We start from the raw sequence: 72,089 nt of genomic DNA, 5'->3' as shown, positions 1-72,089 counted from the left end.
TTATATATATATATATATATATATATATATATATATATATATATATATATATATATATATATATATATATATAGCGCTTTAACCTAGAGCCCTTTACGTAGGACTTATTTACATACAGTACTATTATTACCCAATCGGAATTGGTACTCATTTATCAACCTCTGAAGGATCAAAGGCTGAGTTGGCCTTGCTGGGATTTGAACCTGAGACCTGCAGATCAAACAGATCACAGCAACAAGCATTTAACCCGGAGCAGTAGGAGTAAAAGAGGGGAGGTAGTATCTTTGCCAGTCCGTGTAATCACAGTTATTGGACTCATATGCTGCCTGATGGAGCCCCCCCCCCCGTAACATGAGGTGAGGCTTTGCCAGTCCATGTAATTAAACTTATTAGACTAATATGCTGCCTGATGTAGACCCCGTTAACATGAGGTGAGGCTTTGCCAGGCTGTGTACTCACACCATTGTATGTCTGTAACCATATGCTCTTTCTTGCACTCCACCAATGCATCATGCACTTTCTGTAACTAGCGCCTAGATGCCCGAGGGCTTTGTGCGCTGAAATAAATGCAAAAATGAATAAAATAAATAGTGTGGAAAGGAGAGCATAGTAGTGGTGTGGGGCCTAGTAGGAGAAAGTAAGATCAGAGGGTGGAGGTAGACAGTAGGGAGGACAAGAGGAACATCGGAGGCATAAAGTGGGACATGATATAAGGAGAAGAGACAGTGGATGGAGTAGGAGGAGAAAAGGGCGAGAGACAAAGACACAGGGAGAGGGACAAGACGGTGTTGAAATAAGAGACCAAATGAGCCTTGTGTATCGTTAGGGTCCTTATGTCAGAGACCACCTACATTGCGCTCCCAATGCGAATTCGCGAGTTCGAGAGATAAGGTCTTTGCTTTAAGGCGATCACTATCAGTCAGATAGTTATTGGGTAGAATTCACATTTCTAATACGTTGTGAAGGTTTATTTTTAAACCACACACAATAAAAAAAGGGGTTATTAATCTCTAGTGACAAGCCTGGGGTTGAGGTACACCTGGCTTAGGCAGGGACTGCCCATCCCAAGGTTAGCCAGAGAGTACAGAGCCCCCATACAAATGAAATAAAAAGCCTTGAGTTATCTTCAAGAGTTGGCGCATACACTATACAAGCCTCGCTTCTCTTCAACTTTCAATAATAACTCAAAGCAACGTAGAATATGACCCCAGCATGCAGTACTGTGTGCAGGCTAGGACTGGCCTATAGGGCAACAGGCCCATGGGCGAACCAAAAAGGCAAAATGCTGGTGTGGCCAGTTTTTTGCTCAAAGCGGGCCGCCTTTTTGGACAATGTGGGCCAGTCTGATGAGTTAATTCACAATGTGGATACTAGTTTTGACCAGTGTTCCGAATAAATATTCTTTAAAATGCACCATTTGCATCACATTTTACTCTACCTTGGGTACTACTCAAACAGTGTCACAAAAAGAATGATTAGCAACTGTGGGCCACTTTATTGTCCGACCCTGACTGTGTCCTATGAATGTCTCTTATGAACCGCCCCTGCAGATATGCCATTGATAGAGCCTTTGAAGGTCTCAATAGACTAAAAGCAGTGAGTCTTATCGTACCAGGTACAGTCGGATAATACCTTTGTTATGCACCTCCTAAGATTGTTTAACATGACGCAACCCATTCCCAACCCATTACTTTATATATAGCATAAGATATTTGCTCTTGCCGATATCAAGTAGCATATTCCTAAAGAACGAGATGCAGTACTACCTCTGTGGGGACACATTACAAATAGGAAGAAGAGGCAGCCCTGCATTGCATATTCCAGTTCTGTGTCTTTCGCAAAACCTTGTGTCTCGTGTCCACAAGTCGCATTCCTCCATCTTGAGGGATGCCTTGAGGACACAGATTTAGACTGAGACTCGAATGATCTGTTGCCACTTGTTTCAAGAACCCACGGACGGTGTCACAGTGTCATTTTAGAATAAAAGGCAACCAGCTCAACAGAGGTCGATGAACTGTTGGATATAGCATCTGCCTCATAACGGGGAGATCCCCATTGGTCACCCCCACCTCCTGTGGCCAGTATATCACACATACATCATGAAATAACAGACAACTTTTGTAGGCTTTTTTGGAATATACAAGGTCACAGTTTATTTGGAAAACAATAAACTTGGGACGGTCCCAGCCACACATTACATACATCAGCTAAGGGTGAACCGTGTCACCCTATCTGCCACCGGCAAAAGCTGAACACGTTTCTGGTTACTACCAGGCAAACACCGGTTACTACCAGTCGTACACTTGGAGCACTGACAAGAAGGTTGTTGGCGTAAAGCCCTAAAAAAGGGGGGGGGTCAGTGCCCGTACATGGATTTGGCTCGAGCCCGGCCAATCCTGAGCCGCTGCAGTCAAAGCTGTTACACTGCAGTCGAAGCTGTTACACTGTTATGGCACCTTCCTGGCCGCCCCCCTTACTTGCGCCTAAGCGACAGTATCCGTTATCATGGGGCTTATGCCATCTTCCAGTCTTAAGATATGTATGTGCATTGTGGGAAGTCCCACAGCTTAAAGCTTTCAAGGTCCAAGTGCCATGTCAATGGCAAGACCCTTAACTTGCACACAAACCAGAATTTCCAATTGTCAGGAAACGTATGCCATCATCAAGTCTTACCACGGCATGCATGTACCTTATGGGAGTGTCCCACTGCTTACCCACCTGTTGGTCTCCATTCGGCATTCCTGGCCTTCCTGGGGCCAGACCAAGATGGTCCTTGGCGAGGAAGAAAGGAGAGGCTGCAACGTGGCACTCCTGCACATTGCAACTTCTAAAAGGCCTGAGCTATAAAAACATTCTCCTTCAACCTTGTAACACCTCCTGTCTGCGTTGGCCCTTGAATGTGACTCGAGGTTTTAGCTGTAGTCAAATGCTGGCATCTCCTTACCCTCATTCCTAATCAGCATGGGGGCTTTAGAAAAATTGCTTTGTAATATGGCGCTGGGAAAAAAAGACACAAATAAATAGAAATATCCAAGAGAAGCACTTGGATTTAAAAATATCTGTCAGTGTATATTACCCGGATGAGTAAAGCAGAACTTTGATCCTAAAAGAGAAGATTGTTTCTGGCTATTATATGCTTGCTCTATTATCACCAGAGCTCAAAAGCGCTTGGAGAAAGCACAAAAGCCCATTCAGAATTTGTTTTCAACCGAACCGTGGTCACTAGCTGACCTCTGCATTTTAATGCTGACAAGGATTTCATTCCAATGTGAATCTCTAATGGATTCTGCGGTCCTAATATTTTAACAGAATTATGCATTTTCATTAAAATAAACGCACGGCCAAGCATTGTTTTTAAACCACAAGGTGACTATTGTGGTTCTTGAAATATTTATTAGATATGGATGGACGGTTTTGTGAGCTTAGCTGGCCACTGTGGAACCTGTCTGTATGTAGGTGTTTTTTTTTATAAAGATCAAACCTAGCTAGAAAGCAACAGTGTGTTGTAGAAATTAATAAATATACACAGTAGTAGAGCGTTGGAAAAGTGGGCTCCCTGGGTGATGTTTGAAGGCCCACTTCGCTTGGCACATCTATGGTGTGCAGTATACTCAGTCTTTAGTTCCATCTTGAATTGTACGAGCGTTGCAACCGTCCAACTGTTTGGGGAGATGGTCTTTCACAGTAATACATAAAAGGAGAAGGTTCGCTTCCTCATCTTCACTCCCCTTTTCTGCAGGTAAACTGGTGCTTGAATCGGTACAGCCTTCAACGCAGTACAGGCGGTTTTGAAGATGATCCATGCTGGTAAAGGCAGCCAATGTAGTTCCATAAGTGCAGGCTTGGACTGGCCTATAGGGCAATAGGCCAATGGGCGAACCAAAAACACAAAATGCTGGTGTGGGCCAATTCTTTGGGGCAGATTGGCCGACTTTTTTAGCCAATGTGGGCCAGTTTAATGAGTTACTTCACTATGCGGCTAGTAGGTTTGACCAATGTTGCTGGATAAATATGCTTTAAAATGCACACATTTAATCACATTTTAATAAAAAAAACTCCCCCTTGGGTACTATTCAAACAGTGTCACAAAAGGAATGAAAAGCCATTTCCAACTGTGGGCCACTTTTTCATTGGTGCCCTAGATAATTTTACGGCCCAGTCCCACCCTGCATAAGTGTGGCGGGGTCCATCTGCTTCCACTTCCTGATGCTAAGCAATTAGTCTTGCTGCAACATGTTGTCCTGCTTTGAAATGGACATTTAACCGAGAGAACTGCATGTGCTCCTCATAGGGATAACATTGTAAGGGCTGGACGATGTTCCAAAAGCCAGGGAGCGGCAGAAAGGGTTTAATTTTACTCAGCCGTTTTACATGATACTCGCAGAAGTACAGGTTCTGTAGACCGACAAGATAACACTGAACCTGTAGGTCACTGTTACGATTCGCTTATCGCTTGAGGTGCTTTGCATCCCGAAGTAAACTGCACTAAAAATGGGTGCGTGTGACTGGCTGACATACCCCGGACCAGACGTTGGGGAATGCGAGAATTCATGTGCTACTGCATTCCTGGACCTTCTGTGCTGTCTCCCCACCTGTTGCCTCATCCTGGTGTGATGCAGTTCATTGCGATGCAAATCTCTTGGAAACGCACATACTATGGTCTGCACCTCGAGCTTTGTTCTTAGTGTCGGGATGGGTCCTTCTACGACAACATTGATGTTTCGCAGATATCAGGCAACCGTCTCATGAAGATAAACTTTATTGTTATTAACATTTTATGGTGATGCCGTTTCTTTCTTCCTTACTTTAGTTTCCCTGTATGCGCCTCTGATTTGTATGGATTTGTATGCATTGTGGGCTTTCATTTGTATTGTTTGTACTAGCACAAGTGTGTAGTAACTCTTGAATTGTTAGTAATTACATGTTTAACATTACTCAAAACTCTGATATGGTAGATTTCATTATTTTACTATCCAAAATGAAAAGATTATAAATACTGTACTTCTATGGTGAGTGCTGTGGCCCTTGCTAGGATTATGTATGATTAGGTTCCTGTATTTACAATAACACTCCAATATAATGTTTTGTTTAGATGAGTACATTATTTAATAGATTACATAGTTAATGATAGGTCTCCCGATCACTCCTGACATCTTGTTACCAACATTATAAACACAACCCCTTGTAGGGACATTTCATCAACATTTATTTCATCAGTGATGTCATCAATGACATCTGTGATGTCATCTCTGATGTCCTGGGCTTTAGTCTTAGCAGTGGACGGTGGTACCGCGAGTTATGGCTGCTTAATTTACCATAACTGGCAGATTTCTGGGGTTTTTCGGTTTTACTTGTAACCATAAAATCCCTTTAACAAAGTTTTTTCAGTGAATTTCATGGGTTTTTACCAGTGCACCCTTAATTTCCTACAACTTACTAATATCAAACTTACCCCAATATAGCAAAATGTGTGTACAATTTCCAAAGTTTCCCTTTAAAACTCTGCCATTTCCCACCTTTTTAACACTTCTATACACTTTTCGCAACTTTTTCCATTGTTTATTAATCCGTCAACGTTCGCGAATGTCTGACGTCATCGCGGTTCTTCCAGACAGTGTCACGCTCATGCACCACATGACAACATGTTCCCGAACGCATCCGCACTTCACGATCGGGACTGCGCTTCGCGGACACTTCAGAAGAGCATTTTCTACTGATCTAGGAACTTTCAAGCTCAAAACATTCCCCTTGCATAGCTCTTACACATTCTTACTCATTATCCATTAACAATCTAGTACACAGCACATACTTGGAAGAATATTAGCAAAACCCCTAATTATCTTAAAAATTGCATCATCTTTTGCCATCCCTCCTCCCCAAGAGCCACCACCACCACCATCAGCAACAGCTGGTGGACCTACACAACAAAAAAAGCGCAGAACTTCCAAAGACAAAGAAGAGGACCAAGAAGATGAGGTAGAGGAAGTGCCTACCTCTAGCACCAGGAGAGAATCACGGGTGTGGCAGTTTTTTACCACTGTTGGGAATGTACCAAAGGCTAAAACTACCAAAATGAAATGCAATGAGTGCAACGTTGTACTCAGTCGCGAACTACCTGGACAGTACTCCTACAGGACCACCTCCATAAACTGCAAGTAGTAAGCTGCCTTCCTCCACCACATCTTCCTCAACCAGTAATGTAACCACACAGCCTACTTCTGTGGGACACAAAATCCCACCAGCTACCTAGCAAGCAATAAAAGAGGCTGTTGATCCATATCTTTTGAAGACAACAGTCTTCTGTATATACTGCAACACACCACTCTGCAGGGGGGAGCAATTTCGAAATGTTTTTGAAGCTGTAATCAAGGAGCATGAGAAACGCTGTCCCCTACCTTAGATGTAACACACGGGCAACATCTTCCCCTGTCCACCTGCCCCTCCATATTAGTGCTTGGTGCCCTCATTTCCTTCCCAACCTTACGTTCTAACCTCCCCTATAAAAAACAAAAAAAAGGTTCCTTTTGGAACCACCTTTCACAGTTAAAAAATAGAACCAACATCGTGCTTATTGGCTTCATCGGGAGGCTGAATATTGTGAAAGTTGGGAATTCTTCAATGGTTTATTTGGGTAAAGTGTAAGTTTATCGATTTGGCTAATAACAGGGTTAGGGTGGGTGTTGTTGTGTTTGTATGTGTGTATATGTTGTGTGTATCTTTATTATGTGTTTTGGATTTAGGCTGGGAATTCTGGATGAGGTTTCTTTGCTATGTAGTTGATAACTTGTATTTTATGAATTGTTGGAATATTGTTACTTTTGTGATTCTCACTATTGTAGTTATTGTTATATATGAGTTATAATTAAATAAAGATGATAAAAAAATAGAACAAAATAATGTAATAGACTCCATTTACTTTACATGTTTCAGTAGAGTACATAGACTCAATAAGACTTTCCAACAATTCAATTAGCATTTTATGTTATACTAATGGGAATATTGTGGCCTTCATCCCCAGTTTCAGAGACTGGAACGGGGATAACGGCTCACCTACCAAAGTTAACGGCCCAAGCAAAATGAGGGTGGATAACAAGGGCTCTGGACCGTTATCCTCAATTCCAGCACCTTGCAATGACGGTTGAAGTGCATTAGCACCCCGGACTGCCAAAGCGGTAAACCGGGCTGCAAAAAATAAATAAATACATTGTTCTACCTACACTGGGACGTGCACAGCGTCTCACTATAGGAAGGAAAATCCTTTTCCAAGATGGCTACTATGGAAAGGAAAGGCAGGGCTCCGTAGAGAGCCCCTCTTCCGTTTCCATGGCAGCCTGCAGAAGGTGAAGAGAAAGCCATATTACCACAAGCACATTTAATTTCACCTTTCAAACCTATCCCAATTTTCAAAACCTTTACCACATAGCCAGTCCCTGGTGGACATGGCCATTTTATCTCCACTGGTCGCTGATTGTGCGCATGGCCGGTAGCCAGGTAGTCCAGGTCATGACCTTGTGCCATCACCCGGGCAATCTTGCCACTATCCATGGCCACAGTCTATACCTCAGTCACCAAAAGGTATATCACTATTTTTTGTACCTACATAATGAGAATTGTCAACAACAAAAAAAAAACAGACAATTTCAAAACCATGCTTTTAGGTCCTTGCCAATGCTCCTTACATGAGTTTGCTCAGAATCCATCTATGTATTATATTTCAAAAGTGTAATAATGTGCGTACATACAATAGTCATAACTTAGCCCAGGCTTGACAGAATCCTTTCAGACTTTGCACAAACATTCAAGGTTGGGTCTCTAAATTTTCTGAAAACCTTTGTCCACATTTGTCAAATGGCAAAAAAAAGTTATAAGCTACCTAAAAATGTTGAGATCCCTCCTCTAATTTAGACCCTCTTGACAAAATCCCACCAAACTTTGCAAAAACATCTATATCTAAAACCATTTTGCAAACATTTGTGCAGATTCGTCAAATGGCACCACATTTATAAACCTTTACAATATTTTGGGACCCCCCCTCTAATTTTGTTCCCTCTAGACAAAATACCACCACACTTTTCAAAACCCTTCAGAATCAGGCCTCAAATGAAATTCCAAAATTTCATGCAGTTTCATTGAGTGGCGCTAAACATCTGACGCAGCTCACATTTTGTATTGATCAATCAACGGGCGCCCTCCGATGTCCGCAGACATCACGTTGCCCTGAGAGCCAATCGGAGGCCCGTCCACAGACCGAACAGGGAATTGAGTCCAGGAACCGAACCCAGATGTTACTTATTTATTTTGATCTTTTTTTGGTCTTTTAAATCTGTCTAGTAGTTTTTTTTTTTAAATTAAATTTGCAAAAGCATGCTTTTGGGACCAAGCCACCACTCCTGGTGCAAATTTGGTGAAAATCCGTCCAGCAGTTTGGGCTGTAGACGTGAGAAAAATGTTTTTTCCATTGCATGTATTGGAAAAAGCACACATTTTGGGGCCCCCCTATAACTTTTCTGCCCTTGACGAAACCTCACCAAACTTCGCAGGATCGATATAACGGGGCAATATTCATTTTTTTGCAAAGTTTCGATCAGGGGGGCGAACTTGTACACCACCCAAAAATTGCTCTTCCTATGGGTTGAGCAACGTAACCATAATTACAGGGCCACTACAGTTTTGAACAATCTCTTCATCTCAATAGCAAAGATTAGAAATATAAATGACGGGATACAAATATCCTTATTGGCATTACAGGACATCTAGCTCTTTGAAAATATCAAAGGATGTGTCCTCTGCAATACTTTGTCTCCCTGGGAAACACTGTAAGGGTCTCTAGAATAAAAAGCTTTGAGCTGACTGATTCTATTAGAGAAGCACATTACTGTCTAACAGCATCTTCCCTGAGTCTAAATGAGTTCAAAAGATGGCACTGGTTTTAAGGTATTCCAGAGAAAATCTAAATAAACAAAATTCCAAATTGAGATCCCAGTGGGGAATGGCATCTGTCAACAGGGAATATAATGAAGCTCAGCAAAAAGGAGTTTTAACCCCAATTTAAAATAGAAAAAGATGTGCCTGGTCTATTATGGCAGGCTCCAGTGGTCGAAAGGTGAATGGACTACATACATTGATTAAATAACTGGATTCAGTTGTTGAGTGAGATGATTAACCCTCTTCTACAAAGCACAGATGTCAAAACATTCTTAGTATACACTTTAAAATACAATTCACTTAGATTTCTATGAACCCATTGACAAGTGTTGCCATCAGGAGAAAATAGTGACTCTGTTTCTAAGGTGAATTCAACTATAAAATGCTGGCTTGTAACTTTAACATAGATAAAAGAATGTGTGAAAAGGTTAACGTGGTTACACTTATTCTAAAGACTTGGGTTAAGGGTAGCTTTTATTTTGAAAAATAGTGAAATATCTTATTGTATTAAAGGGCCACACACCTCGAGATAATAATATTGCATTGAAGAAGACATTTTAATTTGCATTAAGAGACCATTATACTTTCGATATTTAAATTGGAATTATTTTCTCAGGACTGCAAGGGAGAAATTAACCTTCCTATTACATTAGGAGTAAAACACATTTATGATTTATCCTTTATATAATAAAAGTTTTAGAAGTGTACCCATCCCTGAAAATCAGTGAGATATGCTGTACACCGGGCTGGCAAATTCAAATATAATTCGCTCCCAAAACCCCAGGGAATTATTTGATAATTTGTTACCAGCAGAGTTGAATGTGCTCCGTTTAATTGTGGATTATAAGAATCTTTTTTAAATGTGCCTCCACACTTTTTTCATTTACATGCTCAGTCTCCCTTTAGAGACACAACTTGTAAGCAGGGACCGCAAAAATACCTTTAATTGCTATCTGGAATGTAATTAGTTATAGCAGCATTCATCTACACATTCTGGGGACAGTCTCAGATATCAACTGCTCAAGGCAACTCTTCCAGGTAAGCTCTTCCTTTCAGCCTATCCACATGCTGCGCCCAGCCCCCAAATCTCTTCCAAGTAATCTGGTCCTGGCTTGAAAAATGCTTCTGCATTCAGCTCTCTCTGGAAAATACCTTCTTAAGGAGGGTTCCATCAGCTGCATCTAAGTGGAACTCCAATCAGCTTTTCTCCTGTCGGACAGCCAGTATTCAGTAAATCAATCCAACATTTATATAGTGCTATCATCACCAGTGGCAAAGTGCTAAAAAGAATGAGGATGGAAAGACTGACCAGGATTTACATGAACAAATACATTTAAAAGTGATTTTTTTTAAAATATCAAAGTCTGAAATCCATTTGTTGCTTTCATAAACCTCCCCCCTTTTCCTAAGTGGTTGACTTTAAATATCTGACAAACTCCACCCATGTAGCATGAGTTGATGCAGCAATGTTGGTCTGGACAGAGCCTACAACGGCTTCCGTTCAGTTACTCACACCCACAAGAATCCTGCTTTTTGCTATGATTGGCCTAATGTGTTTTAACATGTCAAAAGGGCATGCAGTTAATCCCCCTCACCCCACTCCTAGAATTTAGATGAGATTAGACTGAAAGATGCCTTTCTCTTGTAATTAGTGGTATGGACTGGTGGCATTGCAAATACTTATGCATTCACAATAACATGGCAATTCTGAATTTAGAGACATCCTTCATATTTCTGAAGCTGCCAGCAAAACAGTTATTAAAATGTGCAAATGTATTAGTAAATCATACATTTTAATAGACCCTTCTCATGTAACTGTGATTGGGCCTGCTCCACTGAATTACAATCTAGTCTCCAGCTATCAAATAGAACAAAGGGTTAAAAGATAAGAGGCAATAATGGATATCAATAAATGTCTCATTTAAAATATTCTTTTCAAAGCTGCATGTTGCATGTTTTGTTGAAGTGTTATCAACAGAAAACATCTGCTGAAACAGATAGGAGTCCTTTAATAGAACATCCACACATTTTAAAAGAGTCCTTTTGGCTCAGCCAGGCCATAATTTTATTTTCTTGGTATTTTAAAACAAGGCCTTTGACTTGGGTATACACGGTTGTCTCTATTCTTTAATGGCTTAGTAGAATGATTTATAAGGGGGCCTGTTTTACAAACACTGACACTTGCATAGCCGCCTTTTCAAAGTTCAAACTAAATTGACAATTTCAAGGTTGTGTAAAAAGGAAAACATTTTCTTTGTGTCATTTTAAAGTATAGGCCTATCAAAAATGTTCACTCAATCTATCCGATAACTTGTAAATCACATTTGGTCTATCACCTCCTTGCAGAATGCTAAAATATAATATGTACAGGTCTGCATAAATACAGAAGGTTTTATTTTTGTATGTATTGAAAGAAAACTCTGTTATTTTGAACAGTAATATGATTTTTAAATGCAAAGCCCCTCAAAATGCACATTGTTTAATGAAAAGCGTTACATTTAGTCAAATAACAGAACCGAAGCACTTGCAGTATAAAGTTGTTGCAAACTATCAATTCAAGGATGTTCTAATTTCTAGCATTTGCAGTACGTCACAGAGTACCTGAGGTCCTAATCAGGAGCCGCATTCTGAAGGATACTCTTATGCGCTGTCTTGACACTGAATACCCAGGATGTTTAGCAATGATATCTTCAGCAATAAGCCTCATCTTTTCACCTCTTCGAATTTGTGGAGAGGTGCGTTAAGGCTGATCCGCAAAGCCATGAAAACTATCTTGTTCACCTAACCAACCCCACATGTTCAAACTCTCGTGACTAACATGTATGATGTATTATGGTGTATGATACTCCCTATCGCTTAACACAGGATCCTGCCTTACTGTAACCCAAGGCACAGCCTGTACCCATTGTAACTAAGTTCCCTTACAAGTAACAGGGCCACAATGCCCCTGGGCTGCCTGCGTGCTATATAAATGTAATAAATAAATAAATAAATAAAATCCTTCCTGAAAGCCACTCTGCCTGGAGATGATAAACTGCCCCCTGCAAAATGGTGTCCTGGAAAGGCAGCTCTCAATTGAGGAAAAGGCAAATGCAGAAAAAGCCTCTAGTGACCCAGAACAGAAGGACACCTGAGTCTTGATTGCAGTAGACCGACTGGAGTCTAGTAGAAAGATGCCAGATGAGGAGAACACCTTGGAAAAAAGTGGTGACGATATGGATGCATTAAAGGGGGCAGATAGGATCCAGAAAATACGACTTCCAAGAGTCAAAAAGGAAACAGGATAATCAAGGTGGCAGGTTCCAGGAGTCTGGAAGAGGAGGCACAGAGAGTAGCAGAAGGAAAACTCAAACTGGCCCGTAATATACAAGTCAAGGGAGACACACAGAAGCATTAGCTCAGGAAGAAGCTGAAGCTTTAAGATGCCCCGGAAGGGTCCAAATTAGGGATGACAACTGTTCTGGGATGCAGTGTGCAATGTCATCTGCATGATAATGTCATAAGCCTTGCCGACGGACCTAGCAGCCATGTTGAAGGGGGCATGGGACCGCCAGCGTCGATTCCTGCAGTTGTAACAATCAGGGCCATTTTATCAAAATGAATCTATTTCTAAACAAACCATACCTAGGCTGGGCCAAGAAAATGTAATGTGTGCAGCTTAGTTTCCTCATGTAAAAGCCCATATGGTCGTTACAACACGCACATTTATCAAAACTAATAATATAAATGGAGTGATGCACTGGCCTATGCATTATCCGCCCCAATTCTGAGCAGATTTTGGGTAGCATCTTCGGATGAGAATATTAAGAGGGCAACCCAAAAAACATGAGTTCATGGAGCATATCAATCTTGGGTCACAAAGAGACATTGGCATCATACTGAGTATTAGCAGGGGATCATTAGACTACAAAACTCCAAGTATTGTGGGTGGCACGGTATTTATGCAGTAAATCAGCAGTCCCAGAAGCCAATAGAATTTTCATGTAGCCATCAAGCAACATGAATAAAAATGAGTCACTTTGTCCTTCATGGAGAAATCTTTCACTGGGTCTGTAGGGCAAACCTTGCTCGTCTCTGCTACAGCATATTGGTTTCCTTTGGATCATACTGCCCGAGCCAATGACACTTGTCCTCCTAAGCTCCACCTCTGGTGGCCATCTTCAGATTTGGTAGCAGTATGGCAGTGGCAGTATGAACCAAGAAGCGCCCGAGAGGGGAAGGAGGGAGGGTTTGCATGTGAATCCATGCAAGACCCATGCTGGAGAACAAGAGTTACAGGTAAGTTACTTGTTCCTTCTCCAGTTTGGGGTCTTGCATGGATTCACATGTGCATGAATATGATTACACAGTAGTACATATACACAACCACGAAAGGTAGTAAGGCTCACAGAAGCAATACACTTATCCATGGAACAGACTCACATCAAACAAACAGGTTGCGTAGCATTGCTTGGCCGACCCAGTACTCCTCTCTGGAATCATGTCGACACAGTAGAATCTTGTGATGGTGTGGGTAGATCTCCAAATAGCAGCCTTGCAGATGTCGAGCAGGGGAACACCAGAGAGAAACACTGTTGTCGCTGTGATGTCTCTAGTTGAGTGGGCTCTCAGCCAGCCTGTAAGGGGTCTGTTGGCCAAAGGATGGCAATGCATGATACAGCCAGAGAGCCACCTGGAGATGGGACCCTTAGCCAGGTCCTTCCCATGTCCCACAGGTCCAAAATGTATGAAAAGCTGGGACGTCTTCCAAAAGTCCTTAGTGCGTACAACATAGTACTTCAGCGCTTGAGGAACGTCCAGCGAATGCAATGCCCATTTAGCAGGTGAAGAAGGATTTGCAAAGATAACGGTTAGTACCAAACGCTCTTTGAGATGAAAGTCGGAACCATAAGCATGAAGGAAGGATGAGTTTGCAGAACCACACTAGTGTTGTAGAAGGACAAATATGGAGACTTACAGGAGTGGGGCTGAATCTCCCGGACCCACCTGGCCAAGGTGATTTCCACTAGGAAAGCCACCTTCCACGACAAACTTCAAATGGACATGATGCATTGGTTCAATTGAAGGCCCCATCAGTTTAGACAGTACAATGTTGAGTTCCCACCCCGAGGCAGGAGATTTCACCCGAAGGAATGCTCTGAAGAGGCCCTTGAGAAACTCCTTAATGAGTCTGTATGATCACAGGGAAAGCTTGATGGGAACCTGCATGTCCCGGGATATGGGGGCAAGGTGGACCTTGATAGACGCATGGGCAAGACCAGTCTTGGCCAGAGATAGAAGGTACAGTAAGAGCTTTGCACAGTCACACGCAGCAGCGAAACCTCTGCGGCCAGCACCACACTATAAAGCACTTCCACTAATGCCTGTAGTAAGTGAGCGTAGAGGGAGACCTGGCCGTGGCCAGGATCTTCTTGCATTCCTCAGGCAGTGAATAGTGTCCAAATTCTAAGGCTGCAGGAGCCGGGCTGTGACATTCAGCAACGCTGGGTCGTGGTGCAGGATTGACTCTCCTTCTCTGGAGAGGAGGTCAGGAAGCGGACGCAATTGGATGCCCAGAACCACTGACAGATGGAAAAGGTCTGAGTACCAGATCGGCCTTGGCCATGCCGGTGCAATGAAGACCATCTTGCAGTGGCAGCCAGATTTGTGGATCACTGATATCAACAGCCGAATCTTTGGGAACATGTACAGGAAGAAGCCCTCCCAAAGAAGCGAGAAGGCATCCCCCAGATGCTTCGGCTGACGAGAACTGCTGGCAAACCTTTTGTTAAGCGGCTTCACTTCAACACTACAGCTAAGTCAATGCCTAGTCTGGGATGCTGAGGGAAACCCTTATTGATATATTTTTAGGTCCAGTTCATGTACTCTGGATGACAAACCTTATATAACACCCCTCTCTAAGAATCCCCCTAACCCCACTGAGCCAAGAAGTAGGTTTGTTTTGCAAATTAAAAGTTGTATTTGAAAAATTAAACAATAGATATATATCACACTTTTATAATAAATCAATATCTGATAGTACACTGAGACATATGATGTGGATCCACAATGGGTAATGTTACTGTGGTACACTTGATTACTTAGGAGTAGTATAGAGGATGAGGTAGCTGCAAATGCTTTATGGTTTCAAGGAAATGCAAGGTGGAATAAAATGCAGTACAGCAAATAAACTTGATATGATTTCAACCAACAACAATGTAATCACTTTTTCTCTGGCAATTCACCCCCCCCCCCTCCCTATGCAATGGAAGGAGATGGAAAGAGGAGCACACAGTTCTCAGGAATGTAATCAAATACAATACGAAATTCAGTTCCCCCCAGCAAGCTTAGAGGAAACAGGTAGAAGTTTGAAACACAGGCCCAAAATGCTTTTAAATGTGATTGCAACGGATGGGAAAATGTGCTAACTGATTTTAATTCCCTCTAGAGATTCAGGGTGAGTGAGAGATGCTTGTTGGTATTAGCTCAGGCTCACTTTAGCAATGCTCTATGAGTTATTACCAGGTTGCAAACAGATTTTTAACAAGGGAAAGAATGGAGCAGCTATTTTGACAAGTGGAGAAATTGAGCCAAATCGCAAATCGCGGTAAATTTCGCGAGTGCGTAAATCGCGATTGCAGAAAAAGTATAAGGATTCGGTTGTTGGAAAGCTTAGATTCTAAGCTTTCAGAGGAAAGTTAAATCTCGTTCCTAGCCAAACGGTCCCAGAGATACAGACGATTTAATAAAGGTAGATTTTCGGATTTAAAGTAAAACTCAAAATGACAGGTGACAGCTTGCAGCTGCAGAATTGACAGGTGACACGATTTCTAGGAGGCAGTTCTACTTAGGTTAAAATAGCTTGAATTAGATTATTTTAACTAAGAGATTGGTTCTGCACAGTTCTGCTAGGTACTCACAATATAAATTTGAACTAGGCCTCGTCACGGATCTAGTCAACACGTCCCGCGGCGGCTCTGTCTGCTCGGCAGGTCAATCAGGCACCGGTTCTGCTCACAGCGATCCGGATCTCTGGTTCTGCTCACAGCGGTCTGGGTCAGCCCTGCTCTGCCGGTCTAGCCTCTCTGGATACAGCGGCCTCTGGTTCTGGACACTGCTCTGCTTTCCAGTCCGGATCAAGTGGATTCTGGATGTAACACTGCTTTCTGGGTACTGGCAAAGGTTTCTTGGCAAAAGAATTCAGACAGCTCGCCCGGCTGTGGAATAGTTTGCAGATGATTTTAAGGATGCTGAGGCCTGCTGAGAAGAGTTCTCAGTTTGTGGGTTTAGGCCCTTGCTTTAAGTTCTGAAGTAAAGTTCTGGTCTTTGGAGATTGATGGATGTGAAGTCTGGAGTCTCCTTGCAGAGCGTCCCACAGAAAATGGAATTGAATGTCCCTACCTGTCCCAGCAGACTCTTTTTATGTGTTTTAAAAAGTGGGTGGAGAGGCTAGCATCACTAAGCCTGCCCCTCTCTTGATTTGATAGGTCAATAGATTCTTTGGTCCCTGATTTGGGAAGGGATAGTGTGTCAGAGTGATGTCATTTTTATGACCTGCAGAAATGACACTCCCCTGATCAATGTGCACACAAATCTATTCCTGATCCAAATACATATTTCCCAGGTACCCAGTTGTTTGACATCACATACACACATCATATATTACTCAAGATAGTCCCTGTCCCAACTCTGGCGTTTCTAGGAGCTTGCATTCAAAATGGCAACTTATTTTCGATTTTAGTGGGTTTTGCAACATTGGTTTTTCATCAAAAATTATACAAAGGTACATTTCCCTTCCACATATATCCCAGTAACTTTCCATGTCTCTAGCTTAAATACAGTGTCTACAATAATCATAATTAGCGGGGTTTTGCCCCAGAACATGGTACAAATCGGAGTTTGGACTCAAATCGTGAGGGCATTTTCCATACTAAGACTCTCAAAGTTGTACATTCCTGTCATTTGGTTACAATAAGTTATCACTGTTTCTATAAAATATATATTTGTTGCAATTCAACTCCCCAAAGTGTTTGGGTCCGCCTCCAGAAGTCTGGGTGGGTCCCAGAGGCACTTCTCCTCCCACTTCTCCCAGGAGGAAGCCACTTTACGGCCCCCCCCAATATAACATTTGCCTGAGTCCATTGTTCAGTTTCCGGCAGTCCCCAGGTAATTCAATCAGAGAGGTGTCAACTCCTTTTGGTGGGGAAGCAGGATGCAGCTAGGCCTGGGAAGAGTGGCTGAGCAGGTTTCTCCTGTCGGTGGTAGTTGTCAGGCAGAATTCAGCTAAATGTCACTTTAGTTCCCAGTTTAAATCAAACGTACGATTTTTACCTATACATTAAATAATTACTTCCTTCAAGTCATTTCAGAATATAGTTTTACATTGTATCCACCTCTTAGCAAGTCTTTCCTTGGTCTGGTTTGGGTTCCTCTGTTCAGTTTTACACAAAAGTCTGGTGGTTTTAAAACGCCGGCTTTCTGATAGTGGTGAGTACCGGTATTGCAACCATTTTTGGGATTAAGAAAATGAATTCCCCACAGTTCTGAGTTGGTTTTTGGCAATCAGCATTGCCATTCCCAATGGTTTCAGGCTACTGTGTGTGTAGCCCAATGATGGTTTTAGGCAGTGCCCTCCTGTGCTCACAACATAGGCAAACATGGGTGGCAGCCTATTCTTCATGTTTTCCCTGTGCACTCTCTGGGGAGTTCTGGCCATCATGATGTTTTCCATGCCAGTACTGCACAGTTTTATGGTAGGGCTTGGATGCATGGGTAAAAACATCCCACACTTTGGCACTTGGCGCTGGCAGCTGTTGCCAAAATGTCGATTTGAGAAAGGCCCCATTCACTGAAGAGGTGCTTTCTGAAGCTCCATTTGTGGCAGGACCGCAGCCCCCAGCTTAGAGTGTCTGCAATGGTGTTCTTGATGCCTGCCAAGTGAAAAAGGATGAGAAACATGAGTTGAATAATGGCTCAGTGTCAGAGACTTGGCTTCCAGGGAGAAAGCGGGGGAGCGCGTCCCTCCCAGTTTCCTTATGAAAAACATTGTAGTGGTGTTGTCCATGAAGACCCATACCACCTTTCCCTGGAGCGGAGGCTGGAAAGACTTGAGGGCCCAGAAAAACTACTGCAGTTCCAAGACGTTTATGTGCAACTTTTTTTCTTCCGGAAGCCAGAGGCCTCTGGCGTGAGAATGTCCTGTATGGGCTCCCCAGCCCTCCAGAGAAGCGTTGATCGTGACTGTAGTCTGTTACGGCAGGATCTGAAAAGTAGCTCCCCGAGTGACGTGTGGACTAACTGACCACCATTGCAGGGTTTGACTGAAAACCCCGATTGAGGGCGATCCTGTCCATGTGTCAGTGACTTGCTGCCATCTGGCATTCCAGAAATTCTTGAAGGGGTCTCATCTGAAGCCTGCAAAAGGGGACAAGACGGATGCAGGAAGACATCACCACCAACAGGGACTTGATGGAATGGACTGTTGTAATGGATGCTGTCGACAGCTGTTGGACCTGTCCCAGGATGGGCTTCACCCTCTCTTCCGAGGGAGTCGCAAGACATAAGACTATGTTGAGTCAGGCACCCAGGAACAGTGTGTTCTGAAATGGCACTATGCAGGACTTCGGATAGTTGATCTAGAATCCTAGCGCAGTCAAAGGTTGGATGGTCTCCACTGTGTGCTGGGTTGCCAGGGCATGGGAGCGGGATTGGATGAGACAATAGTCCATTTAAGGGTAGATGTGGATTTGCTTCCGGCGTAGATGCGCTGCCACAGAGAGCTAAGCATATGGTGAGCACCCTCGAGCCGATTTCAGTCAAAAGGGAAGGGTTTGAACTGGCAATGTCACCCCTGGATAACAAAATGCAGGAACGCCCGGCGTTTGTGATGAATGGGGATGTGAAGAGGTGCCAAAAAATCCCTCTCCTCCAGCTGGTCGAGCACATGTTGCAAAGTGACCATCCTAAACGTTTGTGATTTGAGGAACTTGTCGAGGCGTTGCAAGTCTAGCATTGGTCAACACCCTACTGACTTCTTCACCAGAAAGTATCTGGAGTACACTCCAGAACCCCAGAGGTGCTGAGGGACAGGTTCTATTGCTCCTTTGCAAAGCATGGCTCAGACCTCCTGCAGCAGCTGCGCCATGTGCAGCTCTTGAAGAGTGACGGGAGGAATGCAGGGGAACCGGTCTTGAAATTCTAAAGCGTGCCCCTGTTGCAGAACGTCCTGAACACATTTGTCCATGGAAATCTTTCAACACTGATCAACAAAGTTTGATAGTCGGTATCCCACTGGGGTGCAGAATTGGGGGGCCGGTTCAAGCATGCCTTGTTGTCTGCATCCTGGATGGGGGGACAACAACAACGCTGGGGGCCACTGCCAGATGCCTGGGAGTGAACCCTATAAGCCTCCTGAGTGATGGAATGGGAGGGCCGACTATAGTGTGTGGTGTAACTCTTGGATGATCTGGCGACTATGTTTTTTAGAATATGTATAAATGAGCTTTGATGACTAATTAAATATATATTTTCCATAAGATGAAGGTCTAGTGCAATCTCATCCGTGGATGAGCTGAAGTATTCCAACTACATAACAAAATGTTAGTTCCGTTAATCCGTGATACGTTTCTCTGTAATTTCCATATTTAATTGCATACCCGGAAAACAAAATAGGCCCAACCAAACATAGTTTGAGTACAAACAGTCAATAAATAGGAGGCACCGTTTGTTGAGGTCCATAAAAATACCCTCCAGTCTCCAATGTAATCTTTTTTCGTGTACAACCTACCACCTTATGTACTATATGTGGTATTAGGAGCCTTTATGACTGCCAAGCAATCCTCCCATATGTCATCCAGCAGGGGACTGAAACTATGGCCCTCTTGAAGGAGACCCGCCGTACAAAAAGGAAACACTCCTCTTCTGGAACCAGGTTGAAGAGTTTGGCAGCTTTCAGAAATGATGGAGTGGAAAGAGCCAATTTTGTCCAGTGTATAGGCCCTGGAAGGCTCATTGACATCTGGAGATTCCCCGTCCATGGAACATAGTCAAACTCATCTGTATGATTACCGGAGGCGCCAGTGTCTGTTTGAACTGCTACTACGCCACAGTAGGCAGAGCCCCGGTCACAGGTCGAGGAGTAACAGGGGCCTTCTAAGGCAGTGTTGGCGGATGCTGATGAGGCCTTGGAGGACTCCTCGCCAGACCAGGTGCAGGAGAGCAGTTAGGCAGTCGCTGCTGTAATTCCGCCACCAGAGTATGCTTCGTGGTTAAGATGTCCAAGGACATGTCTGTTGGTGCAGGAGCAGGCATATCTGGTACAGCACAAGCTAGGCCTAAGCCCCTTGGAGGGCTAAACAGCTGGGAAGACCCATGGGACAGTGACCCCCGATGAGACATAGGCAGAATGGGGTCGGGTTCCCCTTGGCCCCCATCCTGAGCTGAATAAAAACCTTCTTGCAGGTCCTCCTTAGAGCTGGTGTAGATGGTTCTCCCATAGGAGCCAGAGTAAAGAGTTGCACAGACTTGGTGGGTTGGGCAAGAATTTCAGAGCTGGAGGCATGTCTCTCACCAGATCAGAGTCTTTTGATAAAGAAGTGACCACTGGAGCATACACAGCAGGAATGGGTTCCATAGTTGATGGGATTGTCGTTGGAACCGCTGATGGAAGTCTAGGAGGCAGAGATACCCTGGGCATGGTGACCGTTGAAGAGGTAATGGTGATGGCCATTGATGAACCCCTCGGGCCAGCGGCCATTGGGGGAGACTTCACTTCGCTGACAGTCATCGATGAGGTGATCGTCAACGGGCCAGTCGTTGAGGGTGCGACGGTCTGGATAGATGAAGTTCTAGTCAACGAGGTTTGTGTTGACAGTGAAACCGGTGATGGGTCCTTAGATGACTTGCACGTCTAGGACGACCTGTGCTTGGATGACGAGGTTAGCGATTTCCTTGCGGACAGAGGTAACCCACCAGCTGGCAAGCTAACCGTCAACAGAGCTGGTGGCGGTGACTGACCCTTCTCAGAACGGAGTCCCGCAGCCACGGCAACCGTTGATGAGTAAGGTGATGGAGTGTGAGATTTTGTCTTCTTTTGGATCTACGCCAGGGAAGCATCCTCAAAGGACCTTGACCTCTTCTTACCAGAGGGAGTACGCTCAGTGAACTTTCCAGCCTTGAAAGAGGCATGACTATGCGCGGAGGTCATGTCAGAGTCATTCCCTTCCTCGATCCATGCCACTGGTGGCATCCCTCTGAGTCTTTGACGAAAAACATTGCCAGATTGAGCATGCATTCACCTCGTAGTCGGGATGAAAACAGCAATGGCGCTTGAGGTGCCGATCCTTGAAAAATATATTTTTCAGGCCGCAGCTATCACAGGACCTGAAGAGGCTTTTCTTCGTGGCATCTGCCACTGGTGAAGGTGTAGGCCCAAGCCTGGGCCTGTAGCGCCACAGGCTGAACATCCAACAGTGGATTGAAGATGTTCACCAACAACAGGTCCCCGGTAGTCACCACATGATAGTTGACGATGAAGAGATGGAGAATTTCTTCAAAAAACAACAAAATACTAACCATTTTTGAGGAGAGAAGCATGAGGACTCCCAACACTAGAAACGTGTGATAAAATCTGAAGACGGCCACCAAGGGTGGAGTTTAGGAGGATCAGTGTCATTGGCTGGGGGCAGTATGACCCAAAGGACACTGATGGTCTAAAGAGGGGACTAGCAGTTTTTTAGTTTAAAGCTAAACTGCTTTCTTGTGACAGAGGATTCCCGCCTGACGATTGAAATCTTCATGAGCATGTGAATCCATGCAAGACCCCATGCCGGAGAACAGTGAAATCAAATTAGAGTCCAGCAACGCACAACCATTCACCCAAAGTTCCTCAACCTTGCTGCAGGCCCATTTTGCATCACTTCCCCCTCTACAAGAGTTTCCCACTCCTACTTCAGATCAAGGAGAAGTTAGTAAGAAGGAAGAGTTTAAATGTTGGGGGTTCATTGCCTTTGCAAAAGTCGACAAATAAAGTGCATCTTTGCAAATGTTGAACAAAGCACTTCGAAGCCAGGGTGGTTATTGTTTCCATTACCTTGGTTCCCAAAGGTTTCATTCACCACAGCACATGTATAACTCTTTTGAATAGGTTCCAACAATGAGAGAGGGTCAGTCGAGCCACATTAAGCATGTGGGTGATGATGCTGGGGAGGCTCCCTCTGAGCAGTAGATCCCTTTGGGCATTATCTCTACATGAGTCAGGTCGCCAATATTAGAGTAAGAGAAAATGATTTTGTGGAATTGCTGTGGGATTAACTTTCACCTGTAACATAGATTATGCACAGGTACCTGGCAGAGCCCCTGTGGGGTCTGTGAAAGTAAGAAAACTTAACTGGCAAGTACCTGCCACCTAGCTATTATTCAAACAAGCTAAAGAAAATGTAAAACTTGAAAATAGCTACTTGCTAGTATTAGGATCGAGCTTTGTCCTGAGTGGCTGAGTGGGGCATTTAATCGGTGTCCATTGCATTTCACACCTTCCTGCAAATGGCGATATCTCCGAGACATTTTGAGTGGAAATAAAAAATATATACATTTATATATATTTGCATAAAGAGGTCTGGGAAAGCCGTTACTGGTATGAACATGGCCCATAGACCCGTTCTTTCATACCCGTTCATGACATACAAGTCCAATAGCAATGTGAATCAACATTAGACATAGGAAGCAAGACAAGTTAGGTTAAACAATGTCAGAATAGTTTGTCCCACTACCATGAAACCGTTCTGTACGAGGTTCCCCCCACCTTGGCAACCTGTAAATAAAGTATTAACAATTTTCTACTACCCCAATGTACCTGGTTTAGCAGTGTTTCTTTGATGGTTCGTCGACGGATCCCCCGTAGGTGGACTCCCTTTAAAGCAGGAGCCACAGGGCGTTGAGATTCCTCGAAGAAAATGTGGACACTGTCGTTGAGAGAGCAGCTTCGACCTTTGCAGTGCTCATCGACGATCGGTCGTGGACGTCCTGTGAAGATGAGGTGTTCAGTGCACCTCGATGACAAGGGTTTGTTGCCGCAAAGCAGGCCGATGACGAACATAGGCCTGGCAGCGGGCGTCGGTATTGGCGTCAACGGTCGTGACTCAACCATGGCTGGCTTTCGAATCTTCGTTGGTCTGCGTCTTTGTGGACTTCGGGTGGAGAGAAACCCACCCACCGATTCTCCTCTCTCGTCCAATACCTCGTCTCTCTGGGGTGGGACAAAGCAGTCGACGGTGATGGCAAGGGAGTCCTTTGTTTCAAATGTCTTAGGCACAAGGTGGAGCGTTGTGGCTCTGGTCGTCAAGCAGCACCGCATCAAGCAGTCCCTGATTCTGGGCAACACGACTCAATGGGCTTCCGGGACTGGCTTCCAGGGGGACTTGGTGAAGATTAGCTTGTGCACAATGTTCCTTTGTAGCTCGGGAAGAGGTCTCCTAGCCAGGTCCCCTCTTGGATCAGTCCTCGACAGACTTCAGATTTAGATAACAGCAGGCAGCAGCAAAACCTTCTTACAGCTGGGCTTCAAGGTTCAGCATCAATTTTCATCTTCAGCTTCTGAACAATTCTGGTAAGTGAGAGGCCCCCATATATACTGTTCTGTCTCTCATTTACACTGCTGAGACAAGCTCAAGCAGCCAATCATTCAGAAGGGCATCCGTGCAGGTAGGCAGCCAATCAGACTCACAGCTGGGTCACCGAAACTGCCAAATCTGCAACCTGAGCAGAAACCGCGGCTGACACTGAGAAACCTGGTTCGATGCTGTGGAACCCCAAAGACATTTTCAGAAAGTATTTGACTGATAACCTCCCCCTTTGGTCCATCTTTGGACCCTAGAGACTGGCTAGGTCATTTGTATCCCTTCTTGCAACTTGAAGAAATATCCTTTTGAACATTGTGGTCTTTTCAACGGTTTTTCTCCCCTTGTCTCATCAACCACAGTGCTGCAACTATTATATCTGTGCATATACTGTGTTTCTTCTATAGAGGTGGGTTTTTCCAGTTAGTTAATATTGTACATGGTCTGTGTAATTAAAGCATATATTTTGATGGAAGCTTGATTGGACATTATTTTGGACTGTTTTACTTTGCGGTTTGGGTTGCTACTAAACCACATTCACACCTGTTAGGAAAGATTTCATATGTGTATGCAATTTTCCCTCCATGTGTCAACCCCAAACGTTGCTGTTGTTTAAACACCATTGACTGACTTTGCCAGAGAAGCACAGCTTTCAGCAGCACTCCTCTGGGCTTTCACTCACTTTTTATGGGGAAACTGACATGCCCTTAAGACAGTCAGTACTGGGAGACTGTTTCCCTTAGTCCTTTTCTCATGTTGCAACTTTTGTGCAACATGTAACAGGTGTGCAAAGTATCTCATCATACAGCACACTTGGGTCTATAGTCATTTTCAAAGGCCCTAGATACTCTCGCTGGACTTTTTATGAACTGTGCAGATGTGTCATGGACAGGACTGGTGGCAGCTATTGTTTCACATTATTTTTAACCCTTTCCTGCCATGTTAACCGAGTTTGGCACAAATAGGTGGCCTGGCTCCAAAATGGCCAGGCCACAAGGTTCTTTGTCCTGTCCTTTGGCCATCTTGCCCCTTCACCATCCCCAGCTCGAGTCAACTAGGGTCAGTCCTTATTTGGTCATGCATTTTCCCACGAATCCCAATGCTTTTGCGGGCTTCTGCATGCGCCTCCAGGATGTGGCCTTGGATGTCTGGTCCCAAAACACATCCTGGGTGCCAGAGAGTCTGGAGTGTCTTGAATGCCTGAGACCACCATGGTCTGTGATTGGTCCACGTATAGAGTGTGCGTTTGTGAGCAGATCTCCCATTGGGTCCTCTCTGTTTTGGCACGAAGGGAACTTTGGATAAGAGGAGGCTGGAAACACCACTACCTGGTCGATCTCCTGAGTTCTCACTGAACAAAGGATAGAATCCAAGTATCCTGCAACTACGAAGCTGAGTCAAGGAACCGCTGGTGACCCGCTGGAAGGTTTGGCACCATGAGCACACTGTCGTCCCGTGGGACCCCTCTGCATCTGGTCATCCTAGAAGGTCTGCGAAGACGCTTCGACCCATTGGAAGTGTCCCTGGGCCAACCAGTGGGCTGAGCAGCTTACGCGGGACCTTTGCTCTGTCTCCGCCATCGTTTCGAGGAGGCCCTCGAAACTTGGTATACTGCTAGCCCTGGGTCCACGGCACCCTCAAACCGAATTTTGTACACTTGGCATTCCCAGGTCTGAAGTGAGACGAGTGCGCCCGGACCAGAGTAAACGCGGTTACCATGTTGCCCTGCTGTGGCAACGTCCTTTGCAAGTCCGCTGCATTTGTGACCCTCTTGCCCCTGAATCCTGCTGCAGTGAAACTGGGGCAATTCATCCACCCGGACCGGAGAAATCGCCACTGTCCCGTTTGGGAATCCTCACTGCAACTCAGGAACTAAAAGGTGGCGAGACGTCCTTTTTGCCGCCTTCAAATCTGCAACCGAATTGGACTAACCTGCCGAAGTTTGGGTCTCCTTGCCTTAGGGGCCGGTGACTAATCTTTACCCTAACGGGTGGCCCCTAGCACCAGAGCCCATCTTTATGCACGAGTGGCCCCTGGGGGCCCCTCTCCTGTCCATTGCTATCGCAAAATAGAGACTCTATCCCGAACCCTCAAACAGCCTCTGCCTTCGAGTGGAGGTCCTTCTTGAATAGTAGGAACTTATTCTTCATCGCCTTATCCACTTTCCTGAGCTGCTAGAGACCCCTGAAAAGACCCTGCTTTGTCCATTGGAACAACCGCGTGTGTTGGCATACATGTACTATTGAGCGCAAGGCTACCCTCCTCTTAGGGCTTGGACTGCCTCTTGGTTAGGTGAATATCTGATGTTGAATTGGGCCTAAAAGATAAACTGCACTGCCTGTTTTTGTCCCCTCTAGGTTGTCAGCATATTTCGTGCAGTAATCCCTTTTGACCCCCCCCCCCCCTGGTCTTGTATATATATTGTATTGAGTGTGATGTATTGGTTTACTTAGTGTTACTGTGATTCTTTGCTATGGTCTATGTTACAAAGGCCTTGTAATAAATGTGTCTATATTTTAATATAACACCTGTCTGGAGTAATTTGTAAGTGGCCTTGCTCTGTGTGCTCATTGAGGTCCTTCAGTCACTCTCACCCCTCCTGAGACTTAGTCTTGACCGCCTGCCATAGCTACCCTGATTGGTCTGGCTTGTCCAGAGGTTACCCTGTTCCAAGAAACTAGGTTGACCTTCTGAACCTCTGCCCCTCCTGGACAGAGTTCAGAAATCCTTCTTAACAACAACCCTCTAAACAGTATAGCCTTCACTCTGTCCACGTTGTCACAATAGGCAAAGGAGGTATATCTCTTGACTGTGCCTGTTGTACCTTTATGATTGTGTTGGCTCTTGGTTTGTAGAAATCTGAGGGCTAAATGTGCTTTTTATCCTCTACTCATCCTTGTACTCATTCGTCACACTTCTATAGAGCTTGATCTCTTGCAGACCTACTGCATATCAACCTAGCACAAACTCATTGGTCTACTGACAAAATGACAGGGCATAAAGTCCTTGTGATTGGTCCATTGCATCTCAGCCGGGTTCCCTATTTAGTGAAAGGATGTTGAGCAGTATGTGCCACCTGTAGCACACACGTGTCTTGCATGAGGGAGACGAAGGCCAGCAGCAGGACTTTAATTACAGGGTTAGAGGTGCTTCCTTCTGGTCATCGTTTTTGTTTCTGGGTGATTTGAAGCATAAACCTGTGCTTACTGTCTAGTTTTGGGGGATATTTTGCTTTTTATGGGTAGTATGCAAGATGCTGCATTTGAACCATGTTTTGTTGGCAAGCACCGCCACACAATGAAAGTACTTCTTTCTCTTTGTGTACATGTTTCAGTATTCTCTGTCCTCATTGTAGGATTCCTTTTCAGACCTCGGTTCCACTTGTTTTGCTTACAGTGAATATTTGCTCGTCACATAAGAGTCTGGAGGTAGATGCGTTATAAAAGGTAGCACAAAACATGGTATAAATACCTTTTTCTGCTCTAAATTTCAAAAGAATGATGAGATTAAAAAACATTTTTGTTATTTTATCTAAACTAACACTTTCCACGTTGTGGCTTCCTGAGAGTGAGTATGGGGACACTGCATATGGACAAGAAGCAGCTGGCATGGATTGAGTGAAGGCAAGTCAACCATCAAGGCAACAGAAACAAAGGAGTGCACAAGGGCAAGTTTTGCATTATGGCAGAGAGAAGTGTACTGTAGCAAAAAGAATGAGAATCAAGTCGGGCACATACAGCTTTTGATAACCAAATCAAACCCGCTCTAGCCCTATCGTCAGAGAACAAGTGTCAATTCACAATAGTAAAATGGGTTGTATTAACCAGCAAGGAAGAGCAAACACAGGTTTCCTCATTTTATTCGTAAATAAACCCAGCGAACTAGAACAAAAACAGGATCTGGGCGCCCTGTTACCAGGTCTAAACTGAAGCGATAAGACTTTGGAGTAGCGAGCCTGCCACAGGCATCATTTGTTGTTCTCAAGTCTATTCTGCATATTGTAACTAAGTGGATGTCTGGATTCCAAAGGTAAGTTTCAGGAGCTTTATTGTCCTTGTCCTGTACTCCATAGGTAACACAGGGATTGTAGTGGACACAGATGACACAACATTATTTGGGAAACACCGAGCTCACCCCCACACCCATCTTCTCAGCTCACAGCTTGCTCTCTCACTGTCACCCAGTCAAACACTCCAACACCAACCTTCCACAGCTCATGACATCACACACACACACACACAGCTGCTCTGTAAGCCAGATTACAACACCTCTCCCTCCCTAGGGAAACACAAAAGAATGACTAAGGTAACATGACCAGCACCAAACCCTAAACCTCCAAACACAGCACGGTACCAGAAATTCCGCACACAGCAGCCGCCTATGCCCAGAACCCCTGGCAACTTGAATTAATAGGAACCACACAAAAGGAAATCATTCTCAGGCCAAACTGGACCACATAGAAAATGCCAACGGCACAACTCCACAACACAAATACCAAATCCCTCGGTTCACACCCTCGAGGCCTAAAAACAATAAACAGTGCACTTACGCCTGTTCTGAGCTGCCCCTCAGGACCTAGGACTGCCACCCATAGCCACACTATTGTTAGATAACACTAACACAACTACCTAACCCAACTTACCCTCCTTCGCACAAAACACCTTCCACTACGGTCTGCTTCCCGGAGTATCAGAGCTGCCCCTCTGAGCACATACCAACTTCTCCCTAAACGGAGCAACAAATGCCCAACATTAACCGAGGGACCCCCACAGCACATCCCTGACTGCAGTACAAGGAAGACCACTCCCACAATACTGCTCCACTACCACCAAACCATTGGCCATCTCCACTTTCTAACATTACACCAATTCTAAACAAACCAGTAAGACAACCTGAATTACCAAACTCGAAATCAGGAGGTAAACTGGCAACCTTAGATCCAACATAGTAACCTACACCAGATGAAACCGGGTACTATGCTAACACTGGCAAATTTAAAAACCCCAAGCATAGTGACCAGCCTCAGCTCTTAGACCAAACACTACGGACAACATGAAAATGAAACACATCTCAGGCGTAGCGACCAGACAGGAATTAAAGCAAACGCTATGAAACACACCACAGCAAAACAACTGCCCTGAGAACAACACCAATAGTGACCTACCCCGTTAACATACTAATTAAATCGTAGTGGATTGATAATTAGGAGTACATCAAAGGAATTTGGAAATTCGAGAATTAAAAAATCCATCTAAATTCACTCCACAAGTTACTTTGGATAACGTTATAGATATCGTCCATTATCCAATGTATGTCTTTGATCATGGATTTGTGGAAAAGTCTTTGAATCACGGTCTCAAGAAATTGGACAAATACAAAACATAATTTCACCAAAGATGAATACAAAGCGCTGAATTCCCTGTCTGATAATCATCTGATTACTATCAAAGAAGCAGATAATGGGGGGAATGTAGTGGTGCTTAACACAGTAGACTACATAAAAATGGGCATGGATCACTTGAACACACCGCAATGCTATAAGACTCTGAAGAGCAATCCCACAAAAAAATATAGTTACTGAGTTGGCTAATCTAATCTCTAAATGGCATACTATGGGACTTCTTGTGGGTGAAGAAAAAAAGTTTCTAATTGTTACCAATCCTACAATACCAATCATTTATTTTCTACCTAACATACATAAAGCGTACCAACAACTGCCAGAAGTAAGGCCAATTATGAGTGGCATAGGATGGGCCACAGAGGCCCAAAAGGAATTGGTCAATAAGAGCACTAAAGACAGATCCCAAACACAACCCATTGCAATTATAACACAGTACACCAAAGACAGCAACACTTTGTATCGAATGGCAGCCAAACATTGGGATATTCTAAAACTAGATAAAGATTTGACTCCTTTTCTCACTGACAAGCCCAAATTCATGTTTACGCAAGCGCCAACCATCCGAAAAAAAACTATGTCCATCCTTCTTGAACACCAGACCAGAAACGCAGACACAAAGCTGGCTAAAAAGTTAAGGGGGCTTTTATAAATGTGGGCATTGTAATCAATGCAAATATGCTTAGGATAAATGCAAAACCTTTAGAGATCAGTTTGGCAATGCAATTAATATCAGAGACCACATTAATTGTAAAACATGTTATGTTGTCTATATAATCCAATGTGTTTGTGGTAAAAATGATGTGGGCAGTACTATCAGACAGGTCCGTGTACGCATCAGGGAACACTTGTTAAGTCTGAAGAATACAGAGCCCAAAACACCACTGGCTATACATTGGCAAAGCCAACACCAGATGTATAATGTGGATGATTTAAGATTTTTGGGTCTGATGAAAGCTAAAAAAGGAAAGAGGTGGTAATTTAGAATTGTTACTATGCAAAATGGAAGCCAAATTAATTTGTCTTTTACGATCTACAGAACATGGACTTCATTCGGATCATGATATGTATGTATTTTTATGATTGTAACATATTAATATATATCATGAGGTTTTGCAAAATCATTGGGGGAAACATGTCATTTGCAACCAAACACCATTTTTGGGACCAAAGGGTTATACACTTTATAATACTATCAGACTCTCTTTTCATTTATTATTAAGCGCGCTATAATATAGCAGGAGAACTAAGCCAATTACTCACAACTGAGTTACAAATAATCTACATTGGCATTCACACGTGCACCAGAAATGCAGAGCGTTTTTTTATATATGTGTTGGAAAACAATAACAAACATTAAAATTAAAGCACATGCACTAGGATATTTAGATTTTAGTTGCATACATTAGCAATCACAAGGTCGACATGACACTTTACTCGTTACAGAGTACGATCCAAATAACACGTAAGTGATGACACACTGTTTACATTGTGACGTCACGCGCAGCATTGCACGTGACGTCATCACGTAATGTGCGGCCGCCATTTTGCTTTGCCGCTACTATTTTAAACGAGAAAAAACAGAATGGACGTTTGAATCGATGTCGTTATGATGCTATTCTAGGGATTGATCCCTATTCAACAGATGAGGCGAATTACAGTTTATGGCACATTTATTTGTAGTTTGGCAATAGATGATATCAGTGAATATATATTTTTGACCTATTCAGGGTACTGGGATTTAACCCAAGAAATACTTTTGACTGCAATAGAAGATGCACTTTATTATGATTGGAATACTGAGCAGAATATGAGGTGGGCATAAATATTACTAATTGCATGATTTCATGCACAGAGAAGTACTTACTGAACTCACTAACTGTGAACATCAAATTTTAAATGCAGATAGTTAAGTTGAAACACAGGACAAGGGTGTTATGGCTAAAATACAGGGGAGCACATTTTGGGTGCCACACACAACTTGGATTCAAGCATGCTCTTTATATTAAATAAACACCATGATGGTATGGTGGAATAAGAATCTGGACAATATAAAATTGGTAGATGGTTGCACCAAACGCATGTATCCCAATAATGGGTTATGGACCACGTTATTCAAAAGTTAATTAAAATAGTCTATGGAACAAGATAACGATTTATAAGAACTGTGTGAGAATACATGTGAATTCCAAAGGCATAGTTAATTGGGAATTTTTCTTTTACCCTATGCCTTGATTGACATGGATGTTTACACTTCCCAACCCTCAACAACTTGTGTGGTATGTTTTGACAATTTTCTTTCTCTGTTTATGTTGTTAATTATGATTTGCTTTGACCGGGCATTACCGTATTGATTTTGTTATGAATGGCAATGATCATCTATTTGCTTATGTTTTAATAAAGTTTTCATGGATACAAATAGCCTTGAGGACAGCCGTACTGGTTGAAACACATGTCGTCTATATCATTATTGTACTGCATGACAAGAATATAAAGAAAACATCACTTTGATTTCAATGAGGACTGTATTGCTTTGAATTGAATAACATGATGACTTGCTACTGAATAGAGTACTATGGATGAGGAATATTAGTTTCAAGCGCGGTGATAGTCTTGCAACATTCTACTTATCATTACCCTATTAACATATCAGGCACTAATGACCGTAATACCACAACATAACCACCACATCAACTCCAACCACACACTCAGGAATAATGCACAACTGGGACCAAAAACACCATAGCGACCTACCCTGGACCAAACCAGGAACTATGAACCACAGATAAACACTGCCCTGAGATACACCACAAAACACAGTGACCTACCCGGCACTAGACCAGGAACTACAAAAACAGAACACGGAATGAGAACAGGCACACCGAGCACTCTACACACACACATGGGCAATAAATCCAACCCATGACCAAAAACACCATAGCGACCTACCCCAGTATCAAAACCGAGCACCATGGAAAACAACAATTTCTACAGTCAAAAGACTCAACATGCACTCTCACACCCAGACATAGCGACCTACCCTGGCACTACTGGTGCCAGGCCCTAAGAACTCAATGCAGTCTGATAACTGGTGACCACACGTACTAAATTAAATGCAGTCATAAACCGCTACCCCACAAATGCACATTAATGTACACGCACCGGTACACTACACTCCACACACAAACGCAGACAACCATAAACATACAAAGCATGAACAAATATTACATTACTTAATGCATGTTAATAATAGGTGCATACCTTTTTTTTTTTAAAGTCACCTAAAAACTCTGGGCAATTCCGCTCATCCACTGATATATATGCGGGATGGCACGATGCACACCAACTGGACTAAGTTCCACGCCGAAAAAGGTCAAATCCCAGCTAAAAGAAAGTCAAGTTCCATAAATAGCTCAGCGTTCGACCCTTAAAAATGAACGCTTCTATAGGAGAGAGTCAGACTTCCTCCAAAACGAACACAATAGGCAATGCACATTACAGCATTAAATACTTGCCAAAACCCCCAACCGCCCCTCCCCGTTCCAAGGGACCAGAGGGTGGGAATCCCCAAGTCTAACCCCTAACCCGGGGCACTGCACTCCACAAAAGGCCACAATGTAACACACTCTTAGGCACAAGACAACGGCCTTCAAAACACACCCCTATACTACTCCCGGGGACCTAACATGGGAATGCAGTGTACTTATCCCTCCAACATGGGCCACGACATAAACCAACACAACTCACTCACAGATACATACGGCCCATGACACTGACCGGAAGTCCCAGGACCGCACTAAAAACATGGTACGATGTGAAAATACATGCCCAGGCAGGAATAAGCATATGTCAACAGTAATAACTACAAGAACGTTTTACTGCTTTGCACTGGTGAGCCGGCAACAGTCAGTTCATACCACGATCATAGGCATCCTCTCTGGCGAGTACCTTGTAACTGAGAATGCGCTGAGAACGAGGCTAAAGATGAGAAAAACATTGGTCACAGCTCACGTGACCCACTGAAACCACCTCACAGCTCTGTCGTCATCAGTAGGCATGGAGCCGCTGACCCGGCAGGATCACTGGAGTTACCATGAAACTCCATCCAGACACACTTCAGAGCCACCACTGTGCTGGCGACACCGTGGAGCTTCAGCACCCCAAAAACGTGTTTTCCGAAACAAGTCAGCCGGGGAGCAACTCAAGTCCCACCCAGCGTGGCCTCTCTGGGGGCTACAGGCATTGGAATTCGTAATGCCCGTCTCTTCAGACCCATAACAGGCACCCAATCCTGCAGTTCCCTTTGGCCACCCGGTGCCTGCCCAGCCAGTACCTCAAGGCTGTGCAGTGCCTAACGATCCACGGCAGTCATCCGCCAGCCTGAGGGGCTGTGCCAGACGATCCATGTCATTCTACTGCCAACCGTCGCCCTGGGCCAGCAGATCTAATGGGGGATCCACCAACGGCAACAAAAGGGGCACACTTCCACGCCCAGCCCCGCACAAATCCAAACGCTGCTCCGCAGGCCCACGGACCCTCAGCAGCACCGCGGCTGATACTTGGAGCATGGTTGGGACTGCGCTCAAAGCCATCTGATGAAGGAGCGCAGCCAGAGGTCACTTTCCAAGACCTCCAGGAACGCGACTATTAACACTGCCGGCTCCAGCTGGCAACAACTGTCAAACGCTGCCCCCTGACAGAGTAAAGGGTTACTGGAACAGGCCTTACTGGGGGCAACGAACTTCAGGCGACGGGCTAGCAAGACACAGACCCACCTGGGTGTGGGGGAACCTCACAGAGGCGGTGTTCCAGGAGTGCTGCCCCCCCCCCCCAGCAGCGCCAATGAAGAGGCAATCCACCTACCATCCCATCTTCATCGCCAGTGTAACAAAGTGGATGTCCGGATTCCAAAGGTAAGTTTCAGGAGCTTTATTGTCCTTGTCCTGTACTCCATAGTTAACACGGAGATGGTAGGGGACACATATGACAACATTATTTGGGAAACACCGGGCTCACCCCCACACCCATCTTCTCAGCTCACAGCTTGCTCTCTCACTGTCACCCAGTCGAACACTCCAACACCAACCTTCCACAGCTCATGACATCACACACACACACACACACACACCTGCTCCGTAAGCCAGATTACAACACATATCACATGACATGTCATTATAAATGCACATTGTAACATGCACACTGTTTGTATTCGTGGGCCTATGATTTAGAAATAAGATTTCTATTTGTAAATAGATGTACTAATGGAATGATGTAGGCTGTTGTGACATACTTGTTAAAACGCTTTCTGTACAATAAGCTAGGTTTGAATTCCCAAGTAGTAATTGTATTTGTGCAATATCCGAGAGACCCACTTAAATGAAAATATAACCGTATCAGAGGGCGGAAAAATGTCATATGCCTAATGGTCTTGAATAACAATACAAATGCAAGACTAACCGCGGTAATGCCATGAGCACAAGCAAATCAGAGGCAATCACAAATAATGGCAGAGTCTTGGTGCCCACAGCAGCCATTTGGTCTTTCGGACCGTTAACATAATAATGTTTATATATCTTGGGTTCAGGTCATGCACAACTGCCCCAGCACATTGCTGCTCAAGTCTACAAACAAAAAGAAGCCTAATCCCCACAGGAAATGTATGTTGCGTTATGTGTTTTCATTTGTAGAGTGCACAGCATACTTGAAAGGCCTCTTAGCACTAACTCTCGGTAAGGAAGAGTTAACACATACTGTATTAAAGAATAGGTGACCCCGAAGTATCGAACATAAAATAGGTTTTCAGTTCTGCATACTATAGTCTTAGTTGCTAGAAAGCTGAACGAGCTCCCCCCAAAGCGAGATTGCCTGAGTTTGGGAACTTTTAAAAGAAGCACTGATGAGCTCAGAGCCCTTAAGGGAAAGTAGTGTTGTAATCCATCCATAAAAAATGTAGGCTCAAAGTCTCGGGAGGATAGCTCAGCGGCAATGCGCTCGCCTTGGAAGCAAGACGACACAGAGAAACACAGGTTCGATCTCCGGATGCGCGCTTAGAAACTCCTGGGTATTAAGCACATTATAAATAACCTATCATATCATATCAATGTTATGGAATGAGTGCTGATCTATGCAAATAATCCGAAAATCAGTTCTTCGTGTTGTGATGAATCCTGCAGAGTCATCAGTAAACCCCAGCTTAAGATCTCCTCCCATGTGGCCAGGGGAAGGCAGCCACTACCTGATCCTAACCCTGGAGGTGGTAACATGAGGGATGATCACATGGGAGGAGATGGCTGTCAGGGGGAAGTGGGAACTGCTTTGGGAAAGACATGGTATTCATCATCTTAAGAAGATAAGTCCTAAAAGTCCTGAATATCTAATGCATGCGGTTATTGCACAAGCCCCTCCCATGACAGTACCCAAAGAACATGCGATCAAAAGTCCTTTAGACAGAATAACGTTTGTACCTTGGGAATTTAAGAATTAAATAGGACATCCTCTAATTGTCTTGATTCTGCCTTTAGTAGAGGTCCTCACCCCAATGTTAAATCAGAAACCCTTTTCACGACATCCCCTAACAACTCTCAGTTCACAAAGCAGTGAAAAATACCTAAATATCAAAGGACCAAAGCCACTATGGACTTCAGGATCCATAATGCCTGTGGTACAGGAATGTAGAAGAAGGGTTCACAGATAGTAAGGATCAAAGGTGCTATTGACCAGAACGTGTTGTATACTTGTCGTAGAGCAATACACCTGAGCAGGATATCTAAACTCTGGAATGAGTTGCAGCGGAGGGAGAGCGGAGATGCGGGAGGAGTAGCAGAAGCAGAGGAAGTCTGGAGTGCTGTGATTGCTGCAGATGGAAGAACGCCAGCTGATATCGACGCAAGCAGTGAAGGCGTCAGGAAGATGTGCTCCCAACCCAGTGTGTGGTACTTCGGTGTGCGAGAGGTCGTGGAGGTACAACAGAGCTGTCAGAGCTCCAGTGAAGAGCCATGCAGTCCACCAAAGGCACACGGGAGCTGGCAACAGAGTGGGCTGGATGCACGAGGTCCGTGGCAGCAGCAGACAGTGCAGCGGAAACACCAAAGAAGACCTGTGAGTTGGCCTGAAGTTAAAGGTGACCCAAGGTTGCTCCAGACAGGACAATTGATGGTAAACACTAATTTTGAATACCAAACAAATAAGGTGCAGAGGCAACAATAGTGCAATTCTCCTTTAATGGGATAGCAACTGGGGGGGAAACTGTAATCCACATTACCAAAAGCCAAGAGGCTCTAAAGAAACAATACAGAGGCAACAAGAGCACAACCGCCCTTTTATGCAATACCAACTGGGGGAATCTGTAAACCGCATTGTCAACAGTCAACATGCTGTAAAGAAGTAATTAAGAGGCAACTTGGGCACAATTCTCCTTTCTTGAGTTTCCAGTTTGTGGAAACCTGAAACCCACATTGCCAAGAGTCAAGGGACTATAAAAAGAGGCAGCCATTTTTCAGCCCTCCTCACATGGGATACTGGTGTAGAGAATCTTGGAACAAACATTGCCACTAAGATGAATTGTAGTTTTAAGAGTTTTCTTTCTGGCAGGCATGTGCACCAGGAAAGGGATCATAGTAGTTAGTCCTGCCTGGCAGGCGAGTGGAGCTGGAAAGGAGATGATGATTTGAAGAAGTGTGTTTGTGACAAAAAGGTGTAGTGGAATGAACTTGTTAATTCTATTATAATTTTGTCAAACTGGTGCATCACCAAAGGTAGTTGCTGTGCTATCCTGACAAAAGTATTTAATTTGAACAATAAGTGTGCGATCCTAATACTTGCTCTACATCCTGAGGGAGGGTACAATTGGCTTGGTTTATGAACTTGTGTTTTGAGAGAGAGAGACATTTGCCTCACCAAGACAGATATTGTGGGAAGCAACAACTGCTTTGATTTTCTAACAAGTGTTTGTGAAAGAGACATGTACTTTATCAAGTAGAAGGAAGTAGTGGATGGAAAATACCTTTTGTGTTACACTAAACAGAACTTTATTGAATCAGAACCTTACCAGGGGTATTCCTGAATAGATACAGGGGAAGGGAGTCCAACTGTGGTCACAAGAGGTACTTTCTAAGACCTAGAAGTGTGAACTGTTATCTTGTTTTGTTGAACTGAAGACAGCCAAATATTCAGGGTATATTTTTATTGTATGTATTAGTGCGAGGGCCAGAAACCTTTTGGACACTAGGTCATTTTGTTTTAGTTTGCTAGCCAGGGGCATCCTTGTTAGGATAGGGAAAATAGGTGTTTATCTCACCCCTATTCATTTCATATATGACAAACATTGAGAAAACTATACCTTTGTGTCGTCTCGCATTTCTGACACCTCACTGTGTATAGAAAGCCAGTGGATGGAGCGTAGGACGGGAATGTGGGCTTTCAACACCTGACATGAGGAGCCAAAGAGGTCCTTCTCAAAAAGAATCTCGGATTTGACAGAGTTGAAAGCTCTCACTCATCCAAGTACTAATGACAAGTACACACTGTTTTAATTGGTGAGAGGGATTGGCATTTGGTTCTCAAATTGAATAAATCAGCAGAGTGTCATCAGCATAAGACCAGCCTGTACTGCCCATTTAAAACCATCAAGGGAGAAATATAAATATTAAAATAGAGATGACATAGGGACAAACTTTGTGGTACACTGTAATTTAAGGAACGAGACACAGATTTAAATGGGTGCAAGGAAATGGCAGTACTGCAGTCATATGATAAAAATGTTGATCATTGCAATGCTAGACGTGATACACCTAATGCATCTTTTCTTCTTAGCAGAATCAGATCAACCATATCGAAAGTCACACTCAAATCCAACAGGATGAGTATATCATTATTGATGTCAGATTGAGAGCATGGGTTGCCCAATGCCACCAGAATGATAGACTCTTTTCCTTTCACCAGACGGAAACTTACCTGAACGGGATCCAGAAAATCATTTCAATTCTATATAGCTTTGCAGTTAGAAACCAACAGCTCTTTTGAGCAGTTTTGCTGGATCTGCAAGTTAGAAATCAGACGAAAGCTGGAAAGCTCTTTTGGATCTACATATTGCTTTGGCAAGAAGGGTTGAGACCGTTTTTTTTTTTTTTTTTTTTTAAATAGGAGGGCATCTGAGCCTGTTCTAATGAGTTGTTCATTAATAATTGTAGTGGTTGAGCCACCTCTTTCTATGAAGTTACAATTTTATATAAAGGTTAGGCAGGTGGGGATCCAGAGGTTAAATAAGGCAAATTGTTCTACATCTACTAGACAAAATGCCAACTGTCTTGGGGACCCATGAAGCAGGTGGGTTTGAGTTGACATGTTGTAGAATATTGAAATACAAATGTGGGGGTGGGAGGCACAACTTTGCTAATCAGATATTGAACCAATAGTGGCGATTTCCATAGTCACACACCCTCAAAACTTTAGCTAGCGTTAAGAGATGTTTCAGGTGCAGAAGGGGAAAGTGTCAATGCTGCCCGAGACTAGGGAAAAGATGCAAAAACAAAGCCTGTTGTTGCTAACCAGTAACCCTTGTGTGCTCTCCTGGGGGACATAGTCCCAAGTAGTTTCAAGGTTTTAATGGGCGATTCCCAAAAGCTAGGTATCACCTGTGCACTTATATAGTAAAAGATTTCCTAAATGGAAATTACGGCAAAACCACAGTCTTAACCACAATTTCTCAATTTCTCAACATTAAATATCGAATAGACTCTGGAGGCAGGGATTTCAAATCATTTACATACATCAGCAATGAGTGATCGGGTGTCGTCCTTAAAGAATACCATCAGTCTTCGATGAGTTTCAAAAATATTATCAAATTAGCGTAATGCAGGTAGATATAAAAAAAATAAAAATAAAGAAAAAAGGTTTACAAATCCAAAAGGTAATTACAAATATTTGTCATGTGCATCAAACCGTTCTTGGACATTCATATGTTAGATTGAATAACATTATTCACACAGTGTTAATAATAATAATAATAATAATAATAATAATAATAATAATAATAGGGGCGTGGCCAGCAGCGCAATGGAGCGGACCTGAGTTCGATCGGCTCTGTGACCGCTGCAAATATCCTGTCTTTTATAGCCTGATTCCTGAGAGTTCTATACACTTCTGATACCTGCATCGATAGCTGACGCACTGGGGCAACATCGGATGCAAAATTCAGGGAAAATCGGAGCCCCAACAGCGAACCCGAGGCGAGTGAAGAGCGAAGCGGAGAGGGTTGCCGCGCTCCCAAGATGGCCGCCACCAGCGCGTAATGCGATTCGGGGCCTGTCGGGCTGTGGGGAGCGACGGTACTGCAAGCAGACTTGATGGAAAACGCCGGACCATATCTGGCCCACGAGGAACTTGACTGCCGAGCCGGGAATAATCTCTTACCGCGACATCCAACGAGCCCGGTGAGTGGCTCCAGTCACCAGCCCAAACCCACGCACTGGTAAACCCGAGGTGGAAGCCCCTCTCTAAGCCACACCTGCGAGAGACTTCGGCTGAAGAACTCGCCTGACCGGGACTGCCGCCACACACGCTGACCTACCCGATCCACCCGATCCACAGCAAGCCTCGGTCTCTCCCAGGCACACACAATCCCGCGAAACGCATGGCCACCGGGACTAAATAGCACCACGAAACCGGCAAAACTACCTCTCTCCAAGGACACCACCCCCCCCCCCCGAGGACGAGACTGCCCTCTCCCTGAGAGACGTGATGGCCGCCATTGCCAACTCCCGCTCCTCGATGGAGATGAAAATTGACAGTATAGCGGCGGATGTCTCCTTTCTGCGCCATGACTAGCAGAAACTCTCCGCCCGTACCAGGGAGGCGGAACAGCGCATCTCGGGGACTGAAGATAACATTAGAGGCATTAATCAACAACTCTCCCAGACAGTAAATCGTCTGAAAATGTTAGAGGCCCGTGTGGATGAGGGGGAAGGAAGATCGCGCCTCAACAATATATGCATCTTCGGCCTCCCGGAGGGGGAGGAAGGGCCCAGCATGGAGCTCTTCCTGGAACAATGGTTGGCGAACATCTATGCGCCTCACCCCTTCTCTAAGTTCTTCTCAGTGGAGAAAACTCAGAGAATGCCATCGGGCAGGCCTATACCAGGTGCACCACCCTGAACGATCATAGCCAGATTCCTTAATTATTGGGACAGAGATGCACTCCTTCAAGTGGCTCGCTCTAAGGGTACAATCACCCATAACGGTTCCTGAATCGCCTTTTTCCCTGACTACACCCGGGAGGTGCAGAGGGCAAGACAGTCGTTTGAACCGTTGAAGAGGCAACTATTCCACATGAAAGTAAGATACGGACTGCTGTTTCCGGCCCAACTCAAGATCCACCACAAGGGAACCACAGTTCACTTCACGGATCCGAAGGCGGCCTGGAGATGGGCAGAAATACACATTGAAGGGGACTGGACGGCAAGACCGACAGATCGGGGAAGAAGACCCCGGCCTACCGATCCTGGAACAGACGGCAAATCGCGCCAATTAAAGCGAGGGAAACCAAAGAACACTAGGAAGCGATGGAATATCGAACCGAAGAGAGACCGACCTCATAAGTGAACCCTAAGAACTACGGAATGCTCAAAGGCGGTAGGAGCTGTGGACCAGAGGGAACCCCCTCTGTTTGCCTGCCAGCCAGGACCCCAAGTTTGAGCTGATACTCTAGTTCCGAGTGCCAACGATGTTCGGGCGACAGGTACTTCGTGTTGGGGTGGAGTATAGGGAGGGGGGATGGGTGAGTTTATGTTGTTTTTGTTATAGTATTAACACACGTTTATTACGCATTCACGAAATTAATAAATCACGCCACCCAACACACCCGACACACGGCAACTCCATGAAACAACCCATAATGTCTGCGAACCTGGTACTGTACACAATTAATGGCGACCACACTGACCCACGCATCAACCCCTGAGCGCCCCAGATCTCTCAAAATAATCACATGGAACGTGAACGGACTGGGGTCTGGAATCAAACGACGTCTTGTTCTGCAATTCTTGAACAGACATTTTCCCAACGTCGCCCTGATAAATGACACACACTTAGCTGGGACCAGCTGCACTTTCTTTTGTAGAACCAACTACCGATTGGCCCTACATGCGGGATACACTATGGGATCCAGAGGGACTCTTATCCTGATACATAAACGCGTCCGATTCACATCGCTTATAGTTGAACAAGACCCCCGGGGTCGCTATGTGGTGGTTATGGGAACACTGGCCATTGCGTCAGTCTACTCCCCGCCAACTGGGAGAGGAACTCCGGGAGGAGTTGGTCACACTTATGGCAAAACACCAACCTGATACGTGGATTTTGGGGGGCGATTTTAATGACGTCATGTGTAACATGAAAGACCGCACTCACATCAGGGACCGTAACCCGAACACTCCCACCAAACTAGAAAAATTTGCGTCGGCCCTGGGCCTTCGGGATGTGTGGCGGCATCTCCATCCTGTAGACGAGGCCTACTCGTTCCACTCGGGAGCACACGGGTCCATGTCCAGACTAGACTACCTCTTCCTCCCAGGCACCGATATACACATGGCGACCGCTGCAGACCTACTCTCCCGAGGCATCTCGGACCACTCACCCCTCATGGCGGTACTGTGCATACAAAGGGAAACCCCACCCCGATAATGGAGGCTGAATAGCTACTATCTGGGCTCCCCTGATCTTGTTGACCACCTCACGGAAGTAACTAATGAATATTTTGAAATGAATACGGTCGATGACCCAGTCACGATATGGGAAGCATACAAAACGGTATTGAGGGGGGAGGTGATTTCCTGGGTAGCGAGTAACAAGAGGGAGCGACTTCGGAAGTTGCTGGAGGCAGAAACCGAGGTGGGCGACTGGGAAGCCAAATATGTTCGTGACCCAAGCCCGGAGTCTCTCAGATCCCTTAAGGGTGCTAGAGAACGCCTTCGACATATCGAACTAGACAACGCCAGACAAGCCCATCAAGACTCCAGGACAAGGGTATATGAACACGGGGACAAAGCTGGGAAAATGTTGGCCTGGCTCGAGAGAAGAGATGAGGGTCAACGCCACGTTAGAGAGATCATAACCCCGCACAATGGGAAATGCCACTCAGACAGGGATATAGCACAGGCTTTCGCTGACGTCTATGCTACTCTGTATGCCGCCCCAGTGTCCCCTCTGGATCCCTCCCTACTAGACAATATCACCCTGCCATTCCTATCGGAACAACAGAGGGCACAACTGGACACAGCTCTCACCGAAGCGGAGATCGCTGAGGCGGTAGCTCAATTGTAGTCGGGGAAAACACCAGGCCCCAACAGGTTCCCTGTCGAGACCTGGAAGAAACAGGGTGGGGAGAAACTGGCAACATACCTTCACAAAATGTTTCTCGGGGCCCGCGACCAGGGCGCTCTCCCGCCGGATCTGCGTAAAGCCACGATAGTCGTCGTTCCCAAACCAGGTAAGCCACCCGAGCAATGTGCATCCTATAGGCCCATCTCATTACTCAATAGCGAAACCAAAATCCTTGCCAAGATCCTGGCCAACCGGTTGCAAGCGGTAATTACCTCCCTGGTCCACCCGGACCAATGTGGGTTTATGCCACATAAATCGACACGTATTAACTTGCAGTGCCTCCACCTATTGCTGGAAAGGGCCCCTATCATAGACAAACCGCTTGCACTACTTGCCATATATTTTGAAAAGGCGTTCAACTCGGTTTGCTGGGACAGTCTCTGGGAAACTATGCGAAGAATGGGATTTGGGGACAACTTCCTGGGATGGGGACAACTTCTCTACACAGACCCACAAGCGGAAGTGAAGGTAAATGGGTGGCCCTCTTAACTTTTCCCCCTGGGCAAGGGCACACAGCAGTGATGCCCCTTGTCCACCCTTCTCTTCGCCCTCGCGATAGAGACACTCGTCCTGTGGCTCCGCTAGAGCAAGGAATGGTTGGGATTCAGGTGGGTGGAGGGGCACGAAGACAGGGCGTCTCTGTACGTGGACGACCTCTTGATATACTTGGGTGACCCGATACGAACCTGCCCCATAGTAACGCAAATGCTCATCCGATACGGTGAATTTAGTGGGCTGAGAATCAACTGGGACAAATCTATCCTGTTCCCGGTAAAGGGCGGTACACGGGCCGTCCCCCAGGAATGCCCATACAAGGTGGAACCAAGCGGCTTCCGGTATCTTGGGATTTGGATATGGGAGGACCTGATGCGCTACGCAGCCCATAACCTCCAGCCCATCATGGACCATTTTAAAGACGATGTCCGCCACTGGAGGCTTCTCCCCCTGACACTAATGGGTAGAGCCGCCCTCTTTAAGATGATCACCCTGCCCAGATTCCTGTATGTACTACCAAACGCACCACTGGAGATTCAGGACACCGAATTTGACCGCCTTGACTCCCTCCTTAGAGACCTCATATGGGGAGGGGGACAGCCTCGTATTGCACTGGCTACACTCCAGAGATCGGTTTGGGAGAGGGTATCGGCGTGCCCTGTCTCCGAGCTTACTACTGGGCCTCCCAACTGGCGGTGGTTAACGACCTATTTCATGGGGATAGGGAACTCCCGCACGTAAAGGCAGAAATTGCAGCCATCCACGACACTGACTGTCACGACTCGCTCCCTTCGCTCCCGTTCCCGCCACTTGGGGGCATGTTTTGGGGCTTATTCCCTGCTGGACATTTCCTCCGAACCTAATGCCACAGTGCTGCAATGAACTGGGAGCGCTAAATCCCTATTTTCCAAACTACTTCCCTTCCGGATCCATTCCAGGTTTTTGGCAGCCAGCATGCTTCTTTAACCAAATGACTGTGCTTCCCAGAATGCCTGGCCCACTGCTCCACCTCCACCCTTGCAGGACAAGGTTGGGTGGAGGATAGGCAACACCTGTGGCTGCAGGTGCAGCAGTCAGCACACCTGAGGCGTGTGCTCGTTAACAGCTTTAAAAGCCTCAGTCTCACTTCAGTCCAGCGCTGGTCATCGTCTGCAGTGTTCCTGTTTTGACTAGTCCCTGGTTCCTTGTTCCTTGCCTTTTGTACCTACTTTCTTGTTCCTGTTTTCTTGTTTCCTCCGCCCTGAATTTCGGATTCATGAGCTAATTGATTTCTGCTCCCTTGATTTCCCTTTTTGTCCTCCTCTGTTTGCAGGCAGCATTTCTCAGTACTTTCCCCTTTTAGATGCAGCCCAGTTTGTCTGTGTTCTATATTTCTTTGACTCTGTCCTTTGCTGCTGTTACCCATTTACCTTAGCCTTCCTCTTAGTTTAGTTTCCTGTCTTTTCCTTGGAGGGGTAGGGATAAGTTTGCATTGGTTATTTAGCTTTTTCCCTGCTCCTGATCCTTACTTCTATTGGGATCCATTTCAGGTTTTCCTTAGCTCTTCTGCATTTATTTTCCCTTTTGATTTTAGGTGTGGTGTGCGGTTGTTAGCTAGCTCCTGTGTGAATGCTTATGTTTTCCTCACTATTTGTTATCACTATTTCAACTTAGGTATTTAGTTTTCTGCAGCGGATCACGCTCGGCTGCCTTCCAGCCTTCACCCTTGCCCTGCCGGGCTCCCCACCTTACAGCGGATCACGCTCTGCTGTCTTCCAGCCTCCGCCCTTGTCCTCTGGGCTCCCTGCCCTGCAGCCTGCCTCGCTCCGGCTACCTTCAGCCCTTGTCCTCTTGGGCCCCCTGTTCTACAGTCTACCTCTCCCTGGCAACCTACAGCCCTTGCCCTCTTGGGCCCCCTGTTCTACAGTCTACCTCTCCCTGGCAACCTACAGCCCTTGCCCTCTGGACCTTCCTACTTCTCCCATTGCTGTTCTAGCCTCTCGGGGTCCCAGTTTCATCAACAGGATTCGTGGGCTAGCTGACATTCAAGAGGTATATCTCGTCCTTGTGAGTACAGTTCTTTAGTTCCCTTATTTGATTCCATCAGAGTGTTAGTTCACAGATCCTGTCATTGCTTGCCCTCCACGTGGGTTTAGCGCTGTCAGTACCTGTAACAGCAATTGGGGGTAAGGCGCTTGCCGACTTTCCTCGCGGTCAGGTGCTTACCCCACATCCCTTTTCATATATTGGGTTTAAAATCACACTCTGTTTGCACTCCTGGCTTCTAGCATACATGAGTCATTGTTCCTATGTGCACATTTCCCTTGCCATATTCGCTGCCTTAGTATTCGCAGGACTAATCCTGACAGTATCCTGACATTATGACCAGCCCAAAATTCCCATTGAATATGGCAAGTTTAAGAAAGAAAGGCAGCAAGGCCTCTAACAAGTTAGTACAGAAAGCTTCCCCTACATTTACCTGTGACAATCAAATCACTAGTCTTGGTATAAATGAACTCCTTGTCACGAATGGGCATTTACGAGCAAAGTATTTTTCCCATAGGATGGCACATCCTACATTGTCTGATCCTAGTTCGATCTTTTGTTCTGATCCCGATTCTATGTCAGCGCAAGCCTTAGCCGCAGAAAACAACACTCTGTTAGACTTATTATACAAGAGTACCTCTGTTGTTGAACCCCATGATTCCAGTTGTGCTTCATCTCAGATAGAACAGTTTCATGGTACAAACATAACGAATGGAGGGGTTCCTTGCATAACTTCAGTTTTCTACTCTCAGCCCAAATACTTCTTTGCACAAGTACATACGGTAGTCCCTAATGTCAAGAGGTCTAAGGTCAATAGATCACTTAAGGGTAACACAGACCAAGTTAGTATGAGAAAGTATAAATCTCAGAACCTGAAAGCAGTTGAGGACAATGCACAATCGGTGCACGTCCAGATTGCTAGTGCAGGATCCAGCCCTGATGCCACTATGCCTCCCCCTGTGCCTACTGATAGTGATGTACAGCTAATGCAGGGCATGCTAAGAGCTAAGCTTGAGGAGTTAACACAAGAATTCATTTCTTTACAAGAGGAGAATAAGATCTTGCACGCATTCCTGAATACACCTCAGACTTTATCCATTGATGTTGATGAAGTGAACACAGTTCAGCCCCTGAGTGCAGAGACTTTGGTAAACCATGATAATTGCCAATATGTTAGATCTATTGGAAGTGAAAGTCTTTCTTCTAGCACAGCGCTCAATCTGGGCACAGTTTCTAACAATTGTTCTGCTGATTGTCAGGGATTGCAGTTAGCTGAAGATTTACAAGCCACTCCTTTACCTAAAGTTTCCTGTGTAGCAGTCTGTCATAATTCTGAGCTAGCACACATACAAACTTCTGATCTCCAAACACAATACACAAAGGTGACATACACAGATTCAGTCACTACAGTAGGCTTAGGTCCTGCTCTTGATACAGCTGCTGAGACTGAAGTAGATGTTAAAGCTGATGTGGAAAACGATCTTACCTCTGGGTTCACTCTTCCTTCTGCCAATCCTGATCAATACGAACAGTCAGAGACAGTACAGATTTCATGTTCTGATGAACTCATTCCACAGTATACAGAACCAAAAGACCAGCAGGCGATTCCTGAACTGTTGATTGTTAATCTGCCTCTTTCAGAAGCTAAGACAGAGGAATGGACAATTGACGAAATCCTGATTAACAGAGACTTTACTATGGTGATTCCACTGGTTGATTTTGACTTCCACAAAGAAAGAGACTCTGTGTCACCCACTAAAGAAAAGGTCTGCAAGAGTACAGTTCAGTCCTTGGTTACTGGAGCCAAGGAGTCTAATGCCCTAAAGGTGCCCTCCATTCCTGAGACACCAATGTGTCTATCAACTTCTGAGACTTCTGGGTGTCCTCCTACAACCATTGACTCTTCTATGATCCAATCCACAGCCCTGCAGTCATCTTTGGTACACGTGTCTTCAATCAATGAACCGCTGCCATGTCTGCCATTTAATCAAGAGCCTCCACCATGCACGGGGTCAGTCCCAAAGACCCTGACATGTTTGCATTCAGCTACCGAGATGGCTCCAACTTGCATGCCTTCAGCTTCAAAGTTTCCTCTGGCCTGCCTGTCTTCAGCTACAGTGACTCATCCAGAAGATCATCCTTCAGCCAGAGAGCCTCCGATAGTCCATCATATGTGCATGTCTTCAGTTCCAGAGTCTATTGCTTGTTTGCCTTCAGTTCATGAGACACCGGTATCCTGCTTAGCCTCGCTTCCAACATCAGAGGTATACCTGTCTACACCATCAGATCCTGCTGTATTTTCTACTGCTCCAGACAGTCCTCCTGAATCCCAAACATCTACTGTCGATGAACGTTTAGATTGCCTTTCTTTTGCTTCAGGAGGAGCACCAGAATGCCTGCCTTTTCCACAAGACGATTCTTCCAACTGCTTCACTTTAGCATCAGAGCTTCCTAAAAATGCAGCATCAGAGTTTGAGACTTTTGCCAGCTCCCGCTTCAGAGTCATCAAGCTGGACCAAGTGGTGAGTCAGAACCACTCACCTGGGTATGCACAGGGGGTGGTGCAGACCGGCGTATTACCTACAGAACTTGTGCAACAGAATTCCGCCAAGAAGCACCAGTTGGGTGCTAGTAGCCAAAGGAAGGGAATGTCTGCTGCAGTTCAAGATGTGTCTGTTATCGCTCCTTCTGCGAGTGTGCCTGAAGTACCAAGTACTGTGTCTATCACTCCTATCAGTATGCCAAACGTCCCTGCTGTTGTATCCAACGTGCAACAAAGTAGCTACACGACTGTCACCAGGAGTACCAGCCTCGTACAACCCATTGGACTTCCAGGCATCCAAGGTGTAGAACATGTGCAGTCAAACCTTAATCATTTTCAACCACAAGCTTTTTCCCAGATGGATGACAGAAAAAGATCTGAACCTCTACCTCAGCCGCCACCTTCTCTGATGGCTGAACATGAACATTTCCTGAAGCCAGCAACTTCCTCACCTCCCGCATGTCCGCTCTCGGCAGAAAGGCTAACAGAACTTCTATCATTGTCTAAGGCAAGTTGCACCAGTCTGCCTCCCTCCTCAAAGACTTACAAGGGTCCACTCCCAGTGACTGAGCTTCCTGGACCTTTCAACGTTGCTTCAGGTCTTGCAAGTCCTTCATGCCCTTCTTCGAACCATGAGTCTCTTCCTCACCAGAAACCACCGTTTCCATCAGTATCACCTCCAAAGACAAAGCACTCCTATCATGGAAGCCCATCTGCCTTTGCCCACAAGCCACCATTTCCATCAGTGCCACCTCCAAAGAAAAAGCACTCCCATCATGGAAAGAAGAAGTCTCGTGCGGGTGGCGGGCACCCGAAGAGGGCCGTAGGAGGGGGTATACTGTCACGACTCGCTCCCTTCGCTCCCGTTCCCGCCACTTGGGGGCATGTTTTGGGGCTTATTCCCTGCTGGACATTTCCTCCGAACCTAATGCCACAGTGCTGCAATGAACTGGGAGCGCTAAATCCCTATTTTCCAAACTACTTCCCTTCCGGATCCATTCCAGGTTTTTGGCAGCCAGCATGCTTCTTTAACCAAATGACTGTGCTTCCCAGAATGCCTGGCCCACTGCTCCACCTCCACCCTTGCAGGACAAGGTTGGGTGGAGGATAGGCAACACCTGTGGCTGCAGGTGCAGCAGTCAGCACACCTGAGGCGTGTGCTCGTTAACAGCTTTAAAAGCCTCAGTCTCACTTCAGTCCAGCGCTGGTCATCGTCTGCAGTGTTCCTGTTTTGACTAGTCCCTGGTTCCTTGTTCCTTGCCTTTTGTACCTACTTTCTTGTTCCTGTTTTCTTGTTTCCTCCGCCCTGAATTTCGGATTCATGAGCTAATTGATTTCTGCTCCCTTGATTTCCCTTTTTGTCCTCCTCTGTTTGCAGGCAGCATTTCTCAGTACTTTCCCCTTTTAGATGCAGCCCAGTTTGTCTGTGTTCTATATTTCTTTGACTCTGTCCTTTGCTGCTGTTACCCATTTACCTTAGCCTTCCTCTTAGTTTAGTTTCCTGTCTTTTCCTTGGAGGGGTAGGGATAAGTTTGCATTGGTTATTTAGCTTTTTCCCTGCTCCTGATCCTTACTTCTATTGGGATCCATTTCAGGTTTTCCTTAGCTCTTCTGCATTTATTTTCCCTTTTGATTTTAGGTGTGGTGTGCGGTTGTTAGCTAGCTCCTGTGTGAATGCTTATGTTTTCCTCACTATTTGTTATCACTATTTCAACTTAGGTATTTAGTTTTCTGCAGCGGATCACGCTCGGCTGCCTTCCAGCCTTCACCCTTGCCCTGCCGGGCTCCCCACCTTACAGCGGATCACGCTCTGCTGTCTTCCAGCCTCCGCCCTTGTCCTCTGGGCTCCCTGCCCTGCAGCCTGCCTCGCTCCGGCTACCTTCAGCCCTTGTCCTCTTGGGCCCCCTGTTCTACAGTCTACCTCTCCCTGGCAACCTACAGCCCTTGCCCTCTTGGGCCCCCTGTTCTACAGTCTACCTCTCCCTGGCAACCTACAGCCCTTGCCCTCTGGACCTTCCTACTTCTCCCATTGCTGTTCTAGCCTCTCGGGGTCCCAGTTTCATCAACAGGATTCGTGGGCTAGCTGACATTCAAGAGGTATATCTCGTCCTTGTGAGTACAGTTCTTTAGTTCCCTTATTTGATTCCATCAGAGTGTTAGTTCACAGATCCTGTCATTGCTTGCCCTCCACGTGGGTTTAGCGCTGTCAGTACCTGTAACAGCAATTGGGGGTAAGGCGCTTGCCGACTTTCCTCGCGGTCAGGTGCTTACCCCACATCCCTTTTCATATATTGGGTTTAAAATCACACTCTGTTTGCACTCCTGGCTTCTAGCATACATGAGTCATTGTTCCTATGTGCACATTTCCCTTGCCATATTCGCTGCCTTAGTATTCGCAGGACTAATCCTGACAGTATCCTGACACTGACCTATTACACCTGCTCTACCAGCCCCTCCACAGACCCCTACCCCAAACAATGGCAACACATATCTCAAGGGTCTGGAGATGGGCCCACGCCTATGTGGGATGGAAAGACAAGATCACCATGGCACAACCCCTGTGGCACAATAATAACTTGGCCGTATTGGGGAAAGTGAGACCATGGCCCAAATGGGAGGAGGCCGGAATCGCACGGATTGGGGATGTCTTGATAGATGGGGAAATTGCCTCCTTTGTAACATTGCAGCAGAAATTCCACCTTCCAGCAACCGAATGCTATCATCATACTCAACTGACTCACGCCCTACGAACACATATTCAGTTGGACCCCGCTATTCCCGAGTATACACTCATAGAACGCAATAAACTCCCAACACATATCCCTACTAGAGTCACTTCTTTATTATACAATGCCATGTCCTCCTTTGCCACTCCGGAACTTCCTTGTCTTAAATCCAAATGGGAGGACGATGTGAGAGCCATAGACCCGGAGGACTGGATCCAGATTCTAATGCATCCCAGGGAGATTGCTATCTCCTCCAGACTCTGCTTGGTCCAACTTAAAATCCTTCCCAGAATATATTACCCAAGAACCATGATGCATGGCTGGAAACGTGCCCCAAACCCGAACTGCCTCCGATGTGGGGGGAGGTCGGTACATTCATACACATCCTCTGGGAATGTCCGCGGATTCAGACTTTCTGGGGGAATTGCTGCAATGAACTATCCAGGGTGCTAGGCCGCAATATAACAATGGACCCGAAGGTGGTGTTGTTGGGCTCTCCCGATGAGAACACTACTGATAAATGGGAAGGATTGCTCCTATCCGCGGCCGCAGGACTGATGAAGCGGAACATTGCACAAAAATGGGGAGCCCCAGAGTCCCCAACACTGGAACAATGGGCAGATGATATGGATACGCTTGCAATGTTAGAGCACAGAGTTTATAAAGCAAGAGGCTGCCCGACCAAAGCTTCTAAGATTTGGGACAAATGGGAGGAGAGAGAATCCCAGTAACCTCATCATGCCCTAAAACACTAGACTGAACTGTAAATGGAAAGGGCGACAAATGGAGATCATTTGACTCGTATCGTGCCTTCACTTATTGATTCATTTCTTGAGTGCCTATGTTTTGACCTGTTTTTTTCTTTTTGTGGTTTTCGTTGATTGTGTTGTTTAAATTCAATAAAATGCAATATAAAAAATAATAATAATAATTTGGCATTTATATAGCACTACGAAACCTCAGGTATCTGAGCGCTGCTTGTTATTACCCACGGTGGGGTGTTGGCCCGGCTGGGATACGAACCTGTACCTGCGTTAGCAGGCTCTGCACGGATGTCAAAGCGAGCACTCTACTCGCTGTGCCACTTGACCGGCTTAATGTGTTAGTGTTGTTAATAAACATTTAACTTTTCAACAATTGTAATCCTACTATAGGCTCCACTTAAGATCACAGATGCCAACGCGTTTGTGATTATATAAAATCCATCTTCAGGGCTTGAGAGCTCTTAGTTCCATAACTGTAGCCCATGTTGCAAATGGATCCACAACTGCAACCATTGTTTAGTCAACCACCAACCTTTGCTTACCGGGACAGTAAGGCTCTACGGAGCAGTTTCGTGAGAGCGGAGAAAACGACTGCACAAACACGCAAAATTCAACACAAGGGGACAAAACCCTGCCACAATTGTCAACATTATGGCAATATAATACCGGGCAATAGCATCACACATCCCCACTGTGGTAAAGCCCTTTGGCTTAAACACTCATGTACGTGCGATTCAGCAAACGTATACGCACTAAAATTCCCCTGTGGTTTTTACTACATAGGCATAACAATGAGAAGAGCTAAAAAGAGGTGGATTGAACTTAAGTCTTACATTTGCATAAAGAACCTGAAATCCCCTGTTGCATGCACTTTACAGAAGCAAGACACACAGTTGCTCAACTTAAATGTGCAATTCTCGAACAGGTCAAACGGGTAACAGAGCTGGGGATTTACACAAGAGACTATTGCAACGGATAATTCTTTGGATTGACCTTCTTGACTTGCTTCATCCACGAGGGATGAATTGTGAATTTGATTTAATGTGTTTTGTGTAACCCGACCAGGCTTCCTTATGTAACGATGATACTTGGTAATGCTTCAAATTAGTGTTCAACCTCTTCAATAGCCGAGTGAAACAGAGTGTGAGCGAATTTATATCAGAGAGTTGGGTTTTCAAAGGGAAAATTGGTTCATCAATTGAGATCTTAGATCTCCTTTTTTGGAATATACTTGCTTACACCGAGATATGGACAGCCAGTATGATCGTAGGCAGGGAGTCATTACATGAGCATTTTGCACTACCATTTTAAGTATGAAGACCACCTGGAGGACTAATCTATCTGTACTGTCTACAAGCTTTAGTTTTACATACTTTAACGGCCAGAGGTCACTCTAGTGACTTTTACCCCCGGCAGGAGTAGGGCACCAAGCCAGATGAATTCAGCAAGTATGCCCTACATACTGCGTTAATTCAATCCAAGCCCGGTGCGCTAGATGGGCACCGGTGCAGAGTTTAATGTTGCTTCAATTGCACTATCACTTAATGAGGATAACACCATATTTAATTATAGCTCCTGTGGCAGCTTTGCCGCACTGCCCTTAGAACGTTTTAAAAATTGCAGGCACGGGCACCCGACCGAGTTCACTCAGCTGGTATGCCCTTCTTTGTGCTATTAATTTTCCTTTCAGTCCACCAGACTGTGGGACCACAATATAGAAACATGTGCTTTACGATACACTATACAGAATCCCCGTCAGACCACGGCGGTACTATAAGCACATTTTTAATGCCGAGTAATAGACACTTCCAGCAACTATTCTATTCCCACACCAAGATGTTGTACATTGCTACGTGGCACCGACCCATATGCGCAACGGTGCCATGGTAACCATATAAACATGAGATTGGGCCGCGCGTCATCCAGATGGTCGGCTCCAATCCTATGCAGAACTTCGGTGGGTGAGTACATGGCGCTTAGCGCTCTTAACACACTAATGAGATATGTCCTTGTATTATGTCCGTGACTGGGAATGACGATCAGAGATTGCCCTCAAAGACGCAGAGTGACCACGTGGCAGCTGGCACTCGCTATCTCCAACAGGCACAAGATTATTCTACAAACTTAGGCATGCGAGTATATGCAATTGTTTGGGCATTGACAATTAGATACTGGACAAGGGGCACTATGGAACTATTTTAGATCCGCCTTATATTCTCGGAGTGACTGCATGATTACAGTCACGCCCAATGCACAAAGTATACAAGTTGACTATATAGGTCCAGCATGCGCATGTTTGGAGCGTTCTAGGTACCAGGAACAACACATGACTACTCCTGACATGGTAGGATACAGGACGGGACTTCATTATCCTCTTTACTTTACTTTTATTATACAGCGCTGATTACTGCTACCCGTGCAGCAGCTGAACCATCTCCTCCCCTGGCCAGTACAGTTTATGTGGCAGCCGGGTGAGTTGACTCTTCGCTAATCTGTTGGCTGAGCCTACATTTTAAATATAGTGGTCACCAAGTGTAAAACTTACATGAGTTTTGGGTTACTGATCTCTATGTCCTTGATATAAAGGGAACTGCAATAACCTCTGTTCCACACGCAAGGGGAATCAAGGTTAGTGTTTTACTATATTGAATTAACATGGTTACAAACTGAATATGTGATATTCAACTGGACTAAGTCGGCCTATCTATTATCTTTTAGGTGGTTGTGAAAATAGAAAGCTACTGTTGGAAAGTTATGCAACTAAGAGCTCTCAAGCCTTGAAGATGGATTTTATATAATCCATAAAGTGTTGGTATCTGTGATCTTAAGCTTAGCCTATAAAAGGATTACAATTTTTGAACACTGTGTGAATAATGTAACACAATCTAACATATGACTGTCCCAGAACGGTTTGGTGCACATGACAAATATGTGTAATTAACTTTGGATTTGTAAACCATTTTTTCTTTGTATTCATTTTGTTTATATGTACCTGCATTATGCTAATTTGATTATAGTTTTGAAACTCAACGAAGACTGATGGTATTCTTTAAGGACGATACCCGATCACTCATTGCTGATGTATGAATATGATTTGAAATCGCTGCCTTCACAGTCTATTCAATATTTAATGTAGAGAAATCGTGGTTTAGGCTGTGGTTTTTCCGTATTGTCCATTTAGTAAGTATTTTACTATATAAGCGCGCTTTTTCGGAAGGGCTTTTTCTAAAGGGCTGTCTGTGGCTGTCAGAAGTGCTGCTGGACCTCGCTCGTGTTTGGATTGTGAAGCTTCGTCCCACTTTAACAACGGTGACACAATTGGATTTTTGTTCTGAGTGCCACAGCTGCTGCTCCTACTCCCAGAAGCCCATATACAGCAAAGGACTGTCTGTGGCTGTCTTGGGCGGGATTGGTGGGGTCTCAACGCACCTCATTGCCATTTTAATATTTATTTTATTTATTTATTTGTCCTGATTTTGACCATAACAATTAACCAAGGTGACAGTTTTGATTTCAGATTTTAAATGTTAAGCTACAACAAATGCTTATTTTGTATTCTCCTGGTGTGAGAGAAGAGTGAACTATTAATGGTGCAAAATAATCAGTGTCGCATACAACATTTTATATAACACATTGAGCTTTTTATTGTAAGAAATATTGCAACACTTGTGTTTTGCAGTGAATGGTTAATTTGAAGCTAGTATAGAAATAAGCACTGTGATATTCACCTTTTTTGGTGAATTAGTGTATCAAGGTCAGTCCAAATAGCGGAATGACAGCTAAACCATATTCATTGACATCGGAATGCCTGCTTTGGTAAATGGGGTACCCCTCATGGCAATGACCACTCCTAATCGAAAAAAAGTTCTGGACCTATTTTTTAAGAAAAGAAATGGCAGCGAAATCACTGCAACGTTCAACGTCAACTGGTGCAGATATTCGCTTATATTGTAGCTCCAATGAAGCTGGTCTCAAGCCAGTGGAGGTGATTGAAACTAGCTTGAAGGACCCTAGCATGCCGCAATTAGAGAATGGAAATGCGATTTCTATGGTTAAAAATGTAAAACTGACGGGCAATGTGAATCATGACGATGACAAAGGGGTGTCAGATACAACGATTGATGCCGTGTTAAATCTTTGCAACTCCAGCGCAATGGTAGATCTCAGTGACCGAACAACCTGTCTTAATGAACAAAAAATATGCACAGTAGCATCTCAGAAGGCCCTAAGAGATGCATATCAAGAACTGAGAGTGACAGGGCAAGTTGACGATGAGGCCTTGGATTTTATGGATCAGTCAAATTACCTTGATAAAGACATTGATGAGATTGTGTTTGATCACTCTAACACGGGGGACTTAATGGAAATTAATGAAGCTTTTAGGGGTGACTTTGCTGAAGAATAAACAACATCTCCTATATTGAGCGATAGTATCCTTCGACAGAAGGCATTGAACAATGGTTCAAATTACAATCTTTAGACACGTCTCATTATTCAATTCCTCAGTTATCATCCCACTCCTCCTCCTTCATTCCTTCAACGCCACAATGTTTCAATCCTGTATTAAGCATTCAGGAAGTAACTTGTCAACTCGACCAAGCATATCAAGGCCAGGGTGCGCTGAACAATTCAGAGGCAACAAACCATACCCTAACAGCTATGAATACAGCACTATTTACTATAGCGAGACTGTTTGAGACAACGGACCAGAAACTTAACCATCAGACGACGACTCTTCATCAACTGATGGACTTCGCTAAATGAAGTAATCCAGATAGCAAGGTAGTTCTAACTCCTATGTATGAGATCTTCAGACATTGTGAACAGACGAGTGCAGGTACACAAACTATGAGTGAGAATCGAGTGGAACATTCATACCCAAATTTGGTCTCGACTGAGGTCACCAGCATAGTGAATGAAACAGCGCTTGCTCAACACATAATTGAAGGCAACAAAAGCAACTCATCCCCACAATTAAAAGAACAGAACAGAGCATGTGACTGATGGGAAAATGAACTCTGATGGCTCAAGGGAGCCAGCTTCTGTTGAACTTCATGCAGTGGAATCTTGTGTAGAGGAACCAAAACAAACAACTGTGCCGTTTTTATTTACTATTATCTCCAAAGAAAGAGTTACTCAACATGGCTAATAGACAGTAGTGGAAATCAATTCTAAAGAGATATCTAACCACAGGAAAATAATTGCTTCAACAAGGACCATAACTAAATCCAGAGGCAGAGCGAAGTATTTCATCAAGATGTTGTCTGTACCAAGTAAAGAGAATCCACCTAGGCAAACAGTTTTAAACACAACCGCCAGAGAACTTGCATACAATAGCAACATTTTTTTATCACATGCGACGGCGGACGTGACAAAAAATGTGTCTGTGGCGATGGAGGAGCCTAACAATGATCCAACGGTGAATACCAATGTTACTATTACAGCAGTCCCTCAAGTCCCGCCTCCATTTAAACCACTTGATGAGTTAATTGCTGCTGCAATTGAACTACAGAAGATGTCACAAGAAACAACAGCAGCTATGATTGACCCACAAGTAAAGATGACAATTGTAGACAGACCCAATCCATCTACTCATTCTGGAAACATGACCAATGAGGAAATACGTGACGAGATTAAGAAATATTGAGTAACAGATTAACAGCCAAAATACATCCACTTCTATTGGAACTAGAAACTTTGAGCCCATGGAGCCTTAGTCTAACAACCAACCTTATAGGGACTGCAGCTCTAGCATCTACGGCAATGCTGATCTCTCCTTATATCTCAAACAAGACACAAAACATCCGGTGCAAAAACCTATCATCATGCCACGAAAAATCGTGAGTAAACCAGGGAGTTTGCTTAGTAAACAACAAAGTTTAAAAAATTGCTATCACCTAATGATAGGATGCTGAAATTTTCCATAACCGAAGTTCGACCTTAATCGAGCGAGCAAGCGTTCTGAACATCTGCAGGGACATTCCCAAGCTAAGCAACATAGCCTCAAGTGACATAGATGTAGTTGAGTTTTTGGATGTGTGTAACTTGACCAATGCTCGAATATATATATACAATCTGGAGCAATAGCAAATATCTGGGATGAACGAGCAACAATGTATGAAATGGGCTTTTCCCTATTGCAGGAGCATCAAGGTTTGGAAAGCTTTACCAACCAAATGTCATCTAATAGACCGCTAAAAACATATGGAGCAGAAAAAAGCAAAAATTTCTCCTTTCAATACAGTCAGTTTGCTACAAGTAAATCAAAGCTAATAACGGATCAGCACCAGACATAACAATGCGAGAGGCAAGCAACTGTTAAGCTGATCTCATGGAATACTCATGGCTTCAGACACTTTGTGAGCTCCAGTGCATCAACTTTGAATGACTGTGACATTGTGATTTTGCAGGAAACTTGGCTGACTCAGACCCCGATTTGGGATGGGTATGATATAACCACGACAACTGCGCTAACTCAACCGAAAGGCCGCCCGATGGCAGGTTTATTAGTTGCCACGAAAATTACTAGTAACTTCACCATGGAACTATATCCATCTTCTACTCCATTTATTCAAATTGTAAAATTGACAAGGGATACTTACAAATTAGTGATTGTCAATGTTTATTGGGGCAGATCTCATTCACAGCCGATGACTATTTGCCCACATTTTGCACAATTTGGACGTCATTATGATAAAAAAAGACATTGATTTCATAATGATTGTTGGAGTTTTAAATCATCATTTATTGCCCGAAGGGAATGAAAAATGGAGTCGGGAGGAAGGTATTTGGGCCAGTGTGATGAAGGACATGCAACTTAAAATGCTAAATGTCTCAACTCATGGAGATATCCTTGCTAACTATACAAGGCACCGAAATTCCCACCAGAGAGAATCCTTTAAACACTCGCATATTTTTGATCGTGCTATATAAGATAAGAAAATCATTCTGAGACGATCACTTCGTGAGTTGCGTCATCTTGCATTACCAATAAGCGTTATTGAATCTAAATGTCTTAAATTAGCACCCAAAAAACTGGGTTTGTGGGAGGAAAGCTATTCAACTACAGCGTGACAGCGAACAAATGCTCTCAAATATTGCAACTAAATCAACAACGAATATATGGATACTCATAAATAAATCAACATATAAATCACAGGACTCAGTTCAGGTAAATCCTATTTCAGAAGTGATCTGGGCGGAATACTATTATAATATGTAGGTCTCCCCACTTCCTCAATGTCATTTGCAAATATATGACTATAACTGGACACAACTTGATAGGGATGATCTTTTGCATTTTATTTCTAAACTGAGTATGTCTCGATCACCTGGACCGGATGGCCTTAACAATAGTATGCTGAAAAGAAACCCGATTCTATGGGCATCTATACTGGAACACATTTTCAGGGAGGTGATGTGGAAGGGATCAATTCCTGATTCTTGGAGCAAATCAGGTAAAATATTTGCCCGCATGATCCTTAAAGAATTTAATCAGTGGCAGACGGACCAAAAGTTTTGACATCCCAACCAAACAGGCTTTATTCCAGGTTTGGGTACCAGCATTAATTTGTTCTTCTTAAATGCTCTCATTGCTAGTAGCCAACAGAAAAAACAACCCTTGTATGTAGCCTTTGTAGACTTTAGGACTGCATTCGATTCAGTCCCTAGAGAGTTGTTATTTATTTAAAAATGTGATGGACTGTAATTTCCCCAGGCATTTCCTAAAGTGGCTCATCGATTTTCATGCTGAGACCTCAATTCAGGATTCAGATTGAGCCAGGATGACTTGCTATCTACTCCAATACCCACAGCAAGAGGGTAAAAGGATGGATGTCTCCTTGCGGCGCCCCTCTTCAATTTTTTTATTTCGGATATTGGAGTTGGATTGAAAGAATGTGTCTCTGATTCACCAAAACTGGGGTCACATATTATAAGATGGCTCCTATACGCGGATGACCTCCTTTTAATTGCTAAAACACCTCGTGGTCTGCTCAATATGTTAAGAGTTTTGTAGGAATATGCACAAAAAAATATGATTGAAGTTAACGCCAAAAAAACCAAATAATGCAGTTTGAAAGCCACAAACAAAAAATAGTAGCTAATGCCTGGAAATTGTATGATACAAAGTTGCTTTGTGTTACAAACTATACTTACTTGGGAGTAAGCATTAATAATCATCATGCTGACCTACCATATGACTCGACTCAAGCCTAAAAGTCAAATTGTTAACAATCACATCTCAGGCGTGTATAATGAAGGGCAAATACTGTAAATTTTCAATTCTTCTGGTTGTAATTTACTACAAACAAAAAGCCATGCCTATATTATTATATGGGTCTGAAACGAAAAAGTGGAAAATCCAACTTTATTGGGATAGGATTGAGGGCAAGGACTGGAAAACAGTGCTCAACCTTCCTCCCTCAGTTCCAATAGCCCTGATAAGGCATGAACTAAGCATAATTTCTATGCAAGGGCATTATAAATGGAAGATATGTCCCTTGTACAGGAAATGTTTCGACAATACGATACATAATGGATTGTTAGGCGTAGTAGCAAATTATGTTGGAAATTCGAATTATAATTTTGTCAAATGCTGGAAATCTAAAGCGGAGGAGTGTTACACTTCGGCAGAGAAGAACAAGTTACTTTCTTACCTGGTAACGTTCTTTTGATGGGATGGTCAGACGATGTATTCCATATCAATGACAGGTAATGTCCACAGCTGTGCTGCTTCGGAAAATCTTTGACGTTTGCGTCAATGACGTCGATGCACCGTCCCCGAGGACCTCCTCCGACGGCCGACGTCACCCGAAGTAATAAGTAGGACGCACGACGCCCATAGCCTCCGTTATAGTTTTCCCACAGAACGTGTGCCACCAGTTTTCTGCCAGTCAGACACACAAGGCCTTGCGGAACACAAGCTGCAATCGCAAAAGAAATTCTGCAGTGGGGAAGGCAGGGAGGGAGCGATATGGAATACGTCGTCGGACCATCCCATCGAAAGAACGTTACCAGGTAGGAAAGTAACTTGTTCTTCGAGGGGATTGGGTTCTCCGACGTATTCCATATCTATGACAGACTCCCAAAGCAGTACCAAGCAAGGAGGTGGGAAAGAATTTAGAACACAAATTTTGCATGCCCAATCAAATTGCGGAATAGAGGACTGCCTTGCCAAAGGCCAGATCCTGCCCTCTGATGGAATCGAGGGAGTAGTGACGTACAAAAGTATGTACTGAAGCCCAGGTGGCTGCATCACAGATGTGACGAATAGGAACTCCCCTCTGCAGGGCAGTAGACGCAGCCACTCCCCTGGTAGAATGGGCCCGCAAGCCAGCCGGAGGATCCTTACCCGCCAAGCGGTAACACTCGGAGATACCTAAAATAATCCAACGAGACAAAGTCTGTTTCGTCACAGCTTGTCCCAAACGCTTTCCAGCATAACCAATGAAAAGTTGTTCGTCCACTCTGACCTGGGACATGCGCGAAATATAAAAGCTCAACGCTCTCCTAGGATCAAGCCTATGGAGCCTCTCCTCTTCCTTACCAGGATGTGGAGGAGGATAGAACGCCGGAAGCACAATCTTCTGGCTCAAATGAAATTCCGAAACCACCTTCGGAAGAAAAGAAGGATGATCTCTAAGGACAAGCCTGTCCTTATGAAACACAGTGAAGGGTGGCTTAACTGAAAGTGCCTGTAACTCACTCACTCAGCGAGCGGAAGTAACCGCAACCAAAAACACAGTTTTCAGAGTCAACAGCCTCAAAGGGCAAGAATGTAAAGGCTCAAACGAAGCACCCATAAGAAACTTAAGAACAAGGTTCAAATCCCAACCGGGCACGAGAAAAGGTGACGGAGGGAACACATTAGTGAGCCCTTTCAAAAACTGCAAAATTAAAGGAATCTTAAAATAGGAACACTCTTCAGACGAGCGCTTAAATACGGACAGCGCCGCCGCCAGGTAACCTTTAATGGTCCCAACTTGCAAGCCCCTGTGGGCCAAAGAAAGCAAACAAGACAGAACCATGGGAATGTCACATTCAAAAGGATCCACATTCTCCAACGGCAACGGTACAGAGACTTTGTTGCCGGCCGCCTGGCCAAGAGCAACACCTCCATCACGTCTTCAGGGAGGTCCCAATCCTTATATCTCAACCTTTCAGAAGCCAAGCGTGAAGGTTGAGGGATCTGACCTCTGGATGGAGAACCTGACCCCCCTCCCGTGAGAGCAGATCGTCTCGGTAGGGAAGACGACGTGGAGGGCAGATGGACAAGTCGAGAAGGTCCGGGTACCACGTCCTCCGGGCCCACGCCGGAGCAATGAGGATCATCCGGGAACCGAACCTCCGTAACTTCCGCAGTACTTGCGGGATGACGGGGACTGGAGGAAACGCATACAGCAGTGGGAATGACCACTCCACCACAAACGCGTCTCCTAAGGCTCCTTTTGAAGAAAATTCCCACGAGCAAAACCTTTCGCACTTCCGGTTGACACTGGAGGCGAAGAGATCCACATGAGGGGTCCCCCAAAGGGCGAAGATCTCCAGGAGAATCTCCTGAGCCAGCTCCCACTCGTGAGAGATCATGCTCTGCCTGCTCAGAGCGTCCGCCGTCTCGTTGTCGTCTCCGGCCAGATGAATAGCCGAGATCGAAACTTCCTGCTGGATGGCCCAGAACTCGAGCTGCATCGCCTCCCTGCACAGCGGAAGTGACCCTGCCCCCCCCTTTTTGTTGAGGTAGTGCATGGCCACCGTGTTGTCCATTAGAATCAGGACACTCTTTCCACGCACAGTCGGCAGAAAAGCCTTCAGGGCTAGCCTGACGGCCCTCAGCTCCAACAGATTGATATGGAGTCTGGACTCCGACGGAGACCAACGACCGCTGACTGTCAACTCGTTGGCATGAGCTCCCCATCCCGTGAGGGATGCGTCCGTCACGATCTTCACCTCCGGCCAGGGCAGCCAAAATGGGGCCCCCTTCATCAGATTGCCTTCGACGGCCCACCACAGAAGGTCCTGGGCTACCGAGGGCGGCACCTGAACAGGGTCCGACAGCCTGCCGGAGGACTGAGACCATTGGAGCTTGAGTGCCCACTGCAAAGATCTCATCCGCAGACGAGCCTCTGGCACCTGAAGAATGCAGGATGCCATGAGGCCGAGCAGTCTCAGAAAACAAATTGAAACTTGTTCACCATCTTCTGAATGTGAAGAGCCCTCACCTGGGGAGGAAAACACTGCCCCAGGGACGTGTCGAGCACTGCTCCGATGTACTGGAGCCGCTGCGTTGGTGTCAAATGGGACTTTTTTAAATTGAGGGAGAAGCCCAGCCTGTGAAGGGAGCGGCAGGTGACGGACAGATGATCCAGGACTTGCTCAGGAGAACGCCCCCTGATCAACGAATCGTCCAGGTAGGGGTAGACGTGAATCCCCCCTTTTCTGAGGTGCGCTGTCACCACCACCATGAGCTTGGTGAAAACCCTCGGGGCGGAGGTCAATCCGAACGGCAGGTCCCGAAACTGAAAATGCGAGTCGCCAACCGCGAACCTCAGGTATTTCTTGTGCCTGGGATGAATCGGCACATGGAAGTAAGCATCCTTGAGGTCGAGAGACACCAATCAGTCCTGAAGTTGAAGGGCCTGGAGGACTTGAGAAAGAGTCACCATCTTGAACTTGTCCTTCCTGAGGAGTTTGTTCAAACCGCGTAAGTCCATGATGGGTCTCAATCCCCCGTCTTTCTTTGAAATCAAAAAATAAGGGGAATACCATCCCTTGTTCCTCTCCGCTACAGGCACCAGTTCTATGGCGCCTTTCTCCAGCAGGGCTTGAATTTCCTGCGCAAGGAGCGGATCCGGACTCTTCAAAGAGAGGTTCCCTGGTGGATTGTCGTGAGGCCTCTGCCGAAAAGGAAGACAGTAGCCGTGGGTTATGATCTCCAGAACCCACACATCCGAAGTAATGGCTTGCCACTCTACAAGATGCTGCGCCAGCCTTCCCCCAACCGGCGAACCATGGGACCTGGCCTCATGACTGAGTGGTAGCGGCTGCGGCCTTGCCTGAGGGCAAAAAGGCAACTGCCCGAGCGGCCTTGGCACCTCGAGTACCTTTGTTTCCACCTCTGGCACTCTTACGATGGCCTCTTTGACTGCTAGCTCCCCTCGCTTTACTGAAGGGCGAGTAATAGCGAAAGGAACCTCCCCTCCATTGCTGTCCCCTAGGACGAAAAGGCAGAGGTTGGCGAACTGCAGCGCCCAACGACTTTACTGCAGCTTTGGAGGTCTGCAACCTCTCAAGGCTCTCGTCAGCCTTGCTGCCAAAAAGGTGTTCACCGTCAAAGGGCATGTTGAGGAGCCGGGAATGCACATCAGGAGCGAACCCGCAAACCTGAGCATTACGGTGCTCGCTGCCATGGGCCGGCTGACACAAAATGCCAAGTCCAAATCCGTCTGAACGGCCTCACACATGGCATCCTTGCCATCCTGAACCATAGCAAGGAAACCATCCCGTTCGTCCCCTTCGGGAATATGTTCAGCCGCTAATGCAACACAGTTCCACAGAGTGTGTGAAACGAGACAAGGCACATATGGAGTTGGCCAACTGAAGCGCCATACCCCCTGAAGAAAACTCTTTCTTCGCCCAGCCGTCAAAACGTTTGTCGTCCCTATTCGGAGGGATGGTAGGATACGACGCCTGCTTTGCCGGGGCCGTAGCCGCCTGCACCACCAAACTCTCCGGAGTGGGGTGCCTAGACAAGTAGCAGGGGTCGCTACTGGCTGGACGGTATTTTCGCGACAAAGACTTGCCCACTGCCGGGAGACTCTCCGGAGCAGTCCAAGCCCCCGCCACCCTTCTCTGCAGAGCCATATGAAACGGCAAAAACGGGTCAGTGGGGGGACCAAGATCAAGGATGTCCGTGAGATCATCCTGAACGAACTCCCCTGGGGGAGCAGATCAACCCAAGTACTCGGTGACCCGAGACATAAGGCGCCGATATGAAGAATCGGCATGAGTGCCAGGCTCCGGCCTACAAAACTCCACCTCCGGAGAGGTGTCCAGTCCACTGGCATCATGCAGCGACTGCCTCAGGACATCAAACTGGCTATGGCCCGAGATAAGCTCATATGGAACCGTAACCGGAACCAAGCCATCATCAGAGCCTTCATCACCCTCTGAAATGCACTCCAGGCGAGGAGAGGAAGACCCCTGGGGACCAAAGCAGTGCCTGACCTTAGCCAGAGCCTTCCTAGGGGCTAATCCCGTGCCACGGGGCCCCTCCGACACCACCGCCTCGAAAGGCATTGAGGGCGCTGAACGAGTCGGCGCCTGCATCAACAGAAAAGGCGTCGACGTCGAGCGAATCGGCGTCGACGTCAGCTGCAGTGCCGCCAGCATCGGCGGCGTCGACACAGGCCTCAAAGCCAGAGCTCCTAGCGTGTCTCTCGACGACCTAGGTGCCGACGGCATCGACGACCCCCTCGGAGGCAGAGCCTTGAGAGAAATCATCGACTACCTCGGCGCCAGAGGCATCGACGTCTTCTTTGAAGACCGCACAGGATCACGTGGTCTTGAGCGCATCGAGGACCGGGACCTGGAACGGGCATGGCAAGAACGGCTACCCTTGTCCGAGCGGGACCTCTCCCACGAGCCGTGCTGACCACCCGAGCCCAAAGGCGTACGAGCAGTGTCTCTCGACCGGTGCCGACCGACCCCACTCGGAGGCGCGGACAGACCGGTGCCCTGCGATTCAAGAATCGCTAGCATCTGCTTCCCGAAGGAAGCCATTCCTCCGGTGTCGCTTGCATGGAGGGATAAGCGACCCGCCGACGGGCGGAGTCCTCGGAAGAGGATGGGGAAGGCGACCGATGCCGGAGCTTCCGAGAATGCCTCGAAGAGGCAGAGGAGTGGCGAGACCGACTCCTGGAAGGAGACCCACTGGACTTCCGACGATGACGCGGAGAGTCGCCCCTCGAGTCATCCGTTGAAAGCCCCGCAGACCTCGACTTCTGGGGCTTAGACACCCAGCCTACCGACAGCTTCTTCTTGCGTTCCCGCAAGGCCTTTGCCGTGAGCGACTGGCAGGCGACACAGTCGTCCGTATCGTGGGCCTCCCCGAGGCACCAGAGGCAGGCATCGTGCGAGTCCGTGACCGACATCTTGGACCCACAGTCCCTGCATTTCTTGAAGCTCGGACGCGGGGTTGAAGACGAAGTAGACATCGCCACGAACAGGTCTTCACAAAAGACCGAACAGGTTCAACGAACCGAGAATTGAAAACAGCAAACTCCAAAGAGTCGAGGCGTACCGAGATTCACGAAGCGAACACGTTCGCGGAAAAAACTGAACTGAGGCTATGGCCGTCGTGCGTCCTACTTATCACATCGGGTGACGTCGGCCGTCGGAGGTCGTCCCCGGGGACGGCGCATCGACGTCATCGACGCAGACGCCAAAGATTTTCCAAAAAGCAGCACAGCTGTGGACATTACCTGTCATAGATATGGAATACGTCGGAGGACCCAATCCCCTTGAAATGCTTCCCTGCGGAGTACGTCTCATTCACAAGCTCCTTTGTGGAGCAGATACAGGTTGCCATGGCGCCTGTACAAGCTACGGCGGAACCTGTGTCAGCTGACACGTCTCGTACGTGGAGGACATACAGCAAGACACATCTCCATACAGGTTTAAAACCGCCGTCTTTGAGGGCTTGTTGCTGCTAATTAGTGTTTCTTGCTATTTGCGGTTATGTCTGGTTTCCTTCGTGAAACCCTTGTCACGATATCCTGACTTGATCTCCTGGTTTCGACCCACGCCTGACCTTTGGATTGTTACGCCGTCTACCCTATTGGCACTTCCTACAGACCGCTACGGTATCGACCCGGACAACACCTGGACTGCCTTCTCTCCTTCCTTATCATTGTAGCGATCTCCTGGTATTCGAAGCGGAACATTATTTGGATTGTTCTTCTCCGTTCCTGCTGCCCTTTCAGCTTATCTGCCAGCGGCTACTCGGAACACCTCAGTTGCTCCAACCCTCGTCTGGAAAGTGTGTGTTTCAGGTAACCTGCTGTGTTTGTTTATTGGTAATTCCGTCAGCGCCATCTTTGACTATTGTACCTCAAATTACCTACTGCCCTGTTGGTATTTCTCTCTACTGGATTTTGGGACATTTATTGGATTTCAATACTCAGTGAACTTAATTTCAAAGTCCATATTGACGCTTTCCTGATCTTGCACCAACCCGGCTCTAGTGCGACCCTCGTGCCACCCGGGTTTACTTCCCTGTACTAACTCACCTGTTTATTATTTTATCCTGTAGTTTTCTCCAATCCTGGACATCGTTAATCCTTGAGAGTCCCACAATTCAGGTCTGTTTTCTTGTCTACAAACTCTATAGGAAGAGTCCATTAGACTATTTTTACTCACTGGGTTTAATTCTTTACTTATAGGTCCATCCCGGGGGTAACTCCACTCCACTAATTGCCTAGGTATTTTCGGTCCACTACTGTTGCTTGATTGCTTATTGTTCCTCTCAGCACGGTTTAATATCTTTGTATTCCTTTGCAGCATTGGTATTGGCGGTGCGTGTTCTCCACGCTCTTTTATTCAACTGACACCTCTGCCTGTTCCAATCGAAACAGCAGAGAGGTATGTTGTAAAGAAGAGCCCCTCTTTGAGGAAGCCTGAGTCTTGTACTCAGGGGAGCTGGAATTGGAGGCTGGATATTGATTCCTGTACACATAATGTCTCCGAGGTCATCTATCCATCTTCCTGACCTGCTTACGGAGCGGCGAGTAACAAGGAGTTCCTGCTTGATGTGGAAATTACTAAAGAATTACTGCTTAGAAATCCTAATAAAGCAAAGGTCAAACTATGGGGGTTTGACTGGATTACAAACAGGAACCAGTGTTCGAAGTACAAAGACTTTGCAAAAAATCCATTCCTAGCTATGCTATATGGGACTATCGAACCCTACTTGGTTAAATCACCAAATATGCATCATCGCTCTGGACTCCTTCGCTTCAGATTAAACTTGTGGCCTACCACAGAGATCTTGATGAGGTGGTATCCAATTGTCAGTGTAAACGAATTGTGTTGCTACTGTCAAAAATCGAAATAAACTCTTGAGCATATCATGGTGCACTGTCCCAAGTTGGCACACATCAGAACTATCCACTTTGGAAAATATTTTGAAGGATATCGAACACACAGTCTAGACTGATAGGTTATGCAATAATGAATTACTTGAAGGCAGTACATTTGGAGCCTATAGATGAAGACATTGCTGTAGCAAATAAGGGCTAATTTGGAAATTAAGCGAAATGCTGATTGACAATTTTACTTTGGATTGTTATGGAATTCCCTTGTTTATTTTTATTTTTTAGTTTTTTTCACTGTTTTCTTTTAAGTTGTATGATTAGAGAAGTAATAGGTTGAATTTTAATCTTATATATCGTAAATTGACAGTGTAAAATTTGGATGAATTCTAAAAATGAAATGCATTTTATGTTTTGTATAAATTGAAAGGTTGACATTTTTAGCCAAATCAAATAAAAAAAAAATGTAAAATAAATAAGCACACAGGTGATACCTAGCATTTGGGAATCACCCATCAAAGTCTCATATTCGGAGCCTATGTCCCCCTGGAGTGCACACAAGGGTAACCGGTTGGCGACAACAGGTTTGGTTTGTGCATGTTGTAGAATATTGTCAGTCTTAGTACTAATTAAGATACTACTATAAATTGTTGGTATTTTGTCAGGAGAAAAAAATAACCTCCTAATTCTTGCGATTGAAGGATAGGGGAAGCTGATGCATATGGTGAGCTACATTCATTAATTAAGCCCCTCGAGGTATTCCCGTTGTAAATATTTGGAGCTTTTTTCAGAGGGTTAAATTAGCCATGTCTTGTCGTTTTTAAGAGCACATCTGTTTTACCCTTTTAGCTTACTAGCTTTCATTATAGGAAGGAACCCTTTTGTGCCAGAAGTTGTTTTGGACAGACGGCCTCAACGTCTATGCTAGCATCTGTATTCTCAAGGTTCCAATTGGGTGGGTTTCTGGGAAACTGCTAATTTGATTAGGGACATTTTCTCCATAAACCAAATTGTATGTTTGGTGTGGGACCATGGTTACGTTTACTTAGCAGTAGAGGCATAGTAATGGCAAAATTATCTGACACTGTACAGCTCACTTAAATGGAGATTGTTGTCCTTTAGAGATAAGGGCATCCAGCATATGGCCCTTTCCCATACATAGCAGCTGGACTATGTAAGGAAAGCTGTCATGTTAAATTGTAGAGAAGCTGTTGGGGAATCGTGGGGTGAGACTTGCCTAGCTAGATTTTTAGGTCTCCAAGTAGACACATGTCACACTGATTTCAGCGACCGAGTTCTCAATTTTGTCAGGGAAATCAGTTGCTAGTTTTGGAGGCCAGTAAATAAAGGAGGAAACAACAAGCCTGTGTAGGGAAACAGGAATAAAGAAGGAGGAATGTTTTGCAAGATAGAGTTTGCAAGTGATCAGACATATAAAGGGGAAAGTCACCTCCGAATCTGTTGAAACAATTAACTGTGGACATTTTATAATTATAGGGAACCATTGTTGCGATGGTTGGGCCTAACTGGCTTGCTAAGCAACATTCCATAATAAATAGCAATTCTACTCCAGTAATCAAGATCTTGTTGACATTGATTGTTGTGTAGTGGGGATAGAGTGGTTTAGACATTGCAGTATCTCATTGGTTCGAGTTAGGATTAGAAGCCTGCTAGGATTTGAGTCAGGGTTAGTAGAAATGATCCCATACAAAAATGGACCATCAGCCAAAGCCCGGGATAGGTTTAGAGTGTGAGTTAATGTTTGGACATATTAAACAAAAGGAACACATAATAATGCAGGTTTTTAAGCAGAAAGTGTATGGTTGGCTGCAAACTGATATAGAAGTATATTGATACGAGTGACAGTGCCTGTCTTTATTTAAAGAGTCAGCAGAGGCAGAGAAGTGCAGAAGGGGCTACAGGCCTTTGGCTGCTGTTGGCTCAATATTCACTCTGGAAAATGGCTGATCAGAGTAATCCATTAATATAAATGAAAAGAGAGTCGGCCATCTCCAAGCTCACTCTTCTTTAAGGGCACAATAATACAGATCTATTTTAAGGCTCAACATTGGGTAACTCGTCTACCCCCTCACCGCAACAACCAGGCATACCACAGGCAGTGAGCTCAATTGCAGCTGCCTCTCCTCTCTGCCCCCTCACTTGTAATCAGTCCTGTCAGGAATGTACATAGAAAAGACCGAATATATTCAAAGTTGGCGTCAACGCTGCATTATCGTTACCACTTTGTCATATTTTTATTACCTCTCTTTGGCACAGTATATCCAATGGAAGCTCAGCTAGTCCTCACCCCCCACAATTAAACTTTAGTGGCCGCTCTAATGTGTGTTGCTGAATTCATTGAACTTTGAGCATTGGGAGCTAAGATTGTCACACACTCCCTAACTCGCGGTCTGGTGGGTTCCACCTGGACACCTGCCAGTGGCGGTTTCCAGCAAGCCTTCACCCTCTATGGACACAACCTGCCAGACCGCACATGACCTATCCTTAATTTCAGTCTCCCTCAGCTTTGCGCCCCACCATCAGAAGGCCATTGAACAACCCGGTTACTGAAAATATGTTCTTTTACCAAACCCATTGTAATGCTTCTCTACCCCAACACCGGAGCATGGGCTACAGAGCCTGCCGAACATTTGCATCATGCCATAGCACTTATTTTTAGAACAAATGAATCATTATCAGTTTACGTTTATTATTTGGACATTTTAACTTTCAACCCAGTCACACAATCAAATTAATGCCTTGCAAGCCTAAAACGAGTAGACAAAAACATCAATGTGCAGTGTGGAAATTGGGGCAGGGGGCCTGATGGGGTCTTAACATATTGACTATATAGCTCTTTACCTTTTGTGTTCCCAGGGAGGGTGGAAACAGCTTTCATTTTGTCAGGTGAGAGCCTATTGAAGTGTATGGCCATGTATGGGGCTTGGTAGGTGACTGAACTGATTACATGGTGGGTGACATACACCTAATGCATGTGAAAGGTTTGTGACTGGACTAATGTCAGATCTGTATTGTACCACACCAGTTTAAAACACAAAATACCCTTTTTGTGATAACTACTTACAAGTCTCAGTGACCTTTCCTCTTCGAGAAAGCAGAATCAGTAAAACCTCTTGGCAGACAGACTCCTTGGTTCTCAGTGCACACCCACCTCACAGCTGTACCAGAACCCATCCCTCTCTGGCAGCCTTCACCAACAGGCTAATATGGCAAACCGCCAAAGATGGACTCCCAGGGCGTGGCCAACGGGCGTGGCATGAAGACGTGAGATCTCGGTGCTCCTGAGGCCGTCAGCCGTATCCTGCAATATCCTGCCAAAAAACTAAATTTCCATGTGAAGAGAAAGATCTTTCCGAGTGTCGGAACATAACGTCTTTCGCACCCGGTGGTCCGAGTGTGCAACCGGCAGCCAGTTCCAGAGAAATAAGCCGCCAAAGAGTTGGAGCGACGGCGTCTTGGAAGTCTCCAAGATGGCCGCCGGGCACTGTTGAGCGCGAACCTAGGGACGCTGCAAACACTGATCCCCGAGGAAGAGGTGCTGTGGAGAGACGATCGCTGCTGTGGAGGGAGGAGACTGCCCTTCCTCCCCCCTGCGCGGACCAGCTTATTGCCGAAGGGCGGGTGACTGCGGGAGCAGACCGGCGGAGAGAGGAGACCCGCGCTGGACTCCCCGCCCCCCCTGGCCTTCCGAGTGGAAGTGGGCGCCCCATACACCGTCGAGCGCCTGCCAGCCTGCTACCTACCTGCTGCGCCGCGCCGCCGACCTGTGCCGGGGGGAAGAAGCCGCAAGACCCGGTAAGGAGAGGCGGGGGGCGGGCCCTGAACTCAGTCCATCTGTCCGGGGTGTGCTGCCGAGGAGGAACCCCCGCAGCGCTCGCGGCCCCCTCTTGGGTGCCAGAATCGTGCGAGTCCAGCCCACACGATCTCCCAGCCCGGGCTAGAACGGTTGTGGCCTGCCGCCTACTGCTCAAGAGCACGAGAGAGGGCTACAACAGCAGAGAATGTCGTTTCCCCCCCCCACACCCTGAAGACCACAGGAACTGTGCGCTATACCCTGGGCACACGCAGGACACTTTTGCAGCTCAGAGAAGGGACACCACCATAAAGCAGGCTAGATGCATAGTCACTGACACGGATTGCAGTAAAGAGAATAATCATCTCCTGTCAAATAGGCAAAGAAACCACAGTGCTCCAAGCAGTGAAGGGCATAACTGGAAACCATACTCGCTCTTAACACGGGAACAAGGGACCACTTGCCTGAGCCGCGCACGCCCAGAGAACCTCGTGCCGGCCCAAACACAATGACCTTCTGAACAACTAAGCCAGTTTATCTCCGTGGCATAACGATCAATTCCTCCCAACCGCAGAACGTGCTTTTCCTCGTAATATAAAGCCTGCTTCGCAAGATGGGAAAGGACAGGCCAAGGAAAACTTCCACACAAAGCAGGATAGAACAGTATGCAACCACCCCGCTGTCCCGCTCACCAGAGAGACCACCAGAGAGACCAGCATCAGCTCAATCTGGAATTATGGAAGAAGACATCTCCCTCAGGGATGTAATGGGCGCCATTGCCAGCTCCAGGACATCCATGGAAAAGAAAATGGACGCCATAGGGGCTGAGGTATCCCTGCTGAGGCATGACTTGCAGAAGCTGACTGCACGCACTGGAGAGGGGGAAGCACGCATATCGGAGACCGAAGACAATCTGCAAGGAGTTAACCGCCAGATAACCGGCATGTTACAACGTATAATGTCCCTGGAGGGAAGAGTAGATGAAGGGGAAGGTAGATCACGGCGCAATAACATCTGCATCCTAGGCCTTCCCGAAAAGGCGGAAGGAGAATGCATGGAGCTGTTCGTTGAAAGATGGCTATTGGATATATACGATGCTGAATCCTTCTCCAAATTCTTTTCTATCGAAAGGGCCCATCGCATCCCATCGGGCAGGATCACCCCGGGTGCACCACCGCGTGCAGTCATAGCAAGACTTCTGAATTATAGAGACAGGGATGCCATACTACAAATGGCGAGAACGAAAGGGTCCATCACCTTCAATGGCTCAAAAATCTCCTTCTTCCCTGACTTCACGAGGGAGGTCCAAAAAGCGCGCCAATCCTTTGACCCACTTAAAAA

The sequence above is a fragment of the Ambystoma mexicanum genome, chromosome 4q (assembly GCF_040938575.1).
Source record: "Ambystoma mexicanum isolate Mex_15411 chromosome 4q, UKY_AmexF1_1, whole genome shotgun sequence".
Lineage (NCBI taxonomy): Eukaryota > Metazoa > Chordata > Amphibia > Caudata > Ambystomatidae > Ambystoma > Ambystoma mexicanum.
The sequence above is the reverse complement of the archived record's forward strand: the minus strand, read 5'-3'. Positions refer to the sequence as shown.